The 72,089-nt window shown below is 41.7% G+C and overlaps 2 protein-coding genes across 9 annotated transcripts; both read left to right on the forward strand.

The window, feature by feature from the left end:
• The first annotated feature begins 2,886 nt into the window (after positions 1 to 2,886).
• On the forward strand, positions 2,887 to 39,054 carry mid1 (midline 1). 6 transcript variants are annotated; one of them, XM_083777314.1, is made up of 11 exons: positions 2,887 to 2,992; positions 21,490 to 22,211; positions 25,077 to 25,136; positions 30,654 to 30,749; positions 31,559 to 31,666; positions 33,567 to 33,715; positions 33,806 to 33,933; positions 35,255 to 35,398; positions 36,289 to 36,450; positions 36,549 to 36,756; positions 37,331 to 39,054. In XM_083777314.1, the coding sequence occupies exons 2-11, from the start codon at positions 21,546 to 21,548 to the stop codon at positions 37,677 to 37,679; spliced, it is 2,070 nt and encodes a 689-aa protein (XP_083633440.1). In that variant the 5' UTR covers positions 2,887 to 2,992; positions 21,490 to 21,545; the 3' UTR covers positions 37,680 to 39,054. The 6 variants fall into 6 exon arrangements, with proteins under 6 accessions (XP_083633440.1, XP_083633443.1, XP_083633439.1 ...); XM_083777317.1 differs by lacking the exon at positions 2,887 to 2,992 and adding an exon at positions 11,946 to 11,958; XM_083777313.1 differs by lacking the exon at positions 2,887 to 2,992 and adding an exon at positions 13,868 to 14,092.
• A 10,637-nt stretch (positions 39,055 to 49,691) lies between these two features.
• Positions 49,692 to 63,371, forward strand: cog3 (component of oligomeric golgi complex 3). Of its 3 annotated transcripts, none has more exons than XM_083776223.1 (23): positions 49,692 to 49,869; positions 50,218 to 50,364; positions 50,466 to 50,527; positions 50,643 to 50,808; positions 51,776 to 51,850; positions 53,091 to 53,183; positions 54,181 to 54,306; positions 54,542 to 54,622; positions 54,721 to 54,764; positions 54,847 to 54,973; positions 56,071 to 56,162; positions 56,405 to 56,544; positions 57,538 to 57,698; positions 58,297 to 58,403; positions 58,535 to 58,628; positions 58,757 to 58,846; positions 59,655 to 59,775; positions 60,102 to 60,190; positions 60,328 to 60,462; positions 60,858 to 60,933; positions 61,046 to 61,173; positions 61,921 to 62,019; positions 62,188 to 63,371. In XM_083776223.1, the coding sequence occupies exons 1-23, from the start codon at positions 49,711 to 49,713 to the stop codon at positions 62,215 to 62,217; spliced, it is 2,442 nt and encodes an 813-aa protein (XP_083632349.1). In that variant the 5' UTR covers positions 49,692 to 49,710; the 3' UTR covers positions 62,218 to 63,371. The 3 variants fall into 3 exon arrangements, with proteins under 3 accessions (XP_083632349.1, XP_083632348.1, XP_083632350.1); XM_083776222.1 differs by having other exon boundaries at positions 58,297 to 58,402; positions 58,510 to 58,628; XM_083776224.1 differs by lacking the exon at positions 50,218 to 50,364 and having other exon boundaries at positions 58,297 to 58,402; positions 58,510 to 58,628.
• Positions 63,372 to 72,089: the final 8,718 nt, after the last annotated feature.

Here is a 72,089-nt window from a genome sequence, read left to right on the forward strand (position 1 = left end):
GACAATAGGTCAAACACAGCATTTCTTTTTAATATAAAAGTTGTCATTGCTAGGGTTATAACATGTATTTAATATAAAGGAAAACGTTTTAACTTTCAGATTAAAGGATTAACAATGATTGTATCAAACCTCTCATCTTAGATCAGTTCAAACTTTATTTATTTATGTATGTATTTTTTTTATTTCAATAGTCAGACCTAATATGAAAGTTACTTTCCTAACTGCTTAGACCAGTGGTTCCCAAATAATTTTGGGGGGTCCCCAGTTGATAAGCTTAATGTGCAACATTGTGGTCTCACTCAACAGTATATAAACCAACATACTGTAGTGTACAGGATATCTGCACATTTCTGTGACAATCTAATGACTTTTAAGACCTTTTTAATATCAAATTGTCAAATATTAAGTAAGAAAGAGGAAAACAGCCAATCTACAAGCTCCCAATGCCTCAGAGTGCAATGCTTTGTGAGCTACTAGTTTGGCTATTTTCATAATATTTATCTGTGGAACCGTGACAAACTAAATGTAAATGCCTACCATTCCAAGTGCTTCTCAGGGTGTGGGGTTCCCAGTTCAAATATGATTATTTTGTGAGGTTGCGGCCTGAAAGGTTTTGGGAACCCTTGGCTTGGACAATCCCGCCTGTGCACTTTCCTTTGAAGTCTTCTTTGGGATTGGCAAAACAAACATGCCTGGTCGCCAGTGCTGACAGACATGTCGTCCTTGTGTGTGCCAGGATCACAACACTAGCACCATGGGTGCACCAGCCCACACAGTCTCATTTCATTTAGCCCATCTGTTGTGCCTCATGCTCCGCTTTGGCCCAGATATGATTGATTAGCCATTTCCAAATGTGGGCCATATCATCCCCAGAAAAACAACATTCAGTTAACAGAGCCCATCTAATCGTGTGCATGCGTGCGTGTGCGTGGCATGCATGCGCGTGCATGTGAGTGTCCTGTACATATTTGTGCATCAAACTGCCCATGCTATAGCATACGGTATATTTATTTTCTTTGCTGTAGCTTTTCATGATCCCTTGTTTAAATCATCTGTCCTTGAATCTTTGTGGTGAAGCACTATCGCTCAATTGGGAGGCAGAGGCTTTGGAGTGGGTGGGACAGGGGATCAATTTGGGTCAACCTCAATATGTCCATGTTTTGACAGCCAGGGCTGGCCAGTGAAAGATTAGTTGTTTAGCAGAATGTTGTATTTCGCAGTGTAATTCATGAATCATGAGTCACCAAAAGGCAGTTCTCGGCAGACTGTTTTGTACAGCCTTCCAACTTCTCAACAATCAGGGAATTACTGCAACAAATTCCGCCCTCTTCACACCATCTGATTTTGTGCAACACGCAGATGTTTTCCCCCGGAGCCACTTGCTAACAAAGTTGTTTCTAAGTGACAGCTTTGAACAGACCCTGCTTGTCACTATAAACTCTAATTAAAATGTATGTTAGTATCTATGTTAAAATGATTTCACGAGCCCTGTGGAATTAGCCATCCAATCTGCAAGCCTAATGTTTATTCATAGTTCCATGCAATTGTTTTGTAATGGTTTTGAGCCCTCAATGACATAATTATGTATCTTCAGTGGTGTTGAGGAAGATCGTCAAGTTTAAGCATGCCCTTTTTGCACCTGGTAAGACTGTAAGACTGTTTACATGGTTCACATAATGCTATATTATTGGATTAGGTGGCCAGTTGTACTTGCACACCTGTAATATGGTATTTAGATCAAAACTGCACATGCAACATTTTGTAAAAGCGGTAAAACGATCATGAAAGAGAACGTTAACGTTTTTCCAGTTAGTATTGTTGGAGGGTTGCAGCTCTTTCTTTGGAACGTGCTGTAGGCAAAGTTACATTTGACGTCATTCCCTCATTTGAAGACTTGATCGGAAAAGCAACCCATGCTCAGACAAAGTAGGACACGTATAGCACTAGATTCTGCTCCGAACATATAATCATGCGTTTTATGCTTCAAAAAGACAAACTCAAAGTGTGAGCAGGCAATAATTAAGCCAAAGATGTGCTCCGGTAATAAGCAGTAATTTTATTTTATTGGAAGATTTAAACTGGTAGGGGGGAGGGGGGGGGGTCTCCTCAAGGATAGAGTGGATGTGAAAGAAAATGCAGAAACCCTGCCTTCATTTCACATCTGGGACGTACACTCCAGACCCTCAAAATGCCATGATCTCACCGTTGTTACAGTGGAATCTTGTGTTTTCAAACACTATTGTATTCCGCAGGGTGATGTGTCATTAGTGTGGAGAAATCCAATTCTCCCTTGTTTGATAGCTATGTCTTTTTATTCTGTTCTCTCTCTCTCTCTGTTTTGGCCCACTGTCTGCTGCGGATCCGTCTGCCTTATTTATCACAGTCTCTGCTCTGATAACCCAATCGAGCTGCCCTAGGCCATGTGTGAAAAACTGACAGGAGGAGAGACAATTTATCAATATTATCAGGAGCTGACTTTCAATATGTTGCTGCTAAATCCTGCAACAGACACATGCGTAGCGGCGTAACTGTTTATTTTTTTCCCCACCTCTTTATTCACCAGGTTACTCTGTAATAACACTATAACACCAATCAGTTAAGCTCTAGCTTCTTCCATTACAGGTTGATTTTAATGGTATTGTGTGGGAATTAAGGGTGCCCTCCCCTATAATATATGCTCTCCTCCTTAGTATAGAAGGAGCAACCCCCCCCTCATCCCCCACTCCTGCACCACCCTGCTGTCAGCCCACTGAGCTCCTGTGTGAACCTGCAGGGCAGTGTGTGTCAATGAGGTATGCGTGTGTACACACCCTGATGCAGAGGGAGTGTGCAAGCAGACAGAACACCGTCAACCTCCTGTCTCCTGTCTGACTCTCTCTTTTTTCTTTTCCCAAGGGGGGAAATGAACGAAACCATCATCTGTCCCAGCAAGCCACTTTAGCCAACCATTTACCAGGGAGAGACACTCACCACAACAGCCATGGGGAAGCAGGTAAGATCTGAGAAAGGAGAAGAAACTCACTCTGGAACTTGTTTGTTGCACTGAACTGAATGATTCAATTTAATCAGTAGCAAATCTTAAGACCTTATAATCACTAGAGTGCTCAGTGGCCAAGTGTCTGTTCATCTCACACTCTGCGGCAGAGTCTCACTTTACGGTCTGGAGGGTGCCAGCTCCGTTGTGTCAAGTCAAGATAATGTGATTGGGGATTACATAAATCTTCAGCATTAAAATTCAAGGGCCTCTGCCATCCCAAATAAAATATGAATCTTCTTTATTTTTCTTCTTTCTTTCTATTCAACTGTTGTAACATAGCACTTGGATTTGCTTTGCCCTCAAATGCACAGAATATTATGTACAGTATGTGCGCCTACAGTATATACGCTATTCTATTATGGTATGGTATGCATGGACACTCACAGTTACAGGTGTGCATACTGATACACCTACAGCACACAACAAAACATAATGCATGCAGTGAAAGGATATGTACAATACAAGGTTTCGTGTTTGTATGTGAGTGGTGAGAATTTTCCCCATTGAGATGAGGAACAGCAAAAAGAAAACAAGTCAAGTCTTGTTTTCACATGCATCATATCTGCAGTCAGGTCCAGTGAGACTCTATTCAGAAACATCAGTACTAATAAAACACTAATGAAACTGGTCCCCAAACAATTTACTATTTGTGGGGGTGGGGGTCGGTTACCCACATATTTGTATGGACAATACTCCTTCAATACAGTGAAGCAGAGGGGTTTCTGTTTCATGTCTTTTCACAAGAAAACATATGATTTTCAATGAGCACCGGTGCTTTCCTCTTAGCCTTGTTTTGGTGGGAGCTTAAATTGTGCCATGTTATTCTAAGAAAGGACAGAACGTGTAACTGTGCCAAATAGTTGTGGAAGTGGAACACTGGTGAATTAATTTTGGTTTTGCAGTGTTTTCCCTTATGCTCAGCAAGCATCTGGTACTGCTCTGAAATGCCTTCCTCGCTTCAGCTTCAGGAGACAGAATCCTTCGTTATTTGATTTTTTCTTTCTTCTTTTCTTGTCTTTTTTCGCTCAGCATTAATCGTTTGCGGCCCTGGTATTGAATGTTGTTCAACATTCCATTGCATGAACTGGCCAGAGTCAGAGAAAGCATGTCTTATGAATATGTTATTACTTTTCTTAGAGGCTGAGGATGTGATTTATCTTTATCTAGAGTCTATCTTGTTCTCTCTCTCACCTCCACCATGGCTTTTGTTCTTGCTCTTGCTCTCTTCCTGTTTATAGACAGCGCGGCCTCCTTCGCAGGTCAGTGATGCCAGCACGAATAGCAGCTGTTAGTTGTCTGTGAGAAAGTGGAAAAACTGGTATGTGTGTGTGTGTGTGTGTGTGTGTGTGTGTGTGTGTGTGTGTGTGTGTGTGTGTGTGTGTGTGTGTGTGTGTGTGTGTGTGTGTGTGTGTGTGTGTGTGTGTGTGTGTGTGTGTGTGTGTGTGTGTGTGTGTGTGTGTGTGTGCGCGCGCATGCGAGTGTGAGTGCATGTGTCTGTGTCTGTCTATCCATCAATTAATTTTTGTGTGTGTGCAAGCTTATGTATGAGAGGAAAGGGCAGCTATAGGCTATGTTGTGTATATGAATATTCTAAGGAACTCTGCAGTATCTTGTTCCTTAAGTTGGAGACAAACTGTGCAAAAGTAACTGTATAATCTGTTTCTGAACTCCAGAGAATCCTTGTTAGAAGCCAAGTTTGGGGGGAAAGTGTCCCACACTGCCTTGATGGAATGTTTGGTTGACTTGGAGATGAAGTGAAAGTGAAGATATATTGAGCCGGGCTAAGTTGAACCAGAGCAGTGAAGCTCAGAATACAGTCGGAACTCGGAAAGCTGATCGCATTGACTGTCCTTCAACCCTTCTTGGTGTCTGTACTGTGGTGGAGGCAGACCTTCAGGGTGGATGTATTTTGTGCACTGACCAGAGTCCTATATCTCTGACAGTGTTTTCAAAACTTCTTCAAAATTAGATGATGATCTACATGAGCTACAGATCTATGCTCTATTCTACAAGCTCACACAACGTGTCGCACCGCGACATGTTGTGAGCTTGTAGATCGGCTATGTTCAAATATAAAAAGAGGTGATTATAGCCACTTACAGTAAGTGGTTAACCACTCAAACCCTGCAGTACAGTATATACTCACTTCGTTCCCAGGGTGCCCAGGGTTCTATTCTTCTTCTTCTTCTCCCTTTTTCTCTCAACACCAAATCTCTAGCTCTAGCTGATCTACAAGTGGCCGAATGTTTGCCCGTTTTCGCCGAATGTTCAGGTACAGTATAATGACATGCCCAGAATAGGAACACTAGAGTGCATGTGGTGAAACTTCCGACTCCTGCTAATTAACAACAGTGTCTAAAGGGAAGGACTTGACCTGGGTGGATGGAGGTTTTTATATGCCTGAATACACAGCGGCAGGATTCTAACAGCTGTCCTCCTGCCTTGGGCGCTGACTGCCTCCCTGGACATATAGGACGAGTCACACCACAGCAGATGTGCTCACACCCCCCAGCTAGTCTTGGTTTATGCAGCAGTCTTTGTGAGAAATGGTGTAGGCCTGTGTGTGCAGCCACACCACCATAATGGGCCGCACTGTCTTTGTGCTGGATAATAAACCTTTTTCACTCTCTTCGCTGTGTGGAAGTGGAAGTCTTTAAATGCTGCTACTACTTGTGAAATACAAAGAGGAAAAAAAGTATTTGGGACAGGGAGACAGCAACGGGGGCTATTGGGTAACGGTTTCACTTATGTCATCTGATTAAAAGAGTCCAGGTTTAATGAGGGGAGATTCTCAATGAAGACATAAAGCTAGCGTTCTAAGGGGCCAAGAGAATCCCAGAGGCTGGAAACAATTACAGACTTCTCCAAGCAGTAAAGAATGTGGCAGGCTCTGCCACAGTCTTTCAAAAGAGGGATACTTTTTTCTTCTTCTTCTTTTTTTCAGGAAAAAAATAAAAGCCAAGACTTTCTGACTATGTGCTGTGGTGGGGACTAAACATAACACATGACCTTACTTTCCCGAAAACTCCTTCACTGTTTTCCCTTGTTTAAATGAGAACCTCTCTGACAATACAGTATGTCATTGTGTTGCCTGTCAACCACAAGGGAAACGTGTTCCTCCCGTTAAATGATTTATGGCTGTTTGACATTGACATGGACTGGTATTTAAATGTTTATTGAAGCCTTCTCAATCTTCCGTTTTAGACCTTTAGTCATAGTTAGCAGTCGTCTTCATTTAGGTAGGCAGGCATCTTCATTTAACACAGTCAGTCATAAACCTGTTGTGATTCAGAACAACACCCAAAGGAATCTCCTTGCTCTCTCCACATGTCCACAAATTCACCCTCAGTATTATTTTATTGAAACTCTAAGAGTGTACAAATGTAATCAAATTAGGATCCATTTTGGTCACATTTGTACACTCTCAGAGTGGCAAATTAATCAATGACCTGCAATCAGTAATCATGGGTTTGGTGTTTAAAATCCTGTAAACTACTTCTCTAGAGACTAGAGTGAGCCCATGTGCACAACACCACCAGAAGGAGTTCCTGCCCTATACCAATAGCAATGAAATGTCTTGATTCCCCATCAAAATGTAAAACTCACGTAAAACATGGCTGTACTGTAACTTGCCCCCAGAGAGTCAAACTTACTCCCTCAGCGAGCTCCACAGAAGAACCCTCCCCCTCCCGTACTGATACTGTTTATTAATAAAGTATTCTGTGAGTCATTCTAAAAAAGCAGGTGTTAGTGACGGTGTACATACAGTATAATATGTCACCATAGTAACAACATGTAATACATAAAAGGAATTGTTCATGTGTCTTACTTAAGTACAGTTCAGGTTAACATTTTAATTATCACCTGCGGAATCCACCTATGCCGCAGTATGGAAATCCCTGTCTTTCAGTTTAACTGCACAGTAAAACTACTAAATACTCAGGGTTAGTTTAACTCAAAGCTGAACCAAAATGGACTTATACAGCACATTTAAAGAGGATTTTACCGTGTGTAAAAATAATATATTATAAATAATAATATATCCATGAATTAAACTCTACCAGTTGAGGTCATGACCTTTGCTTGTGTGCTGGAGAGGAGTGTTAGGCTGGCAACCAGTGCTGTTTTGCTGGGAAGGTCATGACCGCGGAGCCAATAAATCACTGGTATACTAAATGATTTCCAGGTCATTGCCTACTACGATCCTATGCTATGCCTGCTAAACATAAACATTGTTTTGGATGTGGATCTTGGGCCATGTGCTGTTGTGTTCTATATATGCATTCTGGTTGAATTCAAATGAATTGATATAGTACATTTTACACGCGAGGAGTAGACATAGTAATAGATATGTCAAACATGATAAAAACATATAGAGAATTCTATAGAGCAATCTAGAGAATTCTAGGGAGCAGGACCATAATGGACCATAATTAGAAAACTATTGATGAGCAATTATTTATATCAAAAAGTGATAGAGGTTTTTCTTTATTTTTATTTTTTAATGGAAACGGAACAGAGCATTTTCACACAGAAAGCTGACTGTACCCTTACTATACTGTTTCAAGTTTAAATATTCTTTAGTAAGAGGAGTCTTATTGACTTTTCTTTTTTTTTAATAAAGTTTGCCTTGGGGAAGACTACACACTGTGGTTATTTGAATTGGTTGAGGCGCTGTAGCACCGCCGCTGCTATACAAAGAAGCTGTTAAGTCTCTGTACTGGTTCTTTAGTCTAATTTAGGCTCTAGTCTAATGGTTCTACAGTATATATCACCATTTGACATAGGTGCTGTGTACATTACATTGTAGAACCTACATGATGGTGCTACAGCACCAAAAGAGGTTCCCTATGGTTATGAGCCAAAGAACAACTTTAGTGCTCAATATCACCTTTTTAGTTCGGTGTGTATCATGCTGATAGAGTGGCAAAGTCATTAAAATCTTGAACATTGGCAATGGTTCTGCTCCACACCTGTTCATAAGCTAAATTAACTTGAGCTGCCAAAATGAGCAGCAGTTTTTAAATATGGGGAGGGGGGGGGGGGGGGGGGTTGCGCAATGTTTAAATCTGTGTATGCACTCAACATGATGCTCTTGTCACAGCATATCCTACATGGCTGAATATAATGAATATTCAGCCCATGCCTGCGAGCATCCAAAAGCACTGTGTGACATGCAGGCTCATGCCTGTTCTCATTCTGATTTAGTTTCTGACAGCTTATGGACAAATAGGCCCAAGATAAAGCAACCATCATGCCAACGTGTCTTTTGTGCTCTGCCCTCCACAGTTATATGACGTAAATTCTGTTCATCAACGTTTGCTTAATTGCACACAGCCTCTATCTGTGAAGATGTATTGGTCGCCGTATTGGAGTCAGCCATGCTGCAGAGCCCTGGAGACTGACCCCATCTGTTCGCGGCCTGGTTATTACGCATACGTAGTCTCAGTCTCATCACAGCGTGGTCCCCGGGAGGTTCCTACTCCACCCCCTTTGTCTTCCCCGTTCGCAATGTCTTTGTCTTATGGTTGGAGAGAGGGGGAGCCAGGGGCAAGAGCGCAACCTCAGAGAGAGGGGGGTTGGGGTGCCAACCAGGCCCAAGAGCGCAGCCCAAGCATTAATGGATGCATCATCCATGAAATAACCCAGTGGAAGTGGCGCTTCCCGGGCATGTTTTACGCTCGCGTGAGCATACGGCTGGGGCAGTGGCAGGGCGGGGAGCCCTAGAAATGAGGGAGGGAGGGCAGAAACAGACTAGCAAGGTTGCTATGTTATTGTTTGGACCTCCCTTCATGTTCCAGTGACAGAAAAGTGCTGAGCCGTCAACGTTGCATCTTCCTTCTGTGTGTGTGAGAGAGGACCACCCTGGACCACCACACCATGTGAGTTATTCTTTTCCTGCTGAATCAATTGCAAAAGTGGTAATGATCTGTCTTTCCGGGCATTTCTTCAAGGGTTATTCTGAACCCATTTGTTCCTCATGCGAAGCAAAAGTGACACATGCATGGTAATGTCCAGTTTGCAAAATGTGCATAATAGTTTTTATGCTGCATGATGTACATTTGGACTCTTTTCACCTCATCTTGATGCACAATGAGAGGGAAATGGATTTCTGGAGTATAGTGATGAACCAATTCAAATGGGAAATTGTACACAATATATCTGAACTTTGAGGTGTGTTCACTGCTTAAAGCTTATTTAGGATTCTTGACTTCTTTTTTTTAACTTGACATTACCTCTTGCCAATGGCTGAGTGTGCTAGTGCAGTCCCTTTGACACATCTTTTTTCTCTCTTACCCACATGGTTAAAAGTCTGTAATATAAGATTCTAGGACATATTTAGTTCCAACTCCTTATCTCTTTTTTCAGGAGGGCCTTGCTGAGCCTTTTCAGTTCCTTTTCCAATTAATGCAGCTTGACGTGCCAAGCACCATAAACGGGATTGCTTCGGGCTACAAACAGCTGTAGGCTATTTAGTAATGTATGGATTAATATTTGTGTGCTGGTAATAATTGTTTTCCACTGCATACTGTGTGCTGTGAGTGATTGATAACTAAGTGAATGTATGTATAATGAAAGTATGTACAGTATAATACAGCTTATTTTTATGGAAGGATTTTCCTGGGATTACATGGAGCAACATTAACTTCTTGTTAATTATTGTGACAACTTATTGTTGTCACAATAAGCTCCCAAATCTAAACTTTTAATTTTGTACCATCAAGTATCCAGCCTTTATTCCAGCCTTAAATTGGCTGTATCGAGTAATTCGAGTTATAACTTACATACTACAGCAGATATTATTATTCCAGGCTATAGATCCTATTGTTTGCATTTTAATCAGATGGAACATACATTATATATATATATATATATATATATATATATATATATATACACACATACATATACGGAACCACTTCCCAATATGCTTATTTCAGCTCTGCAGGGGCGTGAACTTGGTGCAGTGAGCAATATTCACCAAAATAATAGCCACTGCCCTCAAATAACCCTGGACTATTCAGCATTAGACTGGAAGTGGAATGTGTGTATAATATAGTGTATGAATTCCCTGACTGGAAATCAATCTCCTCCTCTCAACCCTTCCAGTGTTCCTTTGGATAGCTTTGAAAATGCAATTGAGAGAGAAATCAAATGGAAATGGGTAATAATACTATACTGGACCTATTGCATCAGACATATAGTAGGAGTTCATATGTATGTGGGTGAAATATGCATTATGTATGTATGTGTGTGTGTGTGTGTGTGTGTGTGTGTGTGTGTGTGTGTGTGTGTGTGTGTGTGTGTGTGTGTGTGTGTGTGTGTGTGTGTGTGTGTGTGTGTGTGTGTGTGTGTGCGTGTGCGTGCGTGCGTGTGTGTGTGCGTGTTAGCGTGAGAGAGAGAGTGTGTGCATGAGTGAGTGTGTCCTATATATTTTTAAAATGAGGGCAATTGATGCATGCTATATGATACATACGTCCAGACTGCTACATGTAATTTCTATAGGTCTTCTATGGCAGCTCCAACTGCTGGAGAAAGTGCCAGGCAATGGAATAAGCCTTAGCCTGTTGTCTCTGCCTACTGTACTGTATGTCTGGGATGGTAGCTTGAAGCTATACTATACTGTTGTACAGTGGTGTGACACACCGAAAAAAGCAGATCTACAAGCTCACAATAGCATTAAAGATGTGGAACGTTGTGAGATTGTAGGTGGGCTGTTTTTGCTGTGGGACACCGCAGTACAACAGAGTATAATTTGGGCACACTATTTATACTTTGTGTGACTGTGTCGCTCAACAAAAATAACCGAATTTCAACAAAAACGTTGAAAATCAGTTACAGTGTTTTCAGCAAGTATAAATTAGGCTAGGTTTTGTCTGGGTTTTGTCAGGGTCACTGGAAGCAGAATGACCCCTCGCGGGACTGTTCACAGTGTCTTTTGTTGACAAATTGCTGTGCCTTTTGTCAAAAAGGCAACAAACCAGCCCTTAGAGAAGCTCCTGGGGAATATTGAGGGAAGTTGGGAACCGGTGAGTGACAGCCAGCAGTAGGCCTGAGTGAGAAACAAGTAGCCTTTGAAGATGGTGCAGGGGGTGGGGTGCACGGCTTGGCTGTGAAAAGATGAGAGTGGCATTTGGCTCAAATGCCAAGATGCACCATGCGGCTGTTTCACTCTACCATGGCAACGGAAGCTTTAGACTTGCCTCTCCGTCCCCTACCGAGGGCCCGAACTGTACAGAGCTGCCGTGAGAAACAGACCCACTGATGTAAGGAAGGCAGTCAGTGCAAAACAATCATTTATTTTGTTTCCTTTACCTTATGTGCGATACATTTTAATTAATTGCTAAGTTCTGTAGATGTTGATGTCTGTGTCGCCGTTGACCATTCTGGCTTCATTTCCTGGCTTTATTTCCTACTGTCATGCAAATTGCCAAATTCATGATCAACATTGCACGTTAGATCAGCTGAGCCCACCCCCAAGCATCCCCCAATTCATCATGTTGTAGGCCACCCCTGTTCCCTAATGGCCAATCAGGCAACCAAAAGCACCCTCTCTACCTCATCATCAGGTCTTGATTGACAGCCACAGGAGGAAGGAGGGGTGCTTCGGGGGGTTATTTACTTCCCATGTTCTCAAGGGACTAAGTTAATGATCCCAGCCAACCAAACGGCACAAAGAGGGAAAAGCCTGAGAAATCTGTGCCTGCTTGAGTCATTTGGAGTAGATTCGGCTTCCTTTAGAGGGGATTAGAGGAGAAGTGGCTTTGTCAGGAGAATTTCAGAGATAGCAGAGGAGTAGCAGAGACGAGGAGGAGAAGTCAGAGAAATAGAGAGGCTTCCTGGAGCAAGCTTGGTGTTGTCTGCGGAATTCCCGTCTCAAGCCGTCAGCTCTGTCTTCATCTATCACCCAGGCTGGGGAGGTAAGGGATAAGCCCACGGATCTGTCTTCCAATAGGTGACATTCAGCACAGCTGTCTAATTTTGAAGTCTATGCTTTACCCTGAACTCAACTTAGAGAGGTAATTTCTTTGCAGAGGAGATTTTTATTTATTTATATATATACAGTGTATACCGTACATATATAGGTATACACTGCTGTCCGGAAGGAAAAAAAACAACAAATCTTTTTATGTTTTAGATTTCTTTTGTCATAAATCAGTGCTATTGAACACCCTTTAGGTCTGTGTGTTGGTTAAAAAAAGATGAATGAAAACTGAAAAGTATTAAAAAGCGCTTGGACAAAACCCTCCTAACTCCACTTGAGCTGGATGTTTTTTCATTTAGGTGGTTAGGTGGTTTCTTCCATATATACTGTATACACACACGCGTGCAGAGTGCGGACGCACGCACGCGCGTGAGAGAGAGAGAGAGATTTTCGACCAAGTAATCTTTTAATATGTACTTTTGTCTTTGTGTGCCATGACATGAGTAGGACTCTTGTTTGCTGGTGGGCTTGTGTGGAAACCATGGATGGATTATAATTGACAGCCTTGAATGCATTACAAGGCTGAGACAGTTTGCAAAATGTGAAAGTTATTTGATTAAGTTATTAAGTTATTTCCCTTGGCCTCTCATTTATTTTTTATACTTTATCGGCCCCGTGCAGTCTAAACTGAAACACAAGGCTCTCTCTGGGATATTACCACCGGTCCAATCTGGCCATACTGGGATCCCAGTGCCAATATACTTTGATGTGGTGTTACCACACGGGACAAACAGATGCTGTATGGTGTGATACCACTAGCAGCTGACAAAGGTCTTCTCAGGTAATGACATAGCCTATACAGTTCTCCTGAAGAGGGAATCTTGAAACAACAAGAAAGTGGTCCTAATAAAGTATTGGCACTCTGGCTATTGGCGTGTGCAGCCACTTTCCTGTTGTTTCAAGATTCCCTCTTAAAGTTCTCCCCCGTGGGCCGGCACCACCAAAAAGGACTTTTGTGTGCGTTAGCATAGTTGTGCACAATATACAGTTCTCTGAGTCCTACCTCATAATTATTAGGTGGCTCTAATCCAGTAGATGGTGTGATGGCATCATTGTACTGCTGCCAGACTTGTCAGCCTGCACTTGTTTGTGTACGCAAAGTTTTTCCACACTCTGTCACAGTCACAGAGCGTGAGCCGTTGCCAACTATCTGAGATAACTTTAAACACTATTCCTGTGTCTGTTTCCACACCAATGAAAGCATTCACATGGTAAAAAAAGAGCGTCTGGTCACATCTGAGAAACAAGATTGTTAGTTTATTTTTGGGGAAGCTTGCCTGAAAATTGTAGATAAGTGACCCATTGAGCATTGCTTGGTTAGAGAAAATTGTTATTTGAAATGAAATGTCAGTTTCTTTTCTAGCTAATGATTTTGTCAGCCTTTTGATGGGGGTTGTTCATCCATGTTGGCATGTACTGTATGCAGGGTCGTGGACTTGGACCGGAGGTCACGCTCCTCTCATTCCGGACAGCCTAATGACATCATTGATCACTAGTTTGGTTATGCACCATTTCCTTTGACTGTATTGAGTTTTACGTCTGGCACGGCACAGGCAACCAATTGCAATAATCCAGTTTGTTGAGGATATGGTGTTATGTGTTGTACTGTAGCCTACAGTATGCGACAGTGGTACATATTCACTCAGTTAATTTGGGGAATGTTTGGTTAATGTATTTAACATTCACTTTTTTGAACGTTGAACTTGAAGCAGACTGACACACCTACCCGGCAGAGGTCCTGCCCCCTATGTGTGATTGGCTCCTGCAAAGAAAAAAAAGATTGCAGCCCACTGTGGCTAGATGATCGAGCATCAAACAATTCTCAGTGTGCAAGAACAGAAAGGGTGGGCATTTTCATCACGGCTGCTGCTGCTGTTTGTATGGGCCGAGGGAAGGGGGTTATGGGGGTCACAGAACTTACAACATACGGCAACTGACTCTTGAAGACGACCACACGAGGCACTGAGCCAGTGTTGCAGTGGATTTGCTTTGTACAGCACTAGCATATCAACACTGACCAACTTTAAGATTGCTCTCTCTGCCTGTGTATGGATGTAATCATGTGGCAGGTAAGACTGTGCAGCTTTACTTCTAACTTTGTGAAAGTGAAAAATCTGTGCTTGGTTGTGGTTGTATTTTTGTCCCCAGCTGCTGTCTCGCTGTCTTCATGTTTATAGCCACCAAAACATTGACTCATCCCAAGTTTCTATGCCTCCAGGCAGGGCTCGGTTTGAAGGCTGTAGTGACGTGTTCCCTTGTTGTATTCAGAGGCTCTATTATGTTCACTTCTGATCTATGTAATGCTAAGAGGACAGGGATAAGATGACCTCACCAGAGGCGCAAGGGGTACCGCTCTTATTAGTCCGTTTATTGTTTATTACTGATCAAACTGAGAGAAAGAACACATCTTAGTGTGGCCTATATCCTTAGTTTAGACAGTACTTAGTTTAGACTAGTCATTTGGTTAGACCAGTCATTAGTCCTACAACTACAACCTATCTCAAACCCTCACCCTAACCCTAACCTCCCACGGGGCAGCACACTTAAACCTAACCTTGTCTAACCAATGACTAGTCTAAACTTATAAGTATGCACCCCATACTATATCCTTGTCATGTATAGTACCAACTGTGGAAATAATCCCTTCCTTAATTGGGTAGGCTACATCATTTGCAGAATGCTGCAGAAATGTCTGCATTAACCTAATGTCAGATTTGGCATTTATAAATAATCGTTGTTGTGGCAGTACAGTGCAGAAGGTCTGAAACATGTTTAGCTTAGATTTACACTTCTCAGTCTAAGTGGTACATTACTGGGTTTACTTTGAGGAAAATGAAAGCACCCTTTCTTTCCATAATCTAACAATATTATGACACAGTAAAGGTTTTATTGTATGCTACATTGCCTTATGGCATATGCTATGCAAATTGGTATGCACAGAATGTTTAACAGACATTGAGCTCAACAGATACCGTGTGTAGTTACATTGAGAGGTGATCTGAGACATGGCATTTGGATTACAGGCGTTCCTTCATTAATTAGTAACTTTTCCTTGTTGGAAGAATGTTAAACACGTCTCCATCAGACCAGAGCAGCTTTGATCACTAGCCTATGGTCACCATGGAAACACTTGGAAGCACACGATGCTTTTAGACACTAACTAGTTGATTTACTGTATACAGCAACATGGAGATATGCTATAGATATAAATACAGATAGCCTAATACAGACACTAACTAGTTGATTTACTGTATACAGCAACATGGAGATATGCTATAGATATAAATACAGATAGCCTAATACAGACACTAACTAGTTGATTTACTGTATACAGCAACATGGAGATATGCTACAGATATAAATACAGATAGATGCTTTTAGACACTAACTAGTTGATTTACTGTATACAGCAACATGGAGATATGCTATAGATATAAATACACAGGCTGCTAAACAAAGAAACTCATACATTTATTTGTGCAAACGTATGATCAAATAAAGCTAACTCAAATAAAATGAAAAACACATAGTACACTTAGTACATAGTACACATAGTACTTTTAAAACAATGTTGATTGTAAGGAGTGGAGTGTAAGGAGTTATTTCAACAGTGGACTTACTGTAGGTTGAGGTAATGTTTATTTCATATAATAACCAGAAGATGTCACTCTTTGACTGTATTGCACAACAATGATGTTTATAACAATTTTAATTGGCATGGAGACAGATCAGTTATGGCGTTTGAAAATTTGCTAATTACGAATCTACGATATAAAAGTGGCAATTCCATGGGACGTTGAGGATGTTTATTGGGATATGTTCTATGGAATTTTAATGTTCAACGTTTGAACATTAAAAATAAATTGCTGTGAATGCAGTACAGTACTTGACAGTGATTTATGTCATTTCTTTACATGACGTCTAATGGCATGTAGCCTTGTGCAAGGAAAGTCACAATCTGTGAATGTTCATGTGGTTTTGGAATGAATGCAGCACATTTTCCTGCTGATGCCACCTGCCAAGCCACAGAGAGGAAATGAGAGAGTTTGGTGTTTCTGATTATTGACCAGGATAACCTGCAGACTCATGCAGAGCACACAGACAGCGGCGCTGCCAGAAGACCCAAAGGACTCTATTCAAAGGAATCAACCTTTTGTTTTTGGCTGTAGATATATTGACACAACTTATTCCCCATTTAAGTCGTTGGCCTGGTCATAAGTCTCAAGTTTCTAATCTTCAGTTGATTTGAGGAAACACATTATAGTCTCATATAGATTACCGTAACATTTCTTCAGATTGCCTCATTAGCCTGATCTGGGACTTCATTATCAAACACCTGTGCTCTCAGGAAGGAAACAACGCCAACATCTGAACTGATTATCCTTTATTCAACTCTATGAAAACACTGGCTGCACAAGGTTGCCAAGCATAGGGCACTACCAAATACTTATCTGTTTTACTTTTTTAATGTCATTTTTTTGACAGGTGAGATCTGAATGAAAAGCTGAAATACGTACTACTGAGTTCCCTGATCAACGTGAACCAATTTGTATTTTCTCCTCCTGTAAAGTGGAATCCCATCTAAATGAATGTGGGTCAGCACATGTAGGGCCTCGCTGATAATAACAATAATGCGTGCCACTGTAGATCAGGCAGATTAGAGCCTGTCTAATCATCTGCCTTGTCTTGCCACAGCTGTAAATCACATTAGGCCCAAGTGAGCCGATGCATTGAGCCGTGTGCTGTAGGGAACAACAGGCCAGTCATTGGTCACAGCTATGCCGTGAAGACACGATTACAGATAAACATGTTACGTAGGTGTCTGCCTCGGGAAGAGGAAAAAAGAAAAAAGGGCAAACTATCTCTGTCAAATACTGAATGGATCAAAGCCATCATTAGAGGTGATAAAAGACTGCGACCAAAAGGATTAGAGAATGCTTCAACAGGAAATTGTCACCTTATCTTGGAATGCATAACATTTTCCACCTCTAAATGGCTAATTACTTGCTTATGAATGTATTTATTTTTTTAACCTGACATCCAAGTTCAATGTTTCTTTCAGAAGACATTGATAAATGTACATGGCTCGAGCCGAGTTTGTCTACATCCAGCTGCTACCTGCCATTGTTCATGATTAAACACCTAGGCTTTGTTTATTGTTCTTCTGTGCCTCAGCAATCATGTGCAAGACACACAACATATTCGGTAAGAAATGTATGTACGACACATTCTCAGTGGAGGCATATTGATTATTCATGCTGATAGCTTTGCTCTGTGTAAACAGACTTGTACGTTAACGTTGCATGTTCCTGGACTATTGATTGTGGCTACTTTTCCAGACGTGTCTGAATAATAGTTGGGCTAAATCTGTTAGTGAAAATAAATATTCATTCCTCTCATATGTACCCACTGTGGCAAGACAGAAGGTTGGTGCTTGCTTAGGAATTGATCATTATGTCAAATTCATGCATTGTTAATAAAAGTTTCCTAAGTGAGGAAAAAGCTAATGCGACAAGATCAGCACAATAAGATCAGGTTTTCTATGTGAAAATATCCGTTAACTCCCGTGTGTGTGTGTGTGTGTGTGTGTGTGTGTGTGTGTGTGTGTGTGTGTGTGTGTGTGTGTGTGTGTGTGTGTGTGTGTGTGTGTGTGTGTGTGTGTGTGTGTGTGTGTGTGTGTGTGTGTGTGAACATGTGCCAGATAGCATACTTTCACACAACCATTGAGCATGATCAGACAAACTAAACTGACAAGTTAGAATCTGGGAATCTGTTGTACTTGGAAGAGTTTGTTCTAACAAGGGCTGCCAGAAGTGAAGCCATGCATGTGAAACGTCAGAATAAAATAGGATCAATATAGGTTTTTTACTGTTAAAGTTCTTTTTGAGGTCCTGCTCAAAACTTTACATCTTACAGATGAGCCCCCTCCTCTGACACCACAGAGGAGGCATTCCTACCCAACAGGAGGCTTTGGAGGAAGCCTGGAGAATGCCATTCACATTCCTGTGCTTCTCTACCAGGCAAATACATCTTATACACACCGCTTTGTCTGCACCCGGCCAGGGTTTTAATATCTACAGTATGTTTCTGTCTGTCAGAGAGGATATTCATTCTGCAGTGTCCCCTGAAAGACCGGAGAAATCAAATGGATCCCAGTGGGGGTGTGGTTGGGAGTAGAGGTACTAACAGGCACATGGTAGGCAGATGGCACCTAAATTGGTTCCCACATAAGAGGGGGAAATGATACCAGTCTTGAATATAAAGTTCATCCACATTCCCATTCTGTTATGTCAGTGTGGGCACTTAGTTGGCACAATAGCAATATTTGGAGTGAAGATTTGAAGTCTGACTGAAGTTGAAATGATTCCTGTCAAATTGAAACGCTTAACGCCGGATTGCATTTTTCATGAAATGCTAGTGAACCTGTACAGTCTGTTGGTGGAGGCAACAGCCTGTGATGTAATCTTTTGCATTCCAGGTCAGCCCGTTGTTTGAGAGCCGAGGGAATCGGAGATCCCCGTTTCGTGTTGCAGATGAGATGTGTGTGTGTGTGTGTGTGTGTGTGTGTGTGTGTGTGTGTGTGTGTGTGTGTGTGTGTGTGTGTGTGTGTGTGTGTGTGTGTGTGTGTGTGTGTGTGTGTGTGTGTGTGTGTTTATTGATTGAATAGTTCTTAGACAGAATGTATAAACAGCAACAGAATACAGTCAAACACTCAGTCCAAAAGGGATAGCACCAAAAAACGAGCCTTTCTGTTTTAATCCCCGGTGACAGACTCAAGAAAGGTTTCGCCACACAGGGCAGCATTGTGCCACTGGAGAGAGAGGGAGAGACAATGAGAGAGAGGGAGAGAGAGAGGCAGTGGGGACAGTCAGTCATAGTGGGAAAATGATCCTGATGCTTTAACTCACTCCCCTGGCTGAATGGGCAGGGCTGTGAGGACACTAGCCTGCTTGTCGGGGGGGCATGAAGAGCATCAGGCCAGGGTTCAGGACAACTTTGCCTCCGCTTGTGCCCTCCCTCTCTTTTACTGTTTCTCTCTCTCTCTCTCTCTCTCTCTCTCTCTCTGTCCCTTACTGTCCCTCTCTTTTTTCCAACTCTCCCTGCACTCCCTTGACTTCCAGTGCTGGCCCGCTCTCCTACCGTAGGTGGAGCTGGCTTTCCTGGAATTGTGGGGCAGCTTTTCCTGTTGTGCTCTGCTACAGTACCTCTCTCTCTCTCTCTCTCTCTCTCTCTCTCCGAGTCTCCTGGTTAATGACAGCTCTGATGTAGGATTACTGGACTATGAAGACCTGCACCATCTGGATCCCACCTTCCGCACCGATGCTCATGGCTTTTCCGCTCTCGTTGTCTTAAGTATACTTTCATGATCCGGGTCTGAAGTTCAACCATAGCCGAAATGTCTCAGCTGTGCAAAGCAGGGGGAAATCCATCGGTGGGTAAAGTAAACGATGATATGAATGGGACAGCTTTTCCTGAGTGCGTATGGTGTATTGGTGTTGCTGCTGTTTGCGCTGGCGTCTTTCCACAGTGTTACTTTACAGGCTTTTTTGTAACACGATGATGTCATCAAAAGCTGGGATTAGTTTCTATTGTACTGTACCTTTTGCATTATACTCTTTAAACAAAGCGCTTTATTCTTTTTTACCCCCTCTTTTTTTATCTGAATGGAGTCTTCATGACTCACCTGACCTGTTTCTCATGTGACTAGACCTGTGAAAGTAATGTACAGCAGTGGTTCTAAAACCGTTTTGTGCCCAAAGGGCAAGTCAAAATCTTATGGCACACCTGTATTAATATCGGTGCAAAGTAGCTTTTATAATGCATGTTATTTGTCTGTAAACATACATTTTTATTTACTAATGCCAAGTAATAGGTTTAACTGCTTAAGCCCTATTTCATACACAATGTACTGGTATTCTAAATAAAAAAGATATTCTGAGATATGTCTATATATAGTATATATAGTATAGTATTAGTGGTATAGTATATTTTGCATGTGTAGTGTGGTTGTCACAAACTCCCAAGGCCCAGCTGGACTTACCTCACAGCACACTGTTTGAGAACCATAGCTCTATACAGTGAAGCCTTTACACACTTTAGCCTTTACTCTATTTTTGTCTTTTTGATTTTAAGGGGGGGGACCCCTTTGTGCTAGATACGTCTTTGTTTCCTGTGAGCAATTTTCTTATCTGTAATTAAAAAAAATATATAAAGAACAGAAAGGAAGTGATTTAATCATTTCAGGGTAAAGCTACTAAAGCCCCTTCATCTCATAACCAGTTACAGGAAGCTGGAGTTCCAATTAAGGCTACTTATGTATGCACCAATGAGTTGTGTATTATTCACAACTGTAAAGTGGAGCGTGGAGATTTTAAAATTAGAGCACAAATCAAAATTTTAAGTGGGTGCTTAGACAACTATAAATTCTAAATGGGTGAATTGGAGTTAATGAAAGAATGCAAAAGCGCAGTAGTGTCAGAAGGCCTCATGTTTTTCCACTGTGTTTCCCCCCCAACTTCAGCCTGATGACCTGAATAGTAGAGCGAATGCTTTTGATCCCCATTAATGACCTGCAGACACCTGCATTTGGCTCAATATCCATAAAGAAACCACAATAGTGTTGTGGGTCCACAGGTGCTCCACATACACTGGGGACAAGTGCAACAATTGTCTCTTGTGCAGTACAGTGGGGATAGTCGAATGCCTCTGCAGATTTGAATAGAATGGAGGGAACAAACCCAGGTCCTCTGCCCTGTGGTAATTGCTTTATCGACACAACTTCAAAAGGCTACTGGCCAGATAATGAGCTTTTGCCTTCTTTCACACATAATGAGTGGAGGTAGAGAGTTCACACAGGGAGACGCTTTGGGCACAGCGCGTCCACTCGCAGCTGTGGTGTCTAACTGGCCTGGAACAAAGGCTTAGTGTCCAGGATAGTGTGGAGTCCCAGCCATGGGCAGGCTAGGGCCAATAGGCTTCTGCTTGACTGAGTTGTCAGCACTCAGTGGCCTGCTGGCCTGTGCACAGCTCTACAGTGAGAAACACATGGAGACAAGCTAGGCTATTCTTGTACCCACTGAAATGAGTCACTGCTGTTACATCATCAAAATACACCCTGACAGACCTCTCAGATCAAATATTTAGACATTTTTCTTGGTTCACAAAACATTGCAATATATTTTTTGTATTGTCTAAGTGCCCCGTTTCCCTCTATTAATGCCAACTAATTATCTTTACATTTCCAAATGACCATTCTTGTGTTTTACCATAAAAAATGATAATATAGTTGGGATATGAAGGAGGCTTCCTTCTAAAGTTGAGCAAGCAGCCTTCACGTTCTGGGAATTGTGCAAGGCCGCTCATTAATTTCTATTGAGGGAAAGATGACAGCCCCCCGCAGCTTAAACCTTTTCAGTCCCGCAACCCCTCCTCCCCCGTCTAATTCAATTCTATGTCATCTTCACAGATAGCTGATCAGCTTCCCTGGATTTCGCTGACAACACTGCTTTGTTTTGCCTGAAGATGGAAACACTGGAGTCGGAGCTGACCTGCCCAATCTGTCTGGAGCTCTTTGAGGATCCGCTGCTCTTGCCCTGCGCTCACAGCCTGTGTTTCAACTGTGCCCACCGCATCCTGGTCTCCCACTGCACTCCCACCGAAACAATACAATCAATCACCGCCTTCCAGTGCCCAACCTGTCGCTATGTCATCACCCTCAACCAGAGGGGCCTAGAGGGACTCAAACGCAACGTTACCCTACAGAACATCATCGATCGCTTCCAGAAGGCTTCCCTAAGCGGACCCAACTCTCCCAGCGAGACTCGCCGCGAGCGGGCCAACCCTGAAAGTAAAGCCATGACCCGACCCAGTGACAGGGTCCAGTGCCAGTTCTGTGAGCAGGACCCTCCCCAGGACGCAGTGAAGACCTGTGTTACCTGTGAGGTGTCCTACTGTGACGAGTGTCTTAAGGCCACTCATCCCAATAAGAAGCCATTTACAGGCCACCGTCTAACCGAGCCCCTGCCAGACTCCCGTATGAGAGGGCTTATGTGTCTGGAGCACGAGGAGGAGAAGGTCAACATGTACTGTGTCACAGACGAACAGTTGATCTGTGCCCTGTGTAAATTGGTTGGTCGGCACCGAGATCACCAGGTTGCAGCTCTCAGCGACCGCTACGAGAAGCTCAAGGTAAGAAATGGTCTGCTCATGATTAAGCGCATGCACTGGGGAGCTTGAGGTTGATGATTCACTATCATACACTGATGATCCTCACAAGCTCAGCCCTTACAGATCAAAGCTGATTTTTACTTTCATGTGTAACCTCTATTAAAGGGCCATACTGGTGGTCTGCCATGTTTAGCCCATTGGCTACGACTCACACAGTATACTCAACATCACGGCTGACCATTTTCCAAAGCATATTGTGCTGTGTTCATTAAGAAAATCTTATATTTTGAAAACAAAGCAATACTGCCTCATCAAAGTTGGTGTTGTGACTTTATATATTGTCAATAACTTGCATGAGAGGGGGAGAGGTGGTGGAATTAGTTTGAGACAGTTTGAGGGTCCAATGGAGTTAAGAGGTTTTGTCTAAAGCGTTTTTTACTATTTTCCATTGGTTCAATAATTATTTTCAAAACAACACACAACATAAAGGATTTATGCAAAAACAAAAAAAACACAAAAATGGAGTTAGGTGGTTTCCTCCCGACAGCAACGAAATTCAAACATCCATGATTTATGAATTAATTGGTGTTAAGTCAACCTTGACACCGTTGTTAATGTAAGTATATGGTAATGTTGTATTTTTTGGAGGGTCAGTGCATATTAATGAACACACATACAATGCTGTGTAAACACACCGGATTTAGCAAGAATGCTAGTTTCCATCCGTAGTCCCCAATATATATCTTTGCTGTCTGGAAGAAACTCCAAAATGTTCATTTTTCAGGAAATGAAAAAACATCCAGCTCAAGTGGAGTTAGGAGGTTTTTGTCAAAGTGCTTTTTAATACTTTTCATTGGGTTTTTTTTTTTTAACCAATAGCACTGATTTATGAAAAAGGAAAAAAAGATGGCTAAACTGGTGGAGTTAGCTGGTTTGGCAGATAGTTTGAGTATCCAATGGTATATTATAATATATAATATAATATTGAAAAGTAACTGTAATAATATATATTTGACAGAGATTACAGTTTGTACCAAATGATCACAAAAATTATCAGAAGCTTGTTAATGCTTTTCAGTAGTTCAATATTTATAAAACATTTATAAGACCACCAACATTTACTTTCAACATTTTTCAAAACAAAAATGTCTATTAGGCAAAAATGTTTCTATAGTAGAAAAATATAAATATTGCAGGAAACAGAAATATAATCGCTAGCTAATATACTTCTATATGCTACTATACTCTTTCAGTAACTAAATGTTGATTGTTTTGAATAAAGTACTTCAAATGATTGCTTGTTAATTGAGCAAGTAGTTATTTCTACGAACGTGATGAATTTGCATTTTATTATTGTAACAGACTGAAAAAAGATGTAGCATAGTCATCGTAATTATAAATAATACTTATATATATAGGGGCACGGTGGCACAGTTGGTAGTGCTGTCGCCTCACAGCTAGAAGGTCCTCGGTTCGATTCCCGCTGGGGACGCTGTGGGCACTGACGGCGTGTTCACTCCTCTGCGTCATCAGTGCCCATACCCGAGGCGGGGGTTGGCGATAGGGCCTTTCTGTGTGGAGTTTGCATGTTCTCCCCGTGTCCCCAAGAGTAGATACCCTCACAAAAACATGCCGTAATCCTGGTCTCTAAAACTACCTCCCCCTGGCCAGCCGGGGCGCCTGATGGAGGGGAAAGGAACTGGTCGGAATAACGTGTCCCTTCCACGCGCTACGTCCTCATGCATAGAAGGAGGCATGAGGTCAGTCCGCTGCCCTCCCACTCCCAGGTTGGCAGAGGAAGTGTAGCGCCCAGGATTACATTAGATAATTGGCACTGGGTGAAAAGAAAACTGGGTTACAAAATCGTGGGATAAAAATTAAGAAAATAAAAATAAAAAATACTTATAGTACTATACCCATTATGTGAAGTTACTAATTTTACGATTAAAACGACTTCTTCAGTCAGTTAGAATTTACAGTAACTTTAAACCTGGCATCTCTAGTTTGGCCATGTCATGAAATCTTCTAAAAACAAATATATATTAAAAAGTGTGGCATTACAACACGTTATGAGCTTGTAGATCTTCTATTTTCCTGCAACACCGTTGTATGATTAAGTATCGCACAGGGCTTAAGTGGTTAAACTAGTGATATATGTGAGTAGTAGGAGCTATGCAAAGCTATTGGAAACAGAGTCTTTACTTCTTTGAGGGTTTAGAATGTAATTACAGCCAATGAGAAAGATTGCTTCCAGGGCTCCAGGTTAAGCAGAACTGCTCACTCTCACCACATGGGTGCACATTAATAAGGCATCAAGGGAAGATACTGTTTGGCTGGAACATACAAAAAAGGTGGCTACGCATTCCTTCCATTTTAGACTTGAATGAGCTCGTCAGAAGAGTAAGATTTGGGTTTTGCGGGTTAGTATTTTGCCAACACGCACCGTGGGACACTAGCAGGAATCCAGAAACCTCATGGGACCATTTAATGGTCTATTACAAGTGAACCATCCAGCGTTTCTTATGGAAATTGCCAATCAGATTTAATCATTTAATCCTAACACAAGCAAGGGAGGGTTCTTTCAACTCCACATTCTGCATTCTGCAACATATTCGGTGTCCATTGCATGGAATCCTAATACCAGTTGCTTTTCTGTTCTACTTCGCCCCGAATACCACTGCTGTTCATGCCTGATACACAAAAGGTGGTTTACTGTATTGCACTGTCCCTTTAGTTACTCTGACAATAAGAAGGGCCGGTGGCACAACATGCTTGGTCACAGTGAAACCGAGATGCCGTAATCGTAGACTGCAGCTCTTCTGTGATTCAGGCCAGAGCATGCGTCTTAACCTGTCCTCTTTGTTTGATCATGCTATCATTGTGCAGAGATCTCCAGGCCGCTATCTCAGTGAGTGGAGTGATCAGGCAGACCAGGAGAGAGACCAGGTGACCTTACAGCATCTTTCTTTTAACGAATCAACATGCAGGGACAGATTTACTTTACTGAGTAAATCGGATTGTTATTTTTCAAGAGGGAACTTTTAGTCTAATGTACTTTTTCTTTCTTTCTCTCTCTCTCTCTCTCTCTCTCTCTCTCTCTCTCTTTCTTTCTTTCTTTCTTTCTTTTCTTTTTGCTATTTGGTTCTCATTTTATTTCCCTCTGAAAATAACAGGAGCAGATATTTGCACTGATTTTAAAGGTCAGTCAATTAGAGGCACAGAGAAGCGGATGCGGTCTTCATAGCTTCTTGTGTGTTCAGTGTTGTGTTGCATTGTGCTATAGTCTGCCGTTGGAGTTTACTCTGTTTTCATCTTTCATTGGCAAAATTATGTTATTGTGGACACTGCCACCTTCCCTTGGGCTGTTCTCTTTGAGTTCACTTCCAGATGATTAAATGTCAGTGGCAGATGTCTGCCCTATTTATCACATGCAGGGAAACAACACTCACCATGGTTTTCTTTCATTGAAATCCAATGGCCTTTGTTTGTTAAGTGGCGTGTGCATGTGCGTGTGTGTGTGGCATGCTCACATGTTTGCGTGCTTGCACGTGTGTATGTGTGTGTGCACTCCTCTGCATGTGTGTGACCACAATCTGTTACTGCATCCGTTAATATTGCAAACGATATGACCCTGAGAGCTATGCTGGGGGGGAGCCTAGTGCTCCTGGCAGGTTCAACCATACCAGACAGGTCTCGGGTGAGGAGTGAGACGAAAGGCAGCACACTGGCCCTCCAGGTTGGGGGTTGGGCGGGGCACTAACAATGCCACCCCATACAAAAAAACATTGTTACAGAAACTACAATGAACAATATTACAAACTGCAAAATCTAAATTACTACTGTGAGAGAGACATTTCATGTTGCATTCGATTTCTCATTGCATTCAAGGAATGCTTCCCACTGTGATAGCAGAGCTCTTATCTATTATATATTAGAGAACTTGTACCCAACACATGGCAAGAAACCCAAAGCCACAACAGCTACGTCGCTATTGCAACACCCACAACACCATCTTACACACTACACCCACACACACTCACACGGCAGTGACTTCACACACTTACCTTCGCAGTGTCCGAGACCTATCTCCTCCTATCGCGCCCAACGCCAACACTCGACACCACCCGCCAAAAAAATTTCATTGCAGTGCCACCAAAGATGCCTCCCGTCCACACTCACGGCGGCAATGCATTTGTTTACTACAAACATTATCGCCCGAAGCACCCACACCCTCGGAACACTGTTGCCCTTTCACCACGCTAAATTCGCCAGGTCTATGCAAGTGAGCACAAATTACATGTGAGAAAATTCATTCACAAGCCCACAAATGCCATTCAAATGCCATTCAACACACACTACGACTCGCTTACAATTCGCAAACCTGGCAACACTGCCCTGTCTTCTAATAGGCCCACACTAGCTCTCAGAAACTGATTCTGATCTCCCGCAGGAGAAGAGAAACGAGGAAGGGGAGAGGAATAGTAGCCTGGTTAATAAACCAGACTAATATCGCACGGATCCGCGGGATATTAGTCTGGGGAGGCTCAGCTTGGATTTCATTTCCAGGGAAACATTTTCTCTTTGACGCAATTGGTCAGAGCTACTGTCAGTCAAAGGTCTCAAGCATTGAACGTCACTGTACCAAAGCCCGCCCATATTGCATACCGTGTCCCTATTGGGCGCCCACATTCTCGTGTGTAGGAAATGGGCGTAAAATTGAGCCTCTCCAGACCGAAATCCGCGGTAGGCAATTTTTTTTGCCAACGGCTGATTCGGTCTGGTTTATTAACCAGGCTAGAGGAATAGAGCACCGAAGTCCTGACGTAACTTACTCATCCCTTCGATTCCCCTGGTTCGCGGAAGTAATTTCTCTATGGAGAATAACATGGGGTGATCTTAATATCGTCTACTATAAGCGTTGTGGTCCAAAAATAAACAAGCTGTCTCGGCGTTATTGTCAGGGATGTGTCTCTGTATCGTTTGCAACAGTCAGTCACAAAATATATGATACAGTCTGCTTCTAGCGAAAATCTAACTAATTCAGTAGCAGTAACATTAGCGTTTTCTCTCAGTCAGTTGATTCTTCATATCCATGAGTGAAGCGGCCGGGATGACATGTTTATTTTTCAAACACAGTTCTTATATGAAGCAATCTAAAAATCCTCCTATGGCGATTTCAATGCAACTAAAAAAATACATGAACCTGGGGACTGACGCCCTCTACTGAAAGTGACGTCAGACTTCGGTGCTCTATTGTAGCCTCACGATTTTGCTTATTCCTTCTAAATCTCTGTATTTAAAATATCGCTCTCTCAGCGATTCTCTTAGTTCCATCAACATTGTACTTTGTCTGTAGTTTGTTTGTGCCTACATATTACGATTACACAGAACGCTTTGGCTATTTTCGCCTGCCAGCAAACTGCCGAGTACACACGCCTGCACACACACGCACACGCACGCCTGGCTTGCACACACACACACGCACGCCTGGAAGCCACGATCTCTCTCTCTCTCTCTCTCTCTCTCGCCACGCCTCTCTCTCTCTCTCGCCACGCCCCACACACACACACAGGCTATACACGCACGGCGGCGCCGCGGCAGCGAGACAGGACGTTATAATCTTGAGTTTCATTAAATAACTGTCTTTCTCCGCACGCGCACGTGCGCACACAACATTATTCAAGTGAAATGCATAACGCCAATATTGGGCTAATATAGGCTACCAATAAACAACCAGCTCATATACCCACCAAATAAAACTATCATCCCATTGCAGGAAATAGTTACAAAATGTGATTGAGGCTACATACAGTGGTGTCCCCTTCGTCTGTACCAGGCTGACTTCTATAGGTTTTGAAAGGTACCTTTCTTTTTTCTTTTTTTTTCTTTTTTTTTCTTTACCCAGGGAAGTAGCTGAGCACAGGTGCTCATTTTCAGCAACGCCCTGCACATCGAAACACACACACACACACACACACACACACACACACACACACACACACACACACACACACACACACACACACACACACACACACACACACACACAAAATGTCATGTCAAAGGTACCTCTGGAAGCCACACCTCTGATTGGTCGGGTTTAGTCTTAAGGGGTGTGTTTTTTTTCACCCACTGTGTAATACAATGAATGGACGGTAGGTGGCAGTAGTACAGAGGCCAGAGAAACTATAAGACAAACGCACATGGAATGGGAAATAGAGGGGGGGAAATGGAAATGGTAGGGTTTTTATTTTTGGTATTTGACTTTAATACTGATGATTGTACGCAACAACAACTATTGCATTGTGTGTTTGAGCTGACAGGCCCTTTTTTATGTCAATCAATCAAGTCATCTCAGGTCATCTCAAGCGGCAGATGCAAAAATAGTTTTTTATATTAAAATTATATATATTTGTTCGGCCATGTCATGTGCTCTACCTGCAAAGCCTTTGTGATCTATAACTTTTGGGCACCGCTTAACGTCAGATCAGGGGTTTTGTCGGCCAGCGCCAAAAATGCTCCCCGACAGCATAATCGGAGCAAATACCGGGCAGTGTGTATGAGCCATAACGTGTTGACTACACTACACTACACTAATAAGGACACATAATAATAACTAATAACCCATCCGTTACTACATGTGGTGTCAACTCCCGCAATTTCCTTCTTCCCATAGTGCGCGGCAACGTAACTCTGGGATGAGCGGCCGCGAAATTCTAGTGTTTAGATAGTTCTCTCTGTGTGAGAAACGTCTCTTTTCCTAAAGGCATTTAAAACCTGATGAGAGGAAGGATTGCAGCTTCCTCTTGAATGGGAAAAGCTTTTGGTCTCGCACCTTTTGACTTGGCCATTCTCTCTTCCTTCCTTGCTCCCGTGTCAATGTTTGGAATTTTATTCTGTGTCAACATTTACAGTTGTACCCATTTATATCAAGTGCACTGACTGCATGACACAGTAGATTGTTCTGTGTGTGTCACAACCCTTCCACTGCTTCATGACATGGATTTAATGTTTTAGCTTTCTATTAATCAGAAAGTAGATATATTTTCCAGTAGAGCTGACTAAATAATTCATCATTTGTCATATTTTCTTTTCAGTACTTCTTCCTGAAATATATTTGATAAGATGTAATTCTATTCAGTTAATTGGAATCACTGCTTGACACATACAGTGAAGCTGGAAAGATCCACGTGAATTATGGAGAAGCTAGCAGTTAACAGTCAATTCTTTCAAATTCTGCTGTCTTGACAGACATGTAGGACAAAAGTAAGGGTCGGATTGTCTGTGCGTCTTGTAGACAATTATACACTACTATTCAGGCCTAATATTCATTACATTCTCTTCGATTTTTTTTAGATTTTCCCGGAACATTAAACTCAGCATTATTCTTAAGGAGTATCAGGCTCATGTACAGTATGCCCTTAATTTAACTATTTTGTCAATTTTATTTATTTTAGAGTATGCTATACTCAGGAGCCACGTTGATGCATTTTATTTAATTTTTTCGTACATTTCTGAAGTTCTTTGTTCCTCTCAGGACGTCTTAACTCTTGCCCTGCAACTTTTACAGAGCAAGGCTGATGGCTTTCTTCACCTCCTCTGTCATATAAATAAAACATTTTTCTAAGAGCAGTTAAATAAAAACTGAGCTATTTTAGTGCACACTGATGCACATGCCTCATGAAATCGCAATGTGGAATGTCTGATGTGAAAGAACTTTCACCACTATTCTGAAACTGATTTGAGAGATACTGTAACTTTAGAGTTTAGATCTTTTAAAGAATTAGAATAAATTATTTGGTCAGATGCAAACTTTTTTACCTTATTAGTATTGATTGAGGGAAAAACTTGCATGCATTTGGGGCAGCTTAGCACAGAATTGTCTTGAGTTACATACTGTACGTCTGCAGCAGAAAAGTTACGAATCTTTGATGTAGCCTGCATACTGAATGTCAGTTTCACAAAATAATTCACAGAACACAATCTAATCTTGATAGAATAATCCTTTGTTTCAGACTTGACGCATTGTTGTTCCGCAACACAGAGACATCTGGCCACCCAATTAGAATTAAAATATGCAATTCCAAACATGAGCTTTTCATCTGAGTCATTGGTGGGTGATTAACGCAGCTAGGGTTTGAGTTGCCCAAATCTCTGGCAGATGCTCCGCTATTCCACTCTAAGCTCTGTGAGTTCCTCAGACAGCATGATGGAAGTTTTGGCACGTAGAGCGGATCAAGAGGGGGTTTACTGACTGATCACAGACCAAATCTCAACGAGCCTCGCATCCACAGTGACAACGCAGTCTGTGGTCGCTCCGCTTCTCCTCCTCCCCATATTATTGGACACAATATGGTCCCGGTGATCCCCTTCACTCCACCTTCCTCCGATCGTTCAGCTGTTTGCAGTTTAATAGTGCATAACGTGCAGTGAAATGCCGCTTGTCAATTTCTCTTTCCACAGCAAGCGCTCGATTCCAACCTGAGCAGTTTGATCAAGAGGACCAATGAGCTGGAAACGCTGATGGGCAAACTTATTCAGACCTGCCAACATGTGGAGGTACCAATGTTCACTCAGACCTGTTCAAGCGATGGCTCCTCTCCCAGTTTACAACACAGCAAAATCCTCTGTGTTCATTTAACTCAGAGAGTGTTCAAACGGAACCAAATGGAATGGTGGAACCTTACTCTCAGAGTTAAATGAATACTCATGATTTTACACTGTAGTCGATACACAGTAAAATCCTCAGTTTCAATGTAGCTCTCATTTAAGGTAGATGGTATCTAGCTTACAATGAAACATAAAGGAGATGACAGGACTAATATCTGTATATCCACTGGGTGTACCCAGTGGATATAATACATATAAAGTACAGTAGGTGTCATAATGTCACTTTCTTACAAGCCTATCCCATTGTTAAATCAAAGAGAGACTGTGGTATATTAATTGTAGTTTTTCTTGTGGAAGAAATGCAAAACTAAGCATTTGACAGCTATTTATGTGTACCCGGGTGCAAGAAGTTAGCTTTGGGAGTCGCTAGTAACTATTTTCCAACAACTGTACTTGTCAAATCAAGTGTCATTACAAAATAAAAAGATTATTTGGTTAGACAGACCGACAAAACGCAGACAGACAAAACGCTATCAGTTCACGCTCAAGCTGACTCCTCAGACTTGCCATAACAATGTGTGTATAATTGAACATTTATTTTACTTTAGAAATTCGATTTTGTTCTGTCACCTGGGGCTTGTGTGAATTGTCGAATCATAGAATCAATAAAATATGCAAATGCAGCTGCTTAAATTATCAGAGGAACAGTCAGCCATTATTGACTATCTCTCAACTGTCCTTACTCTGTGTCCCCTTAGGTGAATGCATCGAGACAAGAAAACAAACTGCTTGAAGAGTGCGACCTGCTGATCGACATCATACAACAGAGGAGACAAATCATAGCCACCAAGATAAAGGAAGGAAAGGTATTGCTTTATGACATCTTGCTTGCTTCACTGTCCTTCAACTGTTCTAGTTTGCTGATAACTCATACAATGAAAACAATATTCTGTGCAGGACAGATCATATTGTACATTTATTCTCTTTATTGTAAGTACACAAGTTCTGTGGCTATACTGTAATCGAACTTTAATGCAAAGGATGAAGCTTTCCATTGCTGCACTTAAACGATAAATGCCCCTGATGAGGTTTTGTGAAAGATGGGAATTCCACTGGTTTGTGCTTAGAAAAGAGCTTCGTAGCTCATGGTAGCTTAAGATGTCCAAGAATTATGTGGATTGCATTAATTGGTTTTGATGATTAGTGAATAGGGCAGGCAGTCTGATCTGTCAGAGTCAGCCCACGCAGATGAGCTCATCATCTCTCACTAACCTCAAGGTTTAGAAAGCTGCCTCTATCTATTGCACTGCAGTCTGAGCCTAGCATTAGAGCAGCCTGAAACATATTGTTTTCAGTGACGAGGTTAATCCATACCTCCAGGAACAAAGGAACGTACACGAGTATACATCTTTGAATACATGATTTTGTTGTGTTACTGTCGCGTAACATGATATCAGTGTTGTCAGCTCATGAAACAATCACTGTACTGTGGAGCTTAATTGGTTTGTTTTCTCCTGCGTTCACGCTCGCTGTAATGGAGTGGTTTTGGCACAGTGCTCACGCATTCTGACACAAATGCACTTTGTGCCTCTTGAATCATTTCCCTTCCCTCTACCCCCCATTAGTTGCCATTAGAGAGCCTGTGGCATGCTGTGCCATGTCCAATGTCAGAGTAAGATCAGCCCTGCTTCCTGTGATCGCCCTCCTAGGAGGAGGACTGCTTCCTTCCTCACCCCGTGCCTCTTGTCAGGTTAGAGGCTGCATTCTGCATCGGGGCCAATTGGGCCAGGTTTGGGGGGGTTACCATGGTAATGTTATTCAGGAGACATACATACATAAATAAGCTCTCACTTTCTCTAGGCTTAGGTTGGCGGTGAACGCTGGGGATGCCATGTTGATCCGTGTTAATCCAATGTCGCTGGCAAACATGTGTTAATGTCCATGCTTGTGAACCTTAAAGAACTGCCTAACAAAAGTGACACATGGAGCTGAAGCAGAATTTCTGAATGTTTTAGAGATTTTACATGCATTGCATGCATTTGTATAGTGTTTTCTAAGCAATCAAAGCACTTTACAATGGTCCATTCATATATACATTGGGAGGTGAAGTGGCGAACAGTCGACATCAGCGTCCTAACTTCCCACATTCACAAACCAATGGTGGCAAGCTAGCACCAACCGACTCATTGGGGGCAGTGTGGCTTGCCCAAGGACACTATAGTTGGCTGACATGTGGACAGGAGAAGGCGGGATTCAAACCACCGATTTATTCTGAGCCGCAGGCGCAACGGGTTTGCAGTGGTATGAATTGACCCTTTGCAGGTCGGTGCAGTTTTGGGATTCTGTTGCAAGTGGTTGCAGTTGCAACTTGTTGGTGTGGTGTCATTTGTGTGGATTGGGTAAGAGGCAAGGTTTGTCCAGGGCTAATCTCACTAACTGCCTATATGTTTTTATATTTTTTTAATATTTAACTTTCATTTCATTATGGAAGTCAATGGTGGTCAGACTCAGATCGGGCTGAAACCATGCCATGTCTATGATAACATCATAGACCGTGCACTGACAGACTGCTGACAACGCATGGTGCTGTGATGCATTGTGAGCTTGTAAAAACCCTTGTACTAAGTCTACATCAATCAATGGAGGACAATTAAGTGCTCACATTTCCACTTTTTTATTGTACTGTATTGTACTGTACTGTGTATTATAGTAAGTATACAACGCAAGCGTAAGCAGCAAAGCTAATTCTGTTTATTTCTTCTCAAGTCTGTGCGGTTGAGGAAACTGGCCCAACAGATAGCTGGCTGCAAGCAATGCATAGAGAGGTCCTCCTCCCTCATCACTCAGGCTGACCAAACCCTTAAAGAGACAGACCCTGCCCGCTTCCTGCAAGCAGCCAAAAGCACTTGTGAGAGGTGAGAGAAAAGGTACAATAAATGGCTGCAATATCTTCCCATAGCTTGATATGTAAGTTTAACATGTCACAATGGGCTTGTGTGTTCCAGAGTGTGCATGGCAACCGCCACCTCTCAAATCCTGATACCAGAAATAAACCTGAATGACACGTTTGATACTTTTGCCTTGGACTTCACGAGGGAGAAGAAAATGCTAGAAAGCTTGGACTACCTCACAGGTTAATTTGTGGAGCCTTAGTTCATGATTTTTATTTTTTCTTGACACTAAATCTTCCATTCACTCACACATTCACTCACCTTGCAACCATGGTACCAACCTACTCAGGAACAGTTGGGGTGTTTTGCTCATCGACACCTTGATACAAAGCCAGGAGGAGCCATGGATCTAACCGTTTCGGATTCCCAGACTACCCCCTGAGCCATTCAGTAACTGCTATTGTCAGATTTATCAGCTATTTTCTGTGTGCGACACAGCACACAACCAAGTATAAATCAGACATTACTATAACCTACGTCTTTTGACCACTTATTTTTTCCAAAGCACCTTTCCTTACTTACTTTGTATACTTATTAAGTAAAGGTGCTTCCTGTGTGCTTACATCAGGGGGGCAGTCAGCCAGATATTTCGTGAAGCCTCTTTTGAAATCGGGACTTCCTGAAAGTTCATATAATGGCCTGTTGTGGCGCTGGACTGGACCCAAAAAGCCCCATAGCTCCATAGAGGCCCATGTATTTGGGCCCAACTTCACCTAGACTGTATTACCTTAATATACATGGTCATGAATACTTTCTGCTTCCAGTCACTAGTTTAAAGTCTCATTTCTAATGTCATAATATTCTTTTTGGAAAATTATGGTCCCATTTATAAAAGAAATGACCATAAAGTCGCGTATGTTCTGAGGGGCGTGGCTACCGTTACAGTCTATGATCGGGATCCCCCACCCACTCGAGTCAAAATAAAAACCAACGGAGAAGAAGGGGGGAAGTCCCGCCTCGTTGTCTGGGCCAGCCAATGGCCAGCTGGACCAGAACGGATCAAGAAAGATGGCGACTTACAGTGCATTAGAGTGCAAGGAATTTCAGGCTTCATTTTACGTTCATGTTAGACCTGGGGAACGCTTTGTCCATATTTTTTACAGTCTATGGCTTACATACACGCGCATCTAATGTAGTTGCAGGCCTTTTCAGGAGGCAAAAAACGATGTAACATAGTCAGTTTAAGTTTATTTTTTTAATTCATTCAATATACTTTTTTATTGTACAGGCTTAGGGCACAATGTGTAACACTCATTGAACTCTGTATGAGGGCTATGGCTGCCTGATGCCTCAAGGGAACAGTAAACTACTGTAACTCAATTACAGGGCATATTGCTTTTCCAACAAAAACGATTTGCAAAGCACCAAACCTGTACAACTGATCTCTGCAACTGCTTACAGGATTCTTCTCTTGCTTGTTTTCTCCCTCCAGAATGTAATCCATTCTCCACAACTCTGACAGTTGTCCTAAAAGGACGTTTGACTTTGTTTTCCCTTTTGCAGCGCCAAATCCACCAGTGATCCGCGAGGAGTTATGTACAGCTTCATATGACACCATCACTGTTCACTGGACATCCGATGACGAGTTCTGTGTTGTATCATATGAACTCCAGTATGCCATTTTCACCAGCCAAGCCAATGTCATCAGTAAGTTAACCACATGTACCCTAGCCGCAATTTGCCTAGCAAGTAGCGACCCTATTCAGGGCAGGTCATAATAGGCGAACATTCAGGAAAACCAGGACAAAATATTCAGCAGAAATAGCAGATCTAATACGAGTAAACTTGTAGATCTGCAAATTTCACTATACAATATGCATATATTGGGTCTTTTATGCCTTTATTATTGATAATACAGATGTACAGTACAATGAAGTGTAGGGTTTCAGTGGTTAAATGTGTGGCTTTTCTCATGGAGTAAGTATTAATGTTTGTTGTGGAAAACATCAATAATGAGAGGAATTCTTCTGCGGAGTCCTCTAAATGATTTGAGGGATTCATTACATTATCCAGATGCAATAAAGCATTCATCCTGGCAATAAAGCATTCATCTTGTCTCCTCCTGTTGTGTGGATAATAAGATAATCTTTGGCACAGATTAATCTAGATCAGGTCAGTATGAAACTTCAGACAGGCTGGATTCCAGTCCAGATGTAGATTACAGGTCCAATATTGGCCCTTCACTGAAGTGGGTGACTGATTGTTTGAACAGATCATACTAACAAGGTCACAGCGTGTTCAATTAACTAATCTGCCCTCTTCTGCCCCAGTGCCCAAGTATACTTTGGTCGAGTTGGAATGCTATTGTACTTTAAGGGTCATGTATTCCCAGAGTAGTGTCAACTATAGGGGGTTAAAAATAACTGTACAGTAGTTACACTGTATTGTCACACAAATTCGCCCCCTTTCCCGGGCCCCTGCCCTGAGTTTGAACTGAGTCAACAAACGTATACGTATACAGATTGACATGTAGTTGTCAATCATGTAGTTGCTTCTGATCCCTTCTCATGAATCATCTGTTTCTGCCTCGGCTGTAGGTTTGTGTAACTCAGCTGACAGCTGGATGATAGTGCCGAACATCAAGCAGAACCACTACACAGTGCATGGGCTCCAGTGTGGCACCAAGTATGTTTTCATAGTCAAGGCCATAAACCAGGCGGGGAGCCGCAGCAGTGATCCTGGGAAGCTAAAGACCAACAGTATGTCTTGTTCATGTGGTATATTACCCTTGGCAATTATAGAATATATTCTGCAAAACTACCAAGCAAATCATAACGCTTTGAATGCATCTTTGTAGGTCAACCATTCAAATTGGACCCAAAGTCTGCTCACAAGAAGCTGAAAGTGTCCCATGACAACCTGACTGTGGAGAGGGACGAGGTGTTGTCGAAGAAGAGCCATGGCCAAGATCGCTTCACCAGCCAGAGCAGCTATGGGGTCACAGGGAACGTCTACATCGACAGTGGCCGCCATTACTGGGAGGCGCTGATAGGAGGAAGCACATGGTTGGTAACCATATTGAGAAGTGTCTTATAAATTATTATGGAGAACTATTTTTAAATTATGTATCTAGGTCACTTTAGGGGCGATGAGTCGCACCTGCTGTGATTATGTGGGAGTTTGGCACGCAGTAGGGGTGACAGAAAATGGAGTACATCTTTATATGGAAGTCAATATGACCTGAGGCTGAGGAAGATCCACAGTGGATCAAAATGTTTCATTTTTGTAATAAAGCACAAATGTGTATAAGACAGAATAAGAGGGAAAGACACAAAGATTACAGTTTGAAATGAAGAGAGAGAAAGCGAGTGACCCTCCGTTACATATAGAAAATATGAGTGGGGAGGAAAAGGAAGAGGAGAAGGACAAGGGAAAAGGAAACAAACGGTAAGATATGAGAATGACAACACATGTGCACAAACTGCGCACCCTGCCTTTTTGAACAGAAGCCTCTTTCAGCTATACACACAGTCGATGTGTGTATAGCTAAGTTTCCTTTAAATTATGTATCTTGTGAGATTTGCTATGCCAGAACATTTTGGCTTTTTAACTGCAAAACCTTCTGTACTTTCCTACTAGGTTTGCAGTGGGCATTACTTACAAGTCGGCACCGAGGCATGAGTGGGTAGGCAAGAACTCAGCCTCTTGGGTGCTGTCACGTTGTAACAACTCCTGGGTGGTGCGTCACAACAGCAAGGAGATGCCCATTGAGCCTTCCCCCAACCTGCGACGGATTGGGGTGTTACTGGACTATGACTCTGGGTCTCTGTCATTCCATGATGCTGTGGGCTCACAGCACCTGCACACCTTTGACATTGCCTTTGCTCAACCGGTCTGCCCCGTGTTCAATGTGTGGAACAAATGTTTAACAATCCTCACTGGACTGCCCATCCCAGATCACCTAGAGGGGACAGACTGCCACAATTAAGAAAACCTGTCTAACTGGATCTATCCAGGCAAGAAGGACCACAGACTCTATTTGCAGTGGGCAAGATCAAAACAGTAGATAAAAGGATAACAAAGAACGGCTTTGCAGGCTTCATAGATATTAATTGATGCTTTAAATAATTTTTTGAAACATGATTTACAAACATGTCTTAGAAACATGCCTAGATTATTTTCATGCTTTGCACTTTCATGCACATTGCTCTGCTGGTTTGTGTTGAGCAGTGGTGGACAGTAACAAAGTACAACTTGAGTATTGTACAAATGTACTTTTTTTTTTTGTGGGGGGAGGGGATTTATGACTGCTACTCCACTACATTTCAGACATATTTTCACTCCACTACATTTCTAGGAAGGGACCCCCGGGACCCAAAAAAAATATAAAAATACAAAATAGCTGATCTACAAAGTCATAGAAATGTTCACAATGTTTTTAGGTTTTATAATTCTAAATGTATATATCAAAAGAAAATGTACTTTGTAATTGTACTTGAATATTTAAGCATTTTTAAAAGCATGTACTTTTGAATACTTAAGTATTTTTTACATGCAATTACTAATCTGACCTAAGTAATCTGAGTAACTTCCGCTTGTTGAGTTGAGTTACTGAGTAATATTTGATGACCAGGAGTATCTATTCTTTGATTCAAGTACTGGTGTTGAGTACTTTTGTCCACCACTGGTTTTGAGGGTTTGGTTATAGGAATAGGGTATTTTGAATTGCATTGCAACTATTTTCATGCAGGCCCAGGGTCATTTCATTTTTGTGCCTCTTAATGCATTTGTTAGTTAACAACATCATTTGAAACCGTTTGAGTAATGAGTACAAAATGATAATCTTGAAAAGTCATAACAACAGTTCTACAGAATGGACCAAGTCAACCACAGTGCCCTACAGTCTACACGGAGCAGTGATCTTTGAAGAGTCTACAAAACATTTTCCATTCATCTTTTCAATGTCTTAGCACTTTCAGCACACAAAAGCCTGCCACCTGACACTCAAATTGTCTTTACAGTACTGTTGCAAATGTTTTTAAAGAAAAGAAAATTGTAAAGATTGGATACATTTTTAAATAATTTTAGAAATGTATTTTAAACTGAATTTGAATTATTTATTAATTGTAAAGGCAATAGTCAAGTTTATTTTGTAAATATAATTAAACAGACAATTTTAAAGTTAACAACATTGTCAATTTATTGATGTTGGCCTCATACAGTACAGAATGACAATAGAGAACTTGGGTCACTGTACAATAAAGGTCTTGACCTGCTCTATACTGTATGTAAAGTGTCATGAGATCACTTTTATTGTGATTTGGTGATATATAAATAAAACCTTACTTAACTTGTCAAACCTACTCTGCACCACAATTTTCACTTTTAATTTGCAAGTTGTAATAATTTGATTATGAGTGTCACCATGTCCATATGGTTTTACATGCACAGAAAATACTGTTCAGACAAATGTATATTGAACTAGAAATGCACTCTCTCGAGATGCCAACTTGTGCATCGTGAAGTGCGCTCACCATTGCTGGTACGACTGCTGCTCTGAGTCCTAAAGCTCTCTGCTGCTGTCTGGGTACGACTGCTGCTCTGAGTCCTAGAGCTCTCTGCTCTAAATCCTTTAGACCCGTTATTGACATTTACATCACCAAGAATGGTGGTCCCATATTGGCTGTTGGAGGACACATACATACATACAGTACATACAGTACATACATACATACATACATACATACATACATACATACATACATACATACCTTATACCAACCTTGAAACGTACTTTAGTTACGTCATCAAGAACAGTGGGCCCTTATTGGCCGGTGGAGTACACCGACATTCATACATACCCATCCACTCTGCTTGCGCATGTAATAACATCAAGATGTTTCATCACTTATCAACATAGACCATCACCTTCATGAAACTTACTTACGCTCTTCGCCCCCAATTGGGCATAAGGCATTGATAATGTTTCTCCACCTATCACAGTCTTTGCAACCAGTTGTGCCGTGCCCCACGAGAGACCCATCTCCAGTAGCTCAGCCTCTACAGTTCTGCGCCAGGTGATCTTAGGTCGGCCTCGTTTCCTTTTCCCCGGTGGTGGTCAATCCATCTGAGGGCCACTTTGGGGATCCGCTCTGGGGGCATTACATATACGTTTGGACGGGACAGCACATATTACTGAACACATACAATGCAATATAAATATGCCGGATTTAACAATTTCCTTCTCTAGTCCCTAAACAGAAAACAAAACAAAAAGAGAACATATGAACATTAATAAGGGGTATACAAACAAGAGAGAAAAAACAACAGCAAAAAGGCCAAGTATACTAGATACAAGATACAAGACACTCAAGAAAACTAATAAAAACCTATATTTTAGCCTATTAAAATGCTCCATACCGTACTAACATTCTGACACAAATTCCTCTGACATCTCTCTTGATCCTCAAATAACATGGCTAGAATATCACACAGGGCTTCCTTTTGACTAGTAGATCCGGGGGATAAAAGTAGTTTGAACTTGCTGTGACCTCCCTTCAGACACCCTGGGGAAATTGATCTTGACAGAGAACATTTCTTACACCATACACTGCTAAATCCTCAGTGTTAATGTTTCCATTTGTACACCCTGAGAGAGTTAAATGAACACCTAGATCTGTTGGTTTAGGAGATGTGTACATGCTTGTGTATAAACAAACACTAGAGGCCATTTATGTACTTTGGTGACACTGACCTGTAAACACATTTCTGGCCTTGACTTCACACTGCTGTCCTTCTGCAAATGAAAACATGTAGTGTAACCTAACCTTTTTTTTCTTTCTTTTTTCAAAGGTCCAAATACAGTTTGGTACCTTAACACTTATACACAGGTTTAATGTTTGTCTTTAGTTCAAAATGTGTTTACCTCAACCTATATGCAACTATGATGAACACATGATCCATTTGCTTCTCTCCTAAAGTCCACTACCTTTAGGAATGCATCTTCATCACCGCCTGCACCTCCAGAGTAGGCTACAGAAAGGTTGTGTTCATAAATTAAAGTTTGAAATTTAAACATTATGTAAATGTAATTTTCCACATGATTAAATATACATTCCTGAGCTCCACCTGGTGGTGCCATGTTTTAATTATCATTATTATTAATTTAATTACAATATTATTATTATTTATATAGCCTATACTTTTATGGAATCCAATGTGTCACAACGACTTCCAGTGGTTATAGCAGTGATGCATGATTAATTTGGCCACGCAACCTTACTTTTAAATGCAAACACTGCTGTAAGACTGCTCCATATGTGCCCCATATGTGTGTGTAACTATTCTCAATTTCTCATGGCAGACCCCTGAACCGTGCTTGTGGCAAGTTTGGTGCGGAGTGTGCAACAGGGTGCCACAGCAAATTTGAGCCAATAGCATCCATCCAACCATTCAAACCATTATGGGTGGGCCAGTAAGAACGATTCAAACCATTATGGGTGGGCCAGTAAGAACCATTCAAACCATTATGTTTGAATGTGTGCTTCTTGCACACATAAAGACCCCCAGGAAAGTGTTCTAAATCCTCTAAACGTCATTAACATATATTATTTAGCAAAAAGGGTGAAGTGTCCCTTTAATGATGTAAAGTCCAATAGACCATAATTATCATTCTGGGCGGCCCCAGCTGTTGGTACGCAGAGCGCTTCCCGGCGCTTGATTGACAGCGCATTTTGAATTTTGACGACGCATGCGCACTGGCGCACCCTTATGTGCAGCCCTGAATATAGTGGACCTCTGGTGTGAGTGTGGAAATATAGTGGCCCTCTGGAGTGAGTGTGTAACTATAGTGGCCCTCTGGAGTGAGTGTGGAAATATAGTGGCCCTCTGGAGTGAGTGTGGAAATATAGTGGCCCTCTGGAGTGAGTGTGGAAATATAGTGGCCCTCTGGAGTGAGTGTGGAAATATAGTGGCCCTCTGGAGTGAGTGTGGAAATATAGTGGCCCTCTGGAGTGAGTGTGTAACTATAGTGGCCCTCTGGAGTGAGTGTGGAAATATAGTGGCCCTCTGGAGTGAGTGTGGAAATATAGTGGCCCTCTGGAGTGAGTGTGGAAATATAGTGGCCCTCTGGAGTGAGTGTGGAAATATAGTGGCCCTCTGGAGTGAGTGTGGAAATATAGTGGCCCTCTGGAGTGAGTGTGGAAATATAGTGGCCCTCTGGAGTGAGTGTGGAAATATAGTGGCCCTCTCTCGTCAACGTTGCCCACCCCTGTCTCACAGTGTGGAACATCTCCCACCACTGTATCGCTCCCAGTGCATGTCTCACAGCATCGAACAGGAGGAGGAGGATAGCATTGAAGGAAGGACCTTTTCCGAGGTCCACACCAAATGTTCTCTTGTGAGAATCACACCGCATACCTCAAAAGAAAGCTTATCTTATCCTACTCCAATTTTAAAAAGGTATTTTGATTTTACCATTCTGGAGATATTGACCTTTTTGTAACACCTGCTTTTGTCTGAAAGTGATGTTCTTGAACAGAAAGCTAGCTATGGACCGTTTAAGGTCACAGACATTGACAGGCAGATATAAAAATACACAAAAAATATCCTATACATACTATTATAGTATGTATAGGATACTTTTTGTGTTCATACACCGAAAGAAAGGAATATCTCCCACAACTGTATCCCTTCCCAGTTCACTTAGCACTTTATGAGCACGAAAAAAATAAAAGCTATTTTCTTAGTTTGTATAAAGACATAATCATGGCTATCATTTATAGTCATGATTCAAATTGAGTGTGTAGGCTATTAAGGACTTTTCTTTTTTTTTAATTTATCATTAATGATCTTGCCGTGGGACGTCGGCAAGACACACAGGCAACTGTGATTTGGACCTGTAAATTATAAAACAAACACTAAGGCACTGGTTGTGGTAGGCCTACTTCTGGTTTACCAGAACGGGGTTCAACTCTCTGCGGTGCCCTGCTCAATTTGTTGTTACATGGTTCATTTTCTGCTCATTGTGTTTTGCTTTTTCATAGATGATAACCCCCAGGTTTTTTACTGATTGTACCGTATAGTATATATTAATAGAGAACATAGAGGAAACCCTGAGGCGAAATGGACATGGTGGCAGAATTTGTTATTGCAGCTTTGAAGCCAAAGCTGGTCCGTTGACTATCATTGCTCACGCGCATGATGACACGTGAACGCTGTTTCATATGTGAACGCTGTTTCATACGTGAACGCTGTTTCAGTGCAACGATAGTCAGCGGCCCAATCCATCCCAGAATGCACTCTGTTCCAACCCGGAAGGAGGAGTGAAATCGCCTCATGTGCTTTTGAGCAACTTAATGCAAGTGGATGGGAGGAGAAACCCGGTGCCGCCTCTATTAATATATACTCTAAGGTTTGTACTCCCTACAGTTGGGTTACAAGTATATTTAGGGACCAAGCCCGAAGGGACTCTTGGTCGCTTTTTCGCTTCTCCTTCGCGAAACTTGGCTTTTTTTTGGCTCCCGATTCCAATAATTTGAAGATGACTATTGGCCCTGATTTGACCCCATCTGATCGGACAACCTCTAGAGGGCAATGCCAAACGGTGAGGACGCGGAGCCCACAACCATTGGCCAATGGGTGGCGCTATAGCACTCAACTGAGCTTGTAGAAACTCAAAGGACCACTTCACCACTTTTCAACCTTCATATAATGATTGGTCCTCACTGTTCATGATAAAATACCACCATTTTTTTCTACTCAGTCTGTGTCTCATAGGAGGGCTGTGGGCATCACCTAGATCTGCATATATGGAGCCGGCCAGCAACTCTACATCTGACCTCTAACCTCAAACCCTTAGATCTCCATATAAGGAGTGGAGCTGTTCTGACATTCCATGTTGATCCTTCCCTACCCGTCCATCCTCTTCTATGTCTCCCTTTTGACTGATACCTGTCCATTCAAACTCTAGACGGGCCCCAAAGTTAGTTATTAGTGCTACCGTGGCGGGCAGGTGGCAAAAACTAGAGTTCTCAACAGGCCCGAAAATAGTTTTGGGGGGAAATTTTGCTGGCTTTTCAGAGTAAAATCTCCCTCATCTGCTTGGTACTCTTGCGCCTTTAGTCTGAAAACGTCCCCGGCATTTAATGTGTTTTAATAACCATTTAAACTCTACTTTGTGGACTATGTTCCACAAGGTCTGTACTAGGCCCCCTCCATTTTCCCTCTACACCACCACCAAGAAACATAGCTGGCCTACAAGCTCACAAGGCTTGAATGTTCACTATTGTCACCAAATGTTTGCCCAGAATAGTAACGTTGGATTCACTTGGTTAAATTACATGTATTTATTGTATTTGCAAAGATCTGCTATTTTTCAATAGCAGATCTACAAGCTCATAGCACAACACAGAGTGCCGCCCTATTGGCTTGTATATCTGCTATTTTGTGAAAAGATCATTTGTAGTACGGTCTTAATGGGTTAATTATCTAAGCACAATGTGTTGTCAAGCTGTGTCTCCCGACCCTCAGTCCACTGCTTCTTCTGATTGTTTGACAGCAAGCGATGACATCACATGACCTCTGGGCTGGTCACTCACCAGGTCAGAGGTCGTCATCAAATGTCTTGCAGCGAGCGTCTAGAATAGATTTAAAGTTAAACACAAATGATGGTCATCTGATATATTGTCACTGTGGTTATCTTGTATGTCCAAAACCTTTACTTTTCAGGAAATGGAGAAATAGAGACATGTGTTCCAACGGATCCAATGGAGTTGAGTCTGTGTTAAACCCATTTTGGGCGGGAACCCTTTTTGGTGTTTTAAAGCATCGTGTTATTACTTTAGCTATTGAAAAATAGCAGATGAGTTAGAACTTGTAGGTCTGCTATTTTTGAAAAATCCTGAAAATGTGCCTCAAATCTTTGAATATATATATTATTACAGAGTGAACATTTTAACTTAAATCTTTTGCTTCTGGGGAGGTCCCTGGAACAACATATTTTCAGAGGCATACCGGTATTACATATACTTTTTGGGGTCCTTGACATGAAATATTGAGCACCACTGATACAGAGAAAAATAGGGTTTTTCTGGAAAATGTCAGGACATTTTTTTTTATTCAGGCCTAAATGGGTTAATACTTCTGCAAAACAAATGCTTACCACTAGCTTTCTTCACAAATGTGTTCATAAAGGTGTCTACAATCACAAATAAATGTGTTCCCACCCCAGGGGTCCTTGGGGGGTTTCCAGGGGGTCCCCAATAAAAGTAGTTAATGCAGTAAATCATTTTAACCACTATTGGTTGTGCCTGCTATTTTCTGATTTGGATAAATTCTTTCCATCTTGACCAAGTGGTGTCCGGGGACCCCCAGGGGTCCTTGAGGGAGTTCCAGGGGGTCCCCAGCTAAATGATGGTTAGTAACCAAATGGACCTTTATGGGTCTGTACCTCAGAGAGTGTACAAATGGAACCAAATTGACCTGTTGGTTCCATTTGTACACTCTCAGATAAATAAATAAATTAATTGGGGGATAGAAATGCCACTAAATGGGGATAGCCTAAATGCATGTCAAACTAGCCCTAACAGTAACCTCACAAAAACAAGTAGTCCGGTGTTGTTGGAAAATTATCAACGGGGCTCGAACCCGCAAAGTTACGTAGCTAGGATTGGAAGCCAGAAGTCTAATCCACTGGACCACTGAAGACACCAACAGAGTTAGGGATCCAGTTCTATATTATGTATTGAAGCCATGACGTCAGCGTCAGCCGCTCTTCCAGAGTCACTTCCGGGCTCAAGGAAACTTCCACGTCATATATTTTCGTTGACGTGGACACTTGTACAGTTACATACATTAATAATTCTACTCGAGTTGGAAGCATTAAGACCCATTTTAACGCTCAATGGCTTCCTTTCTGAACCTTTCAGAGTAAAATCTCCCATATCTGCTGGCACTCTAGCGCTCGATGTGTTAAGAATAGCTACTTATATTGACTTTCATTATTGGTATTATACTTGTAGCCTAGAAGACATTTGCTATGAGAGATGCTATTTTTATTTAGGCTTACGGAGTGCCAATAAACCATCTGAAATTTGTAAATGGCTACACAATACTTGGTTTTATACAGGCCTGCTTTTTTATTGAAGTGATGAACAATGGAACATTACAAATTATGAGTGAATAACAATAAATAATGCTTCAAATTAGTTTTTCAAAAATAGCCAAAGAAAAAAAAAGAAATCATGACATTTCATCTCTGTCTTGTTTTCACTTGCTGCTTCCTGAATATCAGGTACCAATGGTTTCTGAGAAATTATTTTCATATTATTTGTTTTTATACAGACTACGACATTTATGCTCTACAAGCCTGGGGACGGATTAACTCATCCCGCTGCCCACTCAAATTGTACTTATTTAATTATAGTATTTAAGTACAATAAGATACAGTGCTTTCTTGGATTAAATCCTTTTAGGATTGTATTGATCTAGGATTGTATTAAAAAACTGTACTGTACTCTAGTAAAAGGCTAATTTTATTTTATTGTATTTATTTATTTCATTTATTATTTATATCCTTTACTACCTGTTTATTTTATTTTATTGTTGTTTTTTTGTTGTTGTTGTTGTTGTTGTCTTGTTTTGTGATGGAACCGGGGAGGGTGGGGTATATGTGGGGTTGTTTGTCTACAAAAATTGAAATCTTATAAATAAAGTTATAAAAAAAAAAAAAAAAGTACTCTTCTGTGCTTTTTTGTTGTTGTTGCAAACTATTAATAAAATAGGCTATTCAATTTGATTGATTGATTGAAATATTTATTAACAGTTTGTAGAATTTACAGTACATTTTAAGCACAAACTCAATACAAAGACTGTCAACTGTGAGTGGACGACCCAATTAAGCATTACACTTGTTTACAACAGGGTCCACATTGTTCAATTCATCAAAACATTTAAAGACGTACAAACATTTAGAGACATACAAATAGACATTTCTATGTAGCTAAAGTACAGAACAGGAATTCATCATATGGGAAGCAAAAAAGGGAAAAGATACAATATACAGTGAGGGAAAATGGGGGGTGGGGGGGGGTGGGGGGATTCAGATTTTACAGAGGCCAGTTTCGAATTGCAGCCATCCGTAGGTGCCCTTTGAGAGCGGTTTTGAAGGAGTCAAGGGATTCACATGTCTTAATGACTGTTGGTAGGGCGTTCCACATTTTGGTGGCATAGGAGCGAAAAGAATTTAGTCCCTTGTTTGTGCCGAATCTGGGTTGTACATGGTTTGTTGCACTCCCTCTGGTGTTGTGGGTGTGGACTTCGTTTACATTAAGGAAGTATTTAGACAGGTACATGGGTATCTTGGTGGTGTATCGAATCTTGTGGACCAGACCCATTGCAAGATGCTGTACTCTGTCGTCGACCCTAAGCCATCCCAGCCTGTCAAAGTGGGCAGGGGTGAGGTGGGTTCGGGGGGTGAGGCCAAGTAGGAGCCTGACCAGTTTGTTTTGGGAGGTCTGGAGCCTTGTTTTAAGGGCCTTTGAGGTGCTGTGGTACCAAGAGGTGGATGCATAGTCAAAGAAACCTTGTACGAGGGCTCCTGTTAAGGTCTTCAAGGTGTTTTTGCTGACCAGTGAGGAGATCCTGTAAAGGAATCTTGTTCTTTGATTGACTTTTTTGATTACGTTGGTGGCCATCTTATCACCGGAAAGATTGGCCTCCAGGATGGAACCTAGGTAGGTAATTTGATCTTTTCGTGTGATAATATTGTCACCCACTCTAACCAAGAAGCCATCTGCCTTGCTGAGATTACTATTTGATCCGAAGAGGATGGATTCAGTTTTTCCCAGGTGTAAGGATAGTTTGTTATCAGCGAGCCAGGTGCAGATTCTACCGAGTTCAGAGCTGAGGGTCTTTTCAACCTGCAGTTTGTTCCTGTCCGAGACCAGCAGTGCTGAGTCATCTGCGAACAGGAACAAGTTGCAGTCACAAGCTGAAGTCATGTCGTTAACATATATTAGGAACAGTAAAGGCCCTAGTATGCTTCCTTGTGGGACGCCACAGCTCACTGGGAGGGGAGGGGACAGTGTTCCGTTCACCTCCACCATCTGTTCTCTCCCCTCCAGGTAGGATTGCATCCAGCTCACTGATGTGCTATCAAAACCAATAGCTTTAAGCTTGTTAACCAGTATGGAGTGGTTCACGGTGTCAAAAGCCTTTTGGAGGTCCAGCATGACCATGCCGCAGTATTTTCCAGCGTCCACCTCGTGTTTGATGTGGTCGCTCAAATAGAGGAGGCATGTGTCAGTGGAGTGGGATGTTCTGAAACCAGATTGGAACTCGTACAGCAATTTATTAGTGGCAAGATACTTTTCAACCTGTTCATAGACTATTTTTTCCATCACTTTCGAGATGGAGCTTAGAATAGAAATAGGGCGGTAGTTGCCGGGTTCTAATTTACTCCCTTTTTTGTACAAGGGGGTTACTTTGGCCAGTTTAAAATCTTGGGGGACCTGTCCCTGTTTGATGGAGAGGTTAACTATGTGGGTGATGACTGGAGCTATGGAAAAGGCTGAGTCTCTGAGAAATTTGGAGGGGATATTGTCATGGCCAGTGGCCTTGTGGGGTTGGAGGGCACTCAGTTTTTTAAGTACCTCCTCGGTTGTTACCATTGCCATTTTGAAATCATCTTTACAAACACCAAGGTTTTTGTAGAAGGCTTTGATGTGCTCTACACCAAAACGCCCAGAGTGGGAGGGCAGTTTGCTAACCAGCTTTGTTGCAATGTTTGTAAAGAAGATGTTCAGGTGGTTGGCTACATCAAGCTTGTCAGTGATGAGGGTGTTATTCGATTTGATGTTTATGTTAGTAAACCTGGTTTTTAGTTTCTGACCACAGCCTAGTTGGTTGTTTAGTAACTTCCAGAGCTCCCGAGGATTGTTTTTGATTTCCTCTGCTTTATCGTTGATAAAGTTACATTTGGCAGATTTGGTCATGGCAATTACACCGTTTCTTAGCTTGTTACACTGGGTTTTTAGGTTGCACAGTTTGGTTTGGAGATTACTGTCGAAGCGCTTGGCTAGCATGGACTTGCATTTAAGAAGTTCAGAGCATTTGTTGTCTCTGGCTTTCATTGCAGTCAGTATGTCCGAATTCATCCATGGCTCCGAGCGGGTTTTGACCCTGATGGTTCTCAAAGGAGCCATGATGTTTAGTACTGATGTAAATTTGGTTTTAAAGCCAAGCCATGCTTCTTCGACTAGTGAGCTCCTGAGCACATCGGACCAATCCAGACTCTCCAGTTCAAGGTTAAAGGCCTCACTTGAGTAGGTTTTGAGGTCCCTAGATATGACTGTTTTGTGACAGTCAAACTTTAGTTTTTGTATTTTGCGGGTACAGAAAATCATAAAATGATCACTGAGCCCACATACAATAACCCCTTTCTTGGAGATTCTGGATTTGTCCGAGGTCAGAATGAGATCAATGACAGTTTGAGTAGAATCACACACTCTTGTGGGTTGGGTAATTAGCTGACTGACACCATGTAGATCACAATCAATCAAACTTGAGTACATGTACTTTATAGTTATACTTTAGATTAGACCACTGAACATCATGCAGTTAAAATGTCTATGCCACTGTCACTGTCCACTACTAGGTCAAACCAACCATTCGGTAAAATGCATTTTTACTGAATGACCGCCGGGTTCGATTGCCGAATCGAGAGTTCCATCACGCAGAATAGACCTCGCTCGCTGCTACTGGGAATTTGGGAAATCCTGGTTTCTACTCCAAAAGAAGCAGTCCTATCCGCTCTAGAGCCCGCCACTGTATCTGGCTAATTGTGCAAAAACATTAATGCACGCGTTGTTTCCGTGTCCGGTCGAGACGCAGACCGGATTAGCAGTCTACCGTCAAAATCAGACCAGACATAAGCTTATTCATCAAACTCCGCCCACTTTCCCGGAACGGGAAGTATCTGTTTGTTGCTGCTGACGTTGGTGGCTGTGCTGTTCAAAGTGATGATGGCGTCTATAGATCAGTCTATTTCGGATGAAACGCGTGAAAAACTTTCGTTATGGGACCGACGTGTCGATGGAATAGCCCCCCTCACAGAGAGACAGGCAGACTCCATCCTTGAGATTCGATCTGCCGCTGAGACACTGTCAATTCCTTCAGAGGTGAGATGCCATCGAAGCCAGCTAGCAAGCTAACAAGGATTCCAGTCTTATACCTGCTAAGGAGTTATTATTACATTATTATTAACTATGGTGCATAACTATAATTTATAGTTATGTACTGCTCTTAATTTGGTATCTCAACCAAGCTGTAATAGCCTCGTAAAGTAAGTAGTAAGTAGCCTACTAAATCTGGCTAGCAGTGGCTTTCCCTCAGCAAAAGCAAGTTTGCTTTTGAGACAGACACAACACAACACCCGGTGTATCGGCCACGTCAAGCCATCCAAAGATTCCACACACTGTAACTGAAAGCTAGAAAAGAAATAATACTCCACCCCGCTTCTTTTTCAGTTGCCCATTGAGGACTTGTGTAGCCTTTCGTCACGTTCTTTACAGTCCCCATTCACAACAACTGTGCCAGCCTCAACAGAAGATGTCCTGCTCAAGGGCTTCCAAATACTTGATATGGAGAGTGACAGGATAGAAACTGCACAACAGGTGAATTACATTACCTACCTCTATAGCGACGTTGCCAGCAACATAGATACAGACTACAGTATAGCCATATGCACATGATTTGAAACCTATTTGTTTTGCAGTTTTTCTCTTGGTTTGCGAAGCTACAGTCCAAAATGGACCAGGATGAAGGAGCGAAATACAGGTGCCCTGTTACATGGCCTTTTTAGCTCTATTTTGAAAATTGTAAATTAGGTTAAAACCAGTGAATAACCTGCATCAATTAAGCTAATGAGCTTAAATGTGTGCATCTCCTTTAGGGAAACCAGAGACCACCTAAATTGCTACCAGGAGCAATGTGATGCTATTCTGAAAGATGTCAATGCAGCCCTGGAGCATCTGGAGTCCCTTCAGAAGCAGTACCTGTTTGTATCTAATAAGACAGGCACCCTACATGAGGCCTGTGAGCAGCTGCTTAAAGAGCAGGTAAAATAACAATATAAATACAATTCATTATTATTATTATTAAAATAGCATTTACCCCTGTCGGCAAATACATATCAATATATCAATCAATATATAGATTTAAAACTATATAGACTGATATTTAGAACTAATAACCAACCTAATCTTGCTCATCGATTCATCAAGAAGCATTTTATTTAAAAATTGACACGAAAACATTTGTATAGATTGTTTATAATCGACTTAGCTCTGGTCCATAGCTCTAATGCCTTTGCATTAGATGATTAGAGCTATGCTGCTCTTCTCTTCCTGCATGAAATGCAGACCAGCCTCTCGTCTGTAGCGGAAATATAAAGAACGTTTTCTCAACTCGCCAATACAAAGGCGGCTTGTGGTGTTAGAAATCCTACTTTCCTCAGTGGACGCACTCTGAGCCCCCCACCTGTATAAAATGCACTTTTTGGCCAGAGAGTAGGGATGTCCCGACTTTTTTCGTTCCCGATCCGATTCCGATATATATCTTGTGTTGTGTTTATAGCAGACTCCTCACTGCACTTCAAGTTTGGGCAACTCAAAAACAAACTCCATATTTTATTTACCTGCCATAGCGTCAACCCCTTACACCTGTGTCGGATCGGTGGTTAGACTGGCACTAAAAAGTGCATTTTATACGTGTGGTGGGGGGCTCAGAGTGCGTCCACTATGGAAAGTAGGCTTTCTAATATCACGAACCGCCTTTGTATTGGTAAATAGCGAAAACGTTCTTCATATTTTCGCTAGTACAGACGAGCATCTAGTGTCCAATCCGGGGCACCGTCTGCTTCAAATAACTTTATTGACATTGTCTCAAGACCACCTCCCTCCGGCTCCAACCACTGCAGATGTGCTAGTTAAATTGTATTAGTACAATGTAAAATAACATTCTCCAATTATTTGTTCAAATAGCGTTGTAGCTTTAAGCATGACTTTCTATTTTCTCTTTTTACAGTCGGAGCTTGTTGATCTGGCAGAGAATATACAGCAGAAACTTTCATACTTTAATGAGTTGGAAACCATAAACACGGTATGCTGATTTTTCTTTTTATTAAGTCCATTTCATGTCTGTATCCCAGCAGATAACTTGGTAATAATATGATACCACACACAGTACTTTCTCATTTATATTTTGGAGAGTTAAAAGTAACTTAATTAAAACTGCTGTAAGCAATAATATGTCAAATTTCTAATGACTTTGTTTAACTGTAAAACACTGCCAATAATAATTTAGTCTCTGTGACACATCCAGGGGCCACAATCTGCATTCAAAGATGTTCCTAGAAGCTTTGAACATATTTGACATATTATTGCTTATAGCAGCTTTAAGTTCCTCAAGTGGCACGTTCTTCCCCAGTCTTGAAATGTATAAATACTGTAAAATGAAAACAAAATTGTAAGCGTGTGTATTGATCGGGTGCTTGAGAATCAATTGTAGATAAATAAATAAATGGTCACAAAACATAATTGATAATATGTGAAGTGGCCAATACATTTTAAAATTTAAATTTGTTTTGCAATCACATTATGGAATGTTGTCTTCTAGACAATGGAACATAATTCTGTTTCAGATCAGAAAAGAAAGCAAGAATTATTGTATGTTTTGGTTCCGTCTGCCCGTCCGTCTGTTACCAGCTAATCTTCGGCACCGTTAACCCAGTCGATGCCACATTTTGCACACACTCCCTGGATGCCAACATGAACCTCTGCCCCAAATCTTCCAGAACGGCCTGTTATAGCGCCACCAGGAGGCCGACTTTTGTAAAACACATTTTTTGATATTACTCCTCCAGATTCTGTCCCAAAATCCTGCAAATCGTTACACAGTATTTATATAGTCATGTGTTCAAGACGGATCTGTCCGATATTTCATATCCCATCCTAATTAACATTGGCTTTCAAAGTTTGCAGGATTGGCCCGTTTTGAACAAAAAGCCTCAAATCATGAACGCAGCATGCAATTCACGTGAAATCTTTCACTGACTTTCCTACTAGGCAGAGGAATATATCCCACCCTTTTCACATTGGCCTGTTATAGCGCCACCAACAGGTGGAGAACAGGTGGAGCGCCACCAACAGGTGGCACATTTTTGGAACAAAATGCCTCAAATTGCCATCCAAGGCGTAAGAAGAAATGCCAACCTTTTCACATTGGCCTATTATAGCGCCACCAGGAGGCCACAACCTGACCTGCCCTGATGGAGACCTGTGCCCCGAGGGGCACTTGATCTAGTTTATTTTCAAGCCCTGCTTTTTCTCTTTCTTTGCAGAAATTGAATTCACCCACCTTATCTGTAAACAGTGAAGGTTTTATACCAATGCTGTCAAAGTTGGATGACTGCATTGAATATGTTTCTTCAAATGTAAGTATCTGTAAGAAAAAAATTGATGTTTTATACTCTGCAAAATAATGTTTTTATTTTATCAAGATTCTAAGAACCAGTAGCTGCAGTAAAAGAGGAGAATATGCTGCTTTATTGAAATGTAAATCTCACCCCACATTTAAAATGAATAAATACTGTATATCTTTGCATATTTGAATCGCTAATTGTAAAGCATGCTGATGAAAATGTTTAGAAAGGCTTCTCCATTAAAAGAGTAATGAACGCTCTCGCCTACTACACAGATGTGAAAATCAACTAAAGTTGGGTGAATGGAATGGGGGTATTCGTGATACAGGCACCCTTGCTCAAGGTTGGGTGTACATGTACCAGCTGGCTGTCATTGCACCTAGTTGAACTAAATCTGCTATAAATCACAGCGCCTCAAACACTAGGAAACATCAACAGATTACAGCTGCTATAGCCTTGACTGTTTGAAGGCGAGAAATTTGAATTCTTCTAATCCCTATCGTGTGCTGACTATATCTATGGTGACCTACCCTGTTAATTACATGCACATCCTTAAATGAGCAAACATGCTAACGTGTTATGTTGCTGAGAATGTTGTTGTTTTTACTATCACTGTCAATAACACTTTCTCCAAAAGTAAACTCTGACTTCATTTTCTTAGGCGGGTCAAGAGTTATCAAATTATGCAGAATTATGTGACTTTCAACCTGTAGATGGCAGCACTGACAATACGTTACCTGTATTTTTGTTTTTTGTGTTATTGGAAATGTTGAAATCAGGACTAGGATTGACATTTGATCAATGAAGGCATACAGCTCAAATACATGATTTGGTGTTTCATTACTCTTTAAACTGCTACAAATGCTTTTTCACTATATCTTACTAGTTAGGTTTTCAATTATACATTGAAAACAAAAAAGTCCTATAATTACTAGGGTTATACTATAACATGGACTATAACTGTATGTATTGTAATAACTCATATTTTGTTTATTACTATTAATTGCAGCCAAACTTCAAGGACTACCCAGTTTATATGGTCAAGTTTAAACAATGTCTTTCCAAAGCTATGCATTTCATAAAGAGCCACATTGTGAACACTATGCAGAATCTCACCAGCCAGTTAACTAAACGGGTAAGAAAATGTGCTTTAGCCTTTGTATATCAAAATGATCCATACACCATAAAACCCCTGTCATATGTTGAAAAGAAAACACATGACAAGGTGTCCCAATATAGGAAAATTATAACTTCTACTCAGTCCTCCACCTCTTCCATTATCTTCCTATATTGGGACACATTGCAATCATGCATTATCATCACTTATATAATAATATACTGATCACTTACACGTCTCTCATACTTTTCAGGATCCATTGGGCTTGGCCAATGCGGACAATGCCTTCACGTTATACTATGTCAAGTTTAGAGCTGCTGCACCCAAAGTTAGAGTGAGTATATAATGTTATATAACATTATTGTATATAGATAGACCTATGATCATGATTATCAAATTATGAATTAAAACAACGTAATGTATTTCTTGCAGTCACTCATTGAACAGATAGAGCAGCGGGCGGTGAAGATCCCAGAGTAAGTATTGTGAGCTGTGCATTCTAAAATGCCTTTGCTTGATTGCTTTCTTGCTTGATTGATTGAATCCCTCCATACTCAGGTACTGTCAGCTTCTAGATGAGATACATCAGTGCTACCTGGACCAGAGAGAACAGCTCCTCAGCCCCAGCATCACGTCCACCATCACTGAACTGACTGGCCAAAACAGCAAAGACCACTGCGCACTGGTGAGAATCACAATCGGCTTTCACATCACAGATTTACAAAGAAAAGTGTGTGTGAAATTTGTTTTTGTGCATAGTTCCCATCGTATCGTTTTACCATAGAAAAAGAAAGGGAAGGAGGGAGGGGGGGTGGTGATCAAGAAAAAAACAAAGTCAAAAATTGATAATATAGGCCCGGACGGTTAGCTCAACCGTCTGGACACCTACATGTAGGCTGCTGAGCCAGCCTGACGGCCTTTGCCGCGTGTCTTCCCCCCCATCTCTCTCCCCATTTCCTGTCAATCTACTTTCAACCTATCAATAAAGGCAGAAAAAGGCCCAAAAATATATCTTTTAAAAATAGATAATATATGAAGGTGAGTGTCTGCGTGAGCATAGCAGCGGATGTATACTGTATGCATTATATATATACTTATGAACGTTAGTTAAGGTGCTAGAATTAAAAAAAGAACACACAGAGACAAGTCAGTGTGTTTAACGTTCAAAATGTCAGTGTGTGTCAACCGCATAATCCACATAAATTAGACTGACACCGGAATAATCTGCATGTGGGTCCATGAGAGCAAAGAGAAAAAAAGTAAAGTCCCTTATCCCTGTATAGTCCACAGGTGGTACAAGGAAGAGCTAAGTCCAAGTCACTTGTCTCTGGTACATGGACAGAACCAGATAGAGCTGGACAATTCACCGAAAATATATTGAAACTGTTATTTAGAACCAATTACTGACTTATAACTGAATAATCAAGAAGCACGTTTTTGTATATATTTTCTCACATATCAACAAATCGATAAAAAAAAATTCAAATTGATTATTTTGTACGAAATAATTCAAATAGATTATCTTTGTACAATGGTAGTGTACATAAATAGCATGGTGGTTATGAAAATACACTGAATTATGGATTCTGAAAATGTATATTTTGTAGATCACTGACGAAAAGCATTAAGGCAACCAGAGTTCATTCTCATTTTAGGCTAAAGAAAGGCTTACATGGTGTTTTAGCCCCAGTCCCTCTTGCCATCTCTGTTCATGGAGCCATCCATAGTACTGTATGTCTATGTGTGCAGTGCTGCAGGCTGTGATCCTGTGTGTTCCTACAGGTGCGCAGTGGCTGTGCCTTCATGGTTCACGTCTGCCAGGATGAACACCAGCTGTACAATGAGTTCTTCTCTAAACCTACAACCAAGCTAGAGTGAGTCGAGATGCACAGTGAATCATTGTCGGGCTGCATGCATACGTACAATAACTACTTATTTAGGAGGCTGGGCTCACTTGCATTTCCGTGTGCATAAGAGTTTCTTCTGTTTTTGATCATTTTTTAAAGATGACAAGCGTACCCCCATATACACCATTTACACATTTACTGTAGCATTATTTTTTATATGATTGCAAGCGAATGCGTTTCATCAAAGTCTTTGTTTTTGTCCCGGACAGTGAGCTGCTAGAAAAGTTGTGTTTGTCCCTGTATGATGTCCTCCGGCCACTAATCATCCATGTCATCCACCTGGAGACGCTCTCTGAGCTCTGTGGCATCCTCAAGAACGAGATGCTGGACGACCACGTACACAACAATGGTGGGGTGTTTGTTTATTATTTATTTCTCATTTCCATTGTTTCATTGTCCTCCTTAAAGCTTGTTGAACCTGTCACACCCGCCAAGAACACATCCATATTTATGGATGGAGGAAGCGCCCCACTGCAGTTGTTGGAGCTTATTGGATACTTACAGTAGGCTCATAATTATGCCTGCCCCTTTTGTGGGATTGTGATGGAAATGTATTGCTGCTGCCTGTATTGTGGTGTTTTGTGGCACTGACACGATGCTTCAGCACAATTTGCATAGTACGTATACCTGATTCACAACCCTTTGACCTGAATCCAAAATGCTTCTAACAACAGATATTGATCCACAGGCATCAACATCTGCCATGGGCCTTGCAGGTTAAGCGTATACTATACTCAATGACTGGTTTGTTTTATCTCTGGCTCTCACAAATGTGTAACAACATCAGCAATTAATGTCTGATTTATAGCAGACTAGCAGATCTACAAGCTCACAACGTGCCACGCTGTGATGCGTTGTGAGCTTGTAGATGGCTATTTCTAGTGTGACACTTTCTGGTGCATCCATGCACAGTATAAGGGCGCGTTCGGAAATAGCGCACTGAGCGCACTGTGCAATGCAAACTAATAGGCGAGTGCGCTCCCGGTGTGCATTTCCGAACGCACCCTAAATCAAGCCTAACTGTTGAACTGAGGCTCAAAGATCAGTTCATGCAAAAGTGGCAAAGTGAGCTTTGAAAGTATGACATGTGATATTGATGTAAAATCCAACCTAAACTGGAAGAAATATCTGTTGTGTCAAAACTAAAAGCACAGACAGGCTATTTGAACATTTTGGGTGAACGGCACCAGAATTCCTGCAGTCATTGGAAAATGTAGTGGTTGGATAGAAATCAACAATCTGCAGCCTTTTGTAATGACGCCCGCTTGGGCAAGTGGTTGATATATTCGCTTAAGATTCGCTTAAGAGTGTGTGTGTGTGTTGTGTGTGCGTGTGTGCGCAGCCGGTCAGTTGGGGGCCTTCGAGGCGGTGGTGAAGCAGATGCTGGAGGATGTCCAAGAGAGACTTGTCTATAGGACTCACATTTACATTCAGACCGATATCACTGGCTACAACCCTGCTCCAGGGGACCTGGCCTACCCGGAGAAACTGGAGATGATGGAGGTGACTCACATATTCTCTATACTGGGGTGTATGTTAGTTTACCTGCACAAGACTTAAAGTCACTGGAGACGGAATGTTTATATTATGCTAAACACGGTATGTTTATTCACTGTTGGACAAGTTATGAAATGGATAACTTTAATAATCCTTTCATGCATTTATTTTGCTTCGAAAGCATAGACTGTAAGTCTTAAAAGTCAAGTCACCAAGCTTTGTATGAGGGGGGGAATTAATTAAATTAAGTCGTGGTGATGAAAGCACATCTGGCTTCTAATAAACTAGCTTTGCGTAACGTAATTTAATTAATTGAGCTTGAGCAGGGGGGCTGATTATTTGCCAAAGCTGTTCGCACACATAACAGGCACTGCCGGTTATGAAAATGTCGTGTTCAAATTGTGTGAGAAAATGTCCTTGCAACTAATTAATTTGGCAATTATAAAAATAAACAAATAAAGTGCATCGATTTAATCTAGCAGCGAAAAACGGTGTAAAATTGGTTAATTGCTTAAAAACAAATGGGAGGAACCACACTTTTAACACACACAACACTCCCCCCCCCCCCCCCCCCCCCCCCCTTTCCCTCCCCATGTTGGAACAGAGAATTGCTCAAAGCATAAAGGAAGAGCAGGTGAAGCTGGTGTCACAAGAGTCTTTTTCTGACGTACAGCTTGAAGATTCAGACATCAGAAGAAACAGCAATGCTGGTCAGTGTACTCCACTAGCTGGAATTGTATCATTGCTGCCTTGGTATGGTCGTGATTCTCCCTAAATTGTGCTTTGTGGCTCTCCATTTGTGTACATGTGAACACAGGGACAATAGAGGCATCACGCCTGCAGACATCTGTTTCTCCTGCTGACCTGCATGGCATGTGGTACCCTACAGTCAGAAGAACACTGGTTTGTCTGTCCAAGCTCTACAGGTGTATAGATGTGAGTCATTGCTTGCCATTTTGCACATCTGTTGGTATGGAACACATTATTCACAATTGCATTATGTGTTCGGGTGCATTTCTTCGGCTGTTTAGTGTTATGTGATGTGTTTTCTTTTTCCCTTCCAGAGGGCAGTCTTCCAGGGTTTATCTCAAGAAGCCTTATCTGCCTGCATCCAGTCCCTGCTTAAAGCCTCTGATATCATCCTTAAAAACAAGGTTCTGAACTTTTTATTATGAGTCTTTTGAAAAAGACTTTCAAGTGCCCCACTCTGTTGATATATTAAATGATATCCATTCTGTTTTAGTCATTTTACTTACAATTTTCAAGACTAGTGGTCCATAATTAAAACAGTGGAAGAGTCAACTTCAATTCTTGATGCTTAATTTATACTTTGTAAAATACAAAAGATTGTTGATGCATGTGACACATTGTGAATTGTAACACATTGTAGATCTGCTATTTTCAGTGCGCGACACCAGCATGCAACAAAGTATAAATCGGGTTTAATGATGCTCTGTCGAGCAGACCATACTTTATTACTAGTGTGGTTGCAGTAGGCAACCAGACTATATGTTATTGCCCGATAAACATTCCGTATAAACGTTTTGTGATGCCATGTGGCTTCATACAACGTCATGTGAGTCAATACATCATCACATCATACTGCTCGAGGGAATTTGCAACCACACTTCTCACCTTCGCATCTGCTGTCATTATGAATGGTAACGGGACCCATGTCAACCTCGCCTCAGCTCAGTAGCATCAATCTGACTCCGCCCCATGCTAATGCAGTTGTTTTTCTAACATTTATGTCTCTATCTGAGCAATAAATGTTGCCAAATGCCTGTTCTCTGTGTAACATTCCCCTTTTTGTTAATCAACAATTATTGGGTCTATCGTCGTTCTCTCAGGGCTTGTGCTCTTCATGTACTCTCTGTGCCTCAGTCAGCCAGCACATGCCCTTCTGTGGTAGCTGCTGCCTGCGGTGGCTCGCCTCTAACAGTGTGGTTTCATCTTCTGTAGACACAAATAGACGGGCAACTGTTCCTGATCAAACACCTGCTGATAATGCGTGAACAGATTGCCCCCTTCCACACCGATTTTGCCATCAAAGAAATCTCCCTGGACCTGAAGAAAACACGAGGTGAGATAATTAAAATGGGTGCGGGGGTGGCTTGTTGCTCAGCTCCATAAAGCCAATCATTACATTATGTCCTCAGTGCTCATTAAGGTACTTGTGCCCATCACATGCACCAATGGCAACAACTAAAGTGGAAATTACAGTGTAATCTAACACCATAATGTACATTAACGTTTGGCTTCGAGGGCAGACATGCTCCTCCTGTTGCCTCCCCCACCCCACCATCCAATCTGATCTGATCTCAGTCAAGGTCATGTTTACTTTCTACCACTAGAGGGCAGTAGTATTCTGCATCCAGTCAGATCTAATCTTTGTGCTCTCATGTTCAGATGCCGCCTTCAAAATCCTGAACCCCAAGGCTGTTCCCAAATTCTTCCGACTTAACAGTCACAATGCCATACTTGAATTCCTGTTAGAGGTAAAGTGTGTGTGTGTGTGTGTGTGTGTGTGTGTGTGTGCGTGCGTGGCATATCACTTCATATACTTTATTTAATAGAGGTCTGCCTTGGGAAATCGCGAGAGATAGTATTAACATTTCTTCTCTGTGGCCTCCAGGGAACACCGGAGATAAAGGAGCACTACATTGACTCTAAGAAGGATGTGGACCGCCACCTCAAGTTCAGCTGTGAGCAGTTCATCCAGCAGCAGACTCAGATCTTCGTGGGGAATCTTGAGGAGTTTCATACCAAGGTAACTGCTAGATGGAGCAAAGGCAGACTTTGCCACAGGCATAGACTGCATATTCTGACGTTGATTTCTTAAAAAAGAGGGGGAAACAACCTTCTTTGCTTATTCACACATTCTTTCACCTTGTTTTTGTTGTTTTGTTTTTTGTCAAAAGAAAAAGCTAAAATAATTAAACCAATCACAGTTGTTTTTCTACTCAGTGATTTTGCAATTCAGCGACTGCAATTCAGCGAGTCTTTATCTCTGTCTAACAGTGTAACTAACTACTACTGTGCTTTTATTTAAATGTACCTCTTTGCCGTAAGTGGCATAGAAATGCTTGTTTTGAAACTAGCATAATTAGTCACTTCCATTTGTCGGATCTGTCAGATTTACTATGGCTTTATGTCTGCTGTCAGGTGGCTGCTCTCAAAACCATGGCAATCCAAGGAGGTCCCTCATACAATCTCTCCCAGCAACCTTGGGCACAGCCAGGTGAGATTTGTCTGAGGAAATGCCAATGGCATCATAATTTATCAAACTATAGCTTGTGCTATAAGGCATGCTCACTAATAGTTCTCCCCCTGTGTTTCTATTCTCCTCTTAGCAAAGATCAACGATATAGTGATGGCTACCTACCGGGTGATGAAGAGCAAGCTGCCAGCCACTTTACAGAGCATGTCCTTGTACCTGGCCAACAGAGACACAGAGTTCATCCTTTTCAAGCCTGTCCGGGTGGGTAGCAGAAAGACAAGGGGCTGCCTGAGTCTGTCTCTCACAAGGCATTGTGGAGTGCCACAATCTTTTTTTTTTTTTTTTTAGTTTTTCATGTGTCTATGAGGTGACAGTACTTCATTAGACACCCTGGAGTCGTTTTGATGTGCAATGGTGTTTTAACTTTGTATTTAGGGTTTCTTCCTGGAGGCTGAACCCTTGACAGTCAAAAGGGCCAATGACAGTAATATAGTGACATCACACTATCAGCCCCTTCCCTACCCCCTCCCCCTTTATCATACAACAACCGCTGTGGTTGTTCAGTTCAGGTGGATCACCACCCATCACCACCCACCAGGCAAACCAGGCATACTTAATGAACTGGTGGGCGTGTCCACATAAAATAATGATGTAACACTTTTTGGATAAAGTTCTTCCTCCTTATATTATAATACCTGATGATCATGTTTTAGGGTGGATAAGAATCGTGGTACTCCATCTTTAAGGCTAAGAATATATTTGCATACCTCCATAGCGAGAACACCACTCGCTTGTAATTAACTACCATTTTTCACTTGATTTTTCACTAATAGTGGAATCTTTGTGCTCTCTGTGCACAGTTCATCATGTGCCTGGCTAAGTGAAGCTGAAAGCGAGGGAACATAAAATACAGCGGTTGACATGGAAACAAGATAGTGAAGGGACCTAGGCCAGAAATATGATTTTCTTTTCCTTCCAGCTTCACTAATAGGATGCCTTTTTCCACAGAATAACATCCAGCAGGTATTCCAGAGACTGCATGCCTTGCTTCAGGAGGAATACAGCGGAGAAGACCTTCAAATCATTGCATGTCCCTCTATGGAACAGGTGAGCTATACTGGCAGCACATACCCAGTAGGTATCTGTAACAGGTTTAAAAATACACAAAAATTGGTTGTCGGATTGCAAAGTCCCGGTGACTGGTTTCCACACAGAAACATCAGACATGGTTGCTAAACATAGTGAGCATCATTATGCTTTCCTGCTCCTTTTCAGATTAACCTGCTGCTGTCTGTGAATAAGTAGCCTCCAGGAATGGTGTTGCGACTGTGGAGGACTCCCCCTGGATCACAGAGTAGTGGTGCTGTGACTCCAGCCGTGCCCATGAAGCCAAGAGCCGAGTGTGTGTAGGGGGGATGACCAGAGGACTGTGCTTGTCCCACTATCTGGACCGGGCACTATGATGCAGCAAAGTCCCACATAAGGCTAAAGACTCCCCGCCAGAAATGTCATATTCACACTGCAGCCATTTTGATTGGACATTATACTTGGGGGTTGGGGTCGTAAACAGCAAAACGGCAGTTGTGTGAATATGGTCAATAGCTACAAGCACGTTGAGGTGCAGTTATACTTGTAGTCCCAAACCCGGAAATGAAGGTTTCTTTTGTTTCTGATTTTGATCAGCTTGTTTGAGTTAAAATTAATGCGTATTAGCAGGGGCTTGCTTTTATGTAGGAGACATCCACTTGGGATGAGGGATGCTTTTAGATTACAAATGCCTTTCTTGTAACATAACAATGTTCTGAGTATAAAGCGTTTTTACACTAAGCGAGGGCGGGAGAGCTAGCAGGGTGAATCATGTGGAGTGCTCAGACAAGGACACTCGAGCCAGGCTAATAGAGGCACTGAGGGTTGTTCATCAGCCAGGTAGCTAATGGGCAGTAGGGGGCTAACACTCAGATGTTTAGATTCCCTTAATGGTAATGGGAGGATAAAAACGACAACATGCTGCACAATATGTAATTCCTTTGTTTAAAGCCGTTTCTCTGTAATGTACAGTAGATATCTTTAATGGCCTGTATGTACAAGGCTCTCAGGTTTTAACAGATTTTCCCTTTTTATGGCAGTCCGAATTTTTGCTCTTCATCTGTCAAATGTTCACATCGCAATTCTTCCACAAGATGATTTTTTTTCTTTTTCTTTCCAATGTGTTGCATACATATGTAAAATATTGTGTTTTATACCCTTTCTTTTGTATCTTGGATGCTTAAAACTTATATACTTTTAGCCTGGCAAAAATATTTCAGCAGTTTTGCACTGTATCAAAACAGACATGAGCCATGGGAGTGTTTGCCATCTCCATCCCCAGAGAGCAACAAGGTTGCTGTAATTGGCATTGTAAAATGATGTGTATAGTTAAACTATTTATGAACATTCTGATTAAAAAAAAAGTGGTTAAACTTATAGTGGCTGTTATCATGGTCTCACATATTTCTAACAAGACTAAAGAGTTTACAGGTCATGCAGCTCCATAAACCCAACTGGACGCTAGTGACCTGAACGTGGGGCGACTGTGTCTCAGGAGGTAGAGCAGGTCGTCCAATGATCCATGGGTCGGCGGTTCGAATCCCGGCTCCTCCTGTTTACATGTCGAAGTGCAAGACACTGAACCCCAAATTGCTCCTGATGTGCTGGTTGGTACCTTGTATGGCTTCCGCCACAATCGGTGTGTGAATGTAATGCACAATCTATGTAAAGCGCCTTAGATAAAGGCCATATATAAATGCACCATTTACCGGCCATCGGTAGAGCCCTGCAATTCAGCAAATGACAATTATAAAATCATTATATTGCCACAATTGTCTATAGGCCTATATTTATTATTTTATTATGAATATCCACAGGTTGACAAACTGAAAATGTCCATAGACTATATTCTACCCGGAAATACCAGTTTGTTTGCAAACATCCTGATCCTGAGGTACTCTGGACGATTAACATGCTTTTCTATCCATCTATCAATTAATCGTGTGTGTGTGTATGCATCTATCAATGAATCGTGTGTGTATGTGTATACACACATGTGCGTATATACAAAAATAATAAAAACTAACGTGCACATCATTAGAACCTAAAAAGGTGTGTGCAGGTCAAAGCAAGGAAAAAAATACAAAATAAGAAAGTGACCTTCAACTAGAAGGGACTGCAAACTCCTCAGATGCTTGATTGCACGAGTTACGCTTATGCTTCCTCAGGTACTATATATGTATGTATGTGAAAGTGTAGGCAATATATACTGTATATATACAGTATATTCCTCAGCCTAGTAGGAAAGTGCGTGAAATAATTCACGTAAATTGCATGCTGCGTTCATGATTTGAGGCTTTTTGTTCAAAAAAATGAAATATCGGACAGATCCGTCTTGAACACATGACTAGAGATACTGTGTAACGATTTGTGGGATTTTTGGACAGAATCTGGAGGAGTAATATAAAAGGACAGGGAGTGTGCAAAGTTTGGCATCGACCGGTTAACGGTGCCGGAGATTAGCTGTACACAGACGGTCGGACGGAGTGCAAAACACCCCATGGTCCCCATGCCTTCGGCTGGTGGAGACAATGAATGAGTGACTGACTGACCGACCGACTGACGACTGTCATTGTCATCTGTAGAGCCACTAACTTGGGCTAAAAAGCATACCGGCAATATAATTACATTTAGATTAATCACTAAACAAATTCCACGAGTAGGCCTACTAGGCATTTTAGTAAGTACTAGGCATTTTATGTATAGTAAATCAAGAGCACAATGTGTTGAGTTTAATGGACACAGACTCTTTGGGGGGTCTACTTGGCAGGCTGTAGCTTTTTCATTGGCGTTCTCTGTCTGTCCATCTGTGAGGAGGCTGTACTGGGGCTTGACCTTCCATGGACTAACAGACTTTTGATATGTGATGAGGGACCGGATGTTCTGGGATAGGGCATTGATCTTTGCACTTCAGATGGAAATACCTCTGGACCGTGGCCGGCCTTGGCAGCAACGAGCCCTGAAGCCGTTTTCTTGGACTATAACCATAGGCCTCTCAACCACTTCAGGGATGGGGCATAAAATATATGGGGTGTTTTTTTCCAAATAAACCCAGGTGGGGCCCCTTTATGAGTCAATGATTCGGTGTGCATTAATCTGTGTTATGTCTCACCTGAACGTTACACGAGGGACTATTTATTGCTATTGTTCTTTATGAATGCAACATCAAATCCAATCAATGCCAAATTGGAATCACCTCTCAATGGACCACTAGCGCTCCAAAAGTACTTAAGGGGGCCCGCAAATGTGAAAAGTTGCACTGTATGTGTAGATATCCTAGACTGTAAAAAACAAAGGGAACAGTCACGTGAGACGTGACCCATTGGTTCTACACAGACATAGAAAGGTAGATGCCTACTTTGGCTCTGGGGCATCTGTGTATCTTAACCTGACTCCGCCAAATTGCAGCAGTATTGAGTTCACAAGTTTCTTCCTCCTGCCTGCATCATGTTCTCTCTCAAGCAGAAACAATGAACCAGAAGCAGCGGGACAAAAGTCTGATATCTCCATAATAATTCCGCCCTCATGTCGCATGCACGCATCCGCCTGCCCTGGGTGACAGCAGACTGCTGGTGAGCGCTGGCGCTTTGGCATGGCCGGATCAGATCAACATGGAATGAATTCTGTACTGGCCATATATGGAGCGTGTCTTGAGTGTACAGGGTTTGATGAGCTCGGGCCCAGGTAGGGCTGGGCCTTAATTTTCGGGCCTGTTTGAGAACTTTAGTTAAATAAGTCCTTTGCAGTGAGGGATTTCATGAAAAATCTATTAAATAAGTCCTTGGCAGTGGATGAGTTTTACCAACTATGCCTGCCTGGGGGCGTGGCTATAAGCACAACTTGGATTTCGAACGTATCAACTGCGTTTCTTTGACAAAAATGTAATTACGCTGCCTACCACATCATGCGTAAACCTGTGACCACGAATTTTGTTTCCTAAATCTGGCACAATATGCACAAGAAGAAGCTATGCACCCGGGCCCCGCCAAACTCTAGGTTTAACCAGGTGGTTAATTATTGCAGGACTGAATCACCACTGTCGTCAAAAAAAGAGAGGAAAAACAGCGCCCTCTTTTCTTTTGAATTTGATTGATCGTTTGTCAACAGTTAGTCCACCGTCTGTCTCGAGAGACTACCCCAAATCAAATGTGGATATATGGGTCCACCATTTCAACTTTATGTGTCCACCAGCTGAGGAAAATGCACAGGAGAATTGGCCTGTTATCGAGATGTTGCATACAAAAAGGTAGGCACTATTTATTTCTGTGCTGCTGTCTGTCACTTGCCATGCGTGATGCCTATATCCTGCAAATGTGATTAAGGAAATTGTGCTATTGCTGTTGTACTGGGCCTAGGAGTCTGGGGCCCAAACGCTGGGTAATAATAATGATTCAGGTACTGTACTAGTGTACAGTATGTGTGCCTCTGTTTTTGGCAAATGGTCGAAGTTTGGTGTAAATGTATGCATTTTGTGGCTTATGTTATTTTGTGAGTGGTGTTGAAGTTTGAGCTTTGAATGACAGGGTGACTGGCTAAGTGGCTATGGTGTCATGGGCATGATGGGCTGGGTGACCTTGCATATAGTTGCCTTAATTGTGCCTTAAATTTAAATTCCTGTGACATATGTTATCCCCTTTGAAATATTACTGAATCCCAATAGATCCAAATACTCTCCAAGCTTTGTTTTCCATTCCAAAGAGTTATCGCACAACACAAACCTGACAGGGCTTGAAATGTACTTTTTGCATCACCAGTCAATATGGCTATAGTAGATTAAGCCACTTACGATTTCCACTAGCCTGTAGTGTTTTGAAATAAACCAGATGAGAGAAAATATTTTTCTCCCATGTTTTGGGTCAACAAAAGAAAAACAACATGAACACCCTATCAAGAATTGTTCACTGTTGATTGAATTGACATCTGTCTTGAATTGACATCATCTTCAGAATTCTGTGTCACTTTGGATATGCTCGCTCACTACCTGCTGCTTGGTCTTTGCACATGAACTCTGGTCTGTGACAGCATGTCAAATCTCAATAGCATTCACAGCTCACAGTCTCTGACTCCTCTGTCTCTGAGGAGGATGTTAATATATGTGCTAATATATTAAAGTCTAACTCATGATGATGTTGATTAGGTCATATAATGGTGATGTAAAACAAACGGTGACAAAACAAACATTAAATTCTCTTTATTGTTAATGGCATTTAATGTTTGTGTTAGGGACAAGATGATGTACATTTTCCTTTCATTCATGGCATTTTTAAAACAAACATTGAACTAAAAACAAACATTAAACCTGTATATAGGGAAAAAATTACACCTTTGTAAGTTTGTGAAGTGAGCTCTGCAACTATACATTGTTATAGTTACTGACTGTATGTAACATCCAAGGCGTAAGAAGAAATGGCACCCTTTTCACATTGGCCTATTATAGCGCCACCAGGAGGCCACAACCTGACCTGCCCTGGTGGAGACTGGAGACCTGTGCCCCGAGGGGCACTTTATCTAGTTTGCATTTGAATAGACATTGCTAAACTCGTTACTCGACTCATGTTTGTTTCTAACTAGCAGTGGAAAATAAACTATAGTCGCATGGCCTTCGAGGAAACCACTGGATACATCCCCAAGTTGGCCAGTGATGTGCTGCCACAGAGATGCAATAAGATGTTTTTCTTAGAGCTTTCTAGCATTAGTGGGCTTCCGGTGGATCCCTTCATAGTCTGTTTCCTGCACTGACTTCAGCTTTAGCCTAGGGCTATGGCTGATTGGAGTAAAGAAAAGAAAATTGTAAAGGCTGTTTGTGACTCAACTATACAGCATCAGTGAACAACGTACGCAGGCATGCACGCCAGACACACACACACACACACACACACACACACACACACACACACACACACACACACACACACACACATGCAGTGTGAGACGAAAGGGTGGGTCTGGGTCAAGGTGAAAATAGAACTTTAGGACTGCACCATCGACCTTATCTTGGTTGTTGGCCTTCTGAGCTTGATTGATCTCGGCCTGCAGGCACTACAATAACAACATCAAAAGTGAATTATCTTACAAATTGAAAGTGGCAACGAAAAAAAAAACATTAGTTAAAATAGGGTGCATTTTGGGGTGCATTTTGCATCCCAAAACGCAGTTTATAGTAGGACGCAATAAAACAACGACCTCTGCATCCACGGGATGCACTACTGTACTCAGCATGTAGAAAAATAAAGAATTGTGTAATTTTGCTAGCTTTAGTTATAATAATCATTTCTTCTGTTTTCTACATGAATATACTGTACATTATAACCATATAAATTGAAATGTAATTTGCTGTAATTTGTAAAAATGGCAAAATATGACTCCTAACGTTGTTGAAGTGGGAAACTGCATTACTGAAACTAGAAAAGAGTGCAAATCTCCACCAGGAGGCATGTCCCAATAATTGTCCCAATAATTATACTTAAAGGGGCATTTCACAGCTGGAAGAAACTGCAGTCACTCAATATTAATAATATTGTAGTAGAATGTTGTAGTAGATAACAGTAGCACAATTTTAAATTTTCACCCTATGGCCAGAAAAATAATGTGAAGTCTGTGTGTTTGACTAGGGTTTGAATGGATTGCTGAATTCCTACAATGCCCATAATGCTTTAGTGCATTTCCGCTCCTTGTGGAGAGGGGGGAGGCTGCATGTAGGTGTGACTTTGTAGTCCAGGAAGGAAGTGAGACCACATTTTCATGCAGGTTTCTGGTCATGAACATGGCATTGGCGTCATGACTAAAATATCGTTTCTGAGAACTGGAATGATACGATATACTTTCTTGTAGTTGGTATTTGTAGTATAGGCTAGGTGCTATGTGGAAGAGACAGCCATAATGAGCTTTATAAACCTCACAATTGAGACCAACACTTAATCCTCTTCATCCCAGGTGGGACATAAAGCCTTAACGATCTTCCTCCATCGGGACCTGTCTTGTGCTGCATGTTGTGCCTCGCCCTGTGTCAGGTCCATCTTCTTCAGCTCGGCTGCCGTCGCCAGGTTGTTTTAGGTTGACCTTTCTTCCTTTTCCCTACAAGAGTTCATCCTAGACTAGATTCGTCAGATTTTCCTGAGGCATCGATTGTGGAAGGCATCGAGACCAACACTACTCCACCATAATAACAATGTGGGTGTACACAAAGATATATTTTTTATACATGCATGGATTATATTATACAAGACAAGTCTATGTATAATATATTGCAGTGTAATTGGAGCATTGAAATTGGGACGGTGGATCTGAGATTATGAATTCACGAAAATAACTTGTCGTTGACCGATTTGTGTTCCTTGGCCTTCTAGAACTGTGCACAGGAAATATGATACTGATCAGTGTAATAGTTTGCGAGATTAGTTGTGGACAGACAGGCCCGCGAACACAGGATATCATAACCTTCGGCTTGGCAGAGATAAATATCAATGCCAGCTGTTGGTTGTTTTTGTATAACTTATCTCATAGCCTATTATACCACAGACTCAGTTCTGACGTCACATTTTGATTGACCGAGAGGCTGGGAGGCTAATGAGTGCCAATATCTCCCGATAACGGCACTCAAACCCCATCACTCTATTTTATTAGGGGCTGTGCAACTCAGCTGTCTAATTAGTATAATCCAATTAATTACAGGGACAGTGTTGCCTGAAATGAAAGACATCATCAGCAAGGGGCCATAACACATTATTGATCAAATCTTTTTATTTTATTTTACCTACTGTCATTTTTCAGACACTGACAGGCTATTTTGTGATGCTCAGATGCCATATGTATATCAAGTTTGTCCTAACCGTATAGGACTCACTGGCAGGGTGACTCTAGTCTAGCAGGTCTGGCTTCATTTCAAAATCCCTGTCTGTCGAGATCAATCTTCCTCTGTCTTTCATCATCATCATTCTCTGTTGATTCTTTTTTTCTGAATGTTTGTCTACCATGACCTGCCCAGAATAGGGTCACTAGGGTACACGTGGTTACTGATGTCATTGGCTTGGCTGGTGAAAGTGGCATACTGGAGTTCATATGATACAACACAGTTATGGTGTACTGTATTAAGGATCAAAGTAGTTTGTTCTGACTGCAATGGGGAGTTTGTTCCACAATTTGGGAGCTCTGTGTTGGCTGATCTGAGTGAGCATAAGGGGCTGTAGGGTTGCATCAGGCATTGGAAATATGGTGGTGCCATACTTTTGGTTGCTCTGTAGGCCAACATCAGTGTTTTGTACTCTTGAGGGCAGTAACTGGGAGCCATTGCAGGGAGCAGAGAAGGGTGAGACATGTTAAAGTTTTGGCTGATTGAAGACCAACCATGCTGCGGCATTCTGGATCATTTAGAGGGTATTTTATGCACATGCTGGGAGGCCAGTAAGGGCGAGTTACAGTAGTCAAGTTTTGATATGACTGAGGTCTTGAAGGAGCTGGGCTGACTCCTGGGTGAGGAAGAGTCTGATACTTTGAATGTTCTAGAGTGCAACCCTACAGGATCGACTGTCCAAGGTTTTTGGCTGTTGGAATTGAAGTCACGGGGGCGTTGTCTTTGGATATAGTTAGAATCCTCCGTGGGTGTGTGGCTTTCCTGGGAAGAAGAGAAACTTGGTCTTGTCTGGGTTGTGGTGGTGAGAAGACATCCACTGTGAGCTGTCAGCCAGACATGCAGCTTTGTGCTCAATTCACATGCATTTAATGTAACAATTCGTAGTTGTCATCTCCTCTCAGGAGACACGTCTGTAAATGACAGCAATGCAGTAGAGACTGAAATGAAACAGGACACATAAATCAGATAAATAATCCAAACATTAGCCTTATCCCTTATGCCTAACAGTATTAGGCTTCTTTTTTTTTTTTTTTTTTTTTTTTTTTTTAATATATTTATATTTAAAAATGGTGATCTACATCAAGCTAGATCGGCTATTTTTTCAAAATAATACAAAAGGGATAAGGTGTTTCTTTATTCAAAGAGGATGGTCTACTGGGGAGGTGGGGACGGGGAGGGTTGTACAGAATAACACTGAAGTGCCAAAACATGTACGCTCTATGCTGCTAACTAAATAAGAATGCCTGAATGACATTTCAGTGAGTGCTGTAATCGCTCAGAGTGTAGGTTCATCCTGTTCCAGAACAGCTGCGTCTGTCAGGAGAAGGCTAGTGTCACGTGTTCACGTCCAATGCCACCATCAATTCGAGTATATAATATAACGGAAAATAATATTGATACGTTTCATCAGGCTTGTGTTGTGCTTCAGAAATAGGAATAGCAATGTGTATAGCAATGCATTGTGAGCCTGTAGATGGGGTATTATACAAGTATAACTTGATTAAAAGATGAGTAGTAGAAACTCCTCTTCACGGCAGCCTTCTGTGTGGGATCTTGCAGAGCTGGCTGCAGATGACCTCCACCGGTTGGCACAGACTAGCCTGGAAGGACTAGACAGTGTACCATGTTCCTAAATGACATGCAGTAGAACATGGCATGGCAGAAAAGAAACACAAAGTACAATACAACATAAGACAAGACGATACAAGAAACTTTACACACCTTTCCTTTCCAGGCACGACTGCATTCGTCCTCTTGCAGGACCACATCCCATGTGGTATCTGCTACTTGTGTTGCTCGGGATAGAACATGCTGCTTGTCATAAGAGCTCAAACAGCTTGTCTATTCTTGGGTCGGCCAGTCCATGGAGGTTCCTCACCTTCGCCAAGGTCAGGCTGGTATCCAGGCTGGCTGTCAGGACCTTGAGCATAAGAGAGACAGAAAGAAATTACTTTTGTCATGTGAACTGGTGTTTTTTTGTATTGTTTGATGTGCATTATATTATGAATTTGTTTTATCTGCCTTGACTAACTGCTGCTGCTGCAGACAGTAGACTCAATCTATAGCTATTTCCATTATTCCAACCTTCGAAAATAACCTTTTCCCCGGCCTGTGCCTTGAAGAAGCCATCTAAAGCAAGCTGCTTAAAAATGCTGCAAAACAAATGTATGGCCAGTAACCACTTAAAGGGATATTTCACTTTCAAACATGTTTGGGTCATTTTAACGCCTACTCTGGCTTT

Source organism: Protomyctophum parallelum, assembly GCF_964188405.1.
Source record: "Protomyctophum parallelum genome assembly, chromosome: 11".
NCBI lineage: Eukaryota > Metazoa > Chordata > Actinopteri > Myctophiformes > Myctophidae > Protomyctophum > Protomyctophum parallelum.

What these genes read in the sequence shown, in the direction of transcription:
- mid1 (XM_083777314.1), top strand. Translation starts at nt 21,546, where the DNA reads ATGGAAACACTGGAGTCGGAGCTGACCTGCCCAATCTGTCTGGAGCTC. An exon ending in CAGACCAGGAGAGAGACCAG is followed by an intron (nt 25,137 to 30,653) that starts GTGACCTTACAG and finishes CTCTTTCCACAG; the next exon opens with CAAGCGCTCGATTCCAACCT. An exon ending in GCCAAAAGCACTTGTGAGAG is followed by an intron (nt 33,716 to 33,805) that starts GTGAGAGAAAAG and finishes TGTGTGTTCCAG; the next exon opens with AGTGTGCATGGCAACCGCCA.
- cog3 (XM_083776222.1), top strand. Translation starts at nt 49,711, where the DNA reads ATGATGGCGTCTATAGATCAGTCTATTTCGGATGAAACGCGTGAAAAA. An exon ending in GCAAAGACCACTGCGCACTG is followed by an intron (nt 54,974 to 56,070) that starts GTGAGAATCACA and finishes GTGTTCCTACAG; the next exon opens with GTGCGCAGTGGCTGTGCCTT. An exon ending in TCCTTTTCAAGCCTGTCCGG is followed by an intron (nt 61,174 to 61,920) that starts GTGGGTAGCAGA and finishes CTTTTTCCACAG; the next exon opens with AATAACATCCAGCAGGTATT.